This window comes from Gobio gobio (genome assembly GCF_949357685.1).
Source record: "Gobio gobio genome assembly, chromosome: 12".
In the NCBI taxonomy this organism is placed as follows: Eukaryota; Metazoa; Chordata; class Actinopteri; order Cypriniformes; family Gobionidae; genus Gobio; species Gobio gobio.
Window position 1 is genome coordinate 17525284 of NC_137105.1, and position 65546 is coordinate 17590829.

The 65546-nt window shown below is 40.2% G+C and overlaps 1 protein-coding gene across 13 annotated transcripts; it reads left to right on the forward strand.

The window, feature by feature from the left end:
* Window positions 1-51726: 51726 nt before the first annotated feature.
* On the forward strand, window positions 51727-60611 carry pdcb (phosducin b). Of its 13 annotated transcripts, none has more exons than XM_079830832.1 (5): window positions 51746-51869; window positions 52024-52090; window positions 53350-53415; window positions 53877-54004; window positions 57747-58903. In XM_079830832.1, exons 3-5 carry the CDS (start codon window positions 53367-53369, stop codon window positions 58260-58262), a joined length of 693 nt encoding a protein of 230 aa, XP_079686958.1. In that variant the 5' UTR covers window positions 51746-51869; window positions 52024-52090; window positions 53350-53366; the 3' UTR covers window positions 58263-58903. The 13 variants fall into 13 exon arrangements, with proteins under 13 accessions (XP_079686957.1, XP_079686948.1, XP_079686958.1 ...); XM_079830827.1 differs by having other exon boundaries at window positions 51813-51869; window positions 53877-54025; window positions 57747-58897; XM_079830831.1 differs by lacking the exon at window positions 52024-52090 and having other exon boundaries at window positions 51727-51869; window positions 57747-60611.
* Window positions 60612-65546: the final 4935 nt, after the last annotated feature.

The window sequence follows — 65546 nt, forward strand, 5'->3', positions numbered from 1 at the left end:
TTCTCCTCGTAGGTGATTTATTCAATCTCCACCAAACTCGGTCAACGTGAAACGGAAGCTTAACGCATTAAAAATATTTAACGCAAATAACACAGCGTCCGTTTTTATATCCATTTTTGCTTAGCGTTACATGATCACGCTCCTATTCATGTAAATGCTTCCAAGCGCGACAAGACACAAGAGCGCGCGCTGTATGCCAGTGTCCTGTCTGTGTGTGTGTGTGTGTGTGTGTGTCAGTGTCCTGTCTGTGTGTGTGTGTGTGTGTGTGTGTGTGTGTGTGTGTGTGTGTGTGTGTGTGTGTGTGTGTGTCCTGTCTGTGTGTGTGTGTGTGTGTGTGTGTGTGTGTGTCAGTGTCCTGTCTGTGTGGATGCGTCTCATGTCAGCTAATCAAGGGACACTGACACACACACACACACACACACAAACACACACACACTCGACGCATAGATAGACTCGCGTCAGTTTCCTGCTCACATCGAGTTCTCTTTTGCTGTTGAACAAACAATAACACAGAGGATTTTGAGTATTCTCATACTGTCTTAAATTAGTTAAATAACGTCTTAAATGAACTTTAAAGAGTTGTGAGGAAATGAGATGCGCGGGACCGCGCGTGAGATCCGCGGTTGTTCTTAAAGTGACAGGAGCACTGATGATGCCTGTCATTAATGTTCATCAAAGAACAACGGGAACAGAGAAAATTGTAGCTTTAATGATGATTCATCTATATTTCATTTATTATTTATGCAGTTAAGGAAGGTTTGATAACTATTACATTTCTGTATAACAGGGAAGGCCATGGGTAAATATAACATTTATTATTTTGGGTTTATGTAAAGATTTTTTTAAGTTCACTTAAATTAAAAGTTGTTTTTTAAAGACTAATAAATGTTGAAATTGGGAGCTTTCAGTTATACTGTAATGTAACGTCATTAATGTTTCATAGAGAATTTAGTATCAGTGATACTGGTCTTCATTCATAAAAAATGACAATACAACACATATTTACAATATGCTGTCTTTAAATTGTTTCTAAATTAATTTGGAGAGTAACTGAAATTATTACAATATCAAAATATTACAAACTTAAAATATTAAAAACTTGCGATTAATCGTGATTAATTACAGAAAAAAATGTGATTAATTAGTTAATTTTTTACTTTACAGTCATTAGCTCTGACCAACAGGAAGTCAGATATTTTGGTTTGAACGTGAATATTTGAAGAGTTTGGTTGCAAAACGCGATAAACGCCATTTTTTGACATTTGGATTTTATTATTGGAAATCACTGTTTAGATGTACATTAATCTATGTGTGAATTGCTGCCATTAATAAGATTTGAAAATGTACATTTTAAGCCAACTACAAAATGTATTTTTTCACAAAACGCGATATCCGCCAGCCCAGTTTCTTTACAAAGTGCGATATAGAACGTTCAGGATGCTGCGCGAGGAGAGAGTCACCGCCGGTGAAGTGCTCCGAGTTTGCTCAGTGATTTAACGATAATATCAAAACAAAAAACATATTTTTAAAAAGAGGATTCAATAGGCTAACTAAAAAACGTTTACCAGTTTATACTGTAGGCGAACTGTCAGTCACGTAGGCTACGTCACTGATCAACAGCTGTCTGTCAGTCAGAGAATCAAAGCTTCAGAGTCAAGCTAACGTTATGGATTTCGATGACGGATTGGAGCCGGTCATTCCAGCTGCTGTTGGGAGAAAGAGGAAGGCATCTTAAGAAAATCATCAAACGGAGAAGACAAACGGGCAAGGCATTCAGGGGAGGGAAAACATCCAAAGATTAATTGTTGTCATCGTGCGACTGCGAGTAATGTTGGTCTGTCATGCCGACACACACACACACACACACACACACACACACACACACACACACACACACACACACACACACACACACACACACACACACACACACACACACACACACACACACACACACACACACACAAAACATTGATTCACTAGCTTTTCTTAATGGTCTTACAGTAGTAGAATATAGCCTAAGGTGGATATATAGCGTTTTGCAAAAAAAAAAAAAAAAAAAACGTTATGTTGTGTATGTTCTGACCAAAACTAACTCGGAATCTTATTATTATTAATCAATCTTTGTATATACTATTCCATATATTTATGATGTATTGTTTTTTTAATCAATTTAAGATGTTTGACAATGTTAAGATAAATATGTTGCATTTTGGCATGGTTTTTGACTTATTTATGGACATAAAATTAAATAAAAAATATCCTGGATTTGAAGAATATTGTGTCCCGGCCTTCACTGAGCTCAAGTAATAGTTTAATGTACAAAAAATTGTGAATGAACTTGACTGTTGATGTCTTAAATAATAATGTCAAATAACCAACATTTCTCAAAATGGATATATCTCGTTTTGCAACGAAACTCTTCATTTGTATAATTTCTCTTAGCATGCTTGAAATTGCTTGAAACTCAACACACACATCAGAGATGTCAGTCAGTGGAAATGGGCAAAGCCTCAGAAATGCGTGTGTTGGAGGGGTGTTTATTACAACATAATCATGGTTTATGAAGACATTTCATGTGTCCCCGTAAATAAAAATAGCTTTAACAGCATACTAAACAATTTTTTAATAAAAATGTAAAAATGCAGAATGTTTTCTGTGATGGTAGGTTTAGGGGTAGTGTGTGTGTGTGTGTGTGTGTGTGTGTGTGTGTGTGTGTGTGTGTGTGTGTGTGTGTGTGTGTGTGTGTGTGTGTGATATGTAGGCTTAGGGGTAGTGTAGGGGGATAGAATGTACAGTTTTTACAGTATACAAACCATTAAGTCTATGGAATGCCATCTGCCTGTCTTTCCCCTTCCCCCTCTCTATCTGTGTGTGTGTGTGTGGGGGGGGTCTCTCTCTCACCCTGTGAGTTTGTGTGTGTGCCTTTCTCTCAGTCCTTCCCCTCCCCCTCACTCTCACTCTATCATTGTGTGTGTGTGTGTGTGTGTGTGTGCCTTTCTCTTTTGATCATAATTTAACCCTTTCATATAGGCTATCACAAATAACTATCACTTAAAATAAAAACGTCATGTGATGTGTTTGCCAAGATCACGTATGATGCACATGTCTTTAAATTAATTATTTACTGATATAATATAAATGTATTAAAACATAAATTTCACATGATTTTATAAAAGTGGCTATTTATAATAAACTTCCATAAAATGTAGACACGCATCTTACTCTTACCTGACACTGATATTAAAATCATCTTTGCAGTTTCTGTGATTTGGCTCCATTTATACATTTTTTATTAAAAAGAATTTATTGGACCACCCATATTGAAATGAAAGCATGTTTTATGGTGCATAAGATTGGTGCACAAACGGTAGCTAAGGTAGCTCAAAAACACATGAAGAGAAGTGTTAGAATAAAACAACATCAGCATTCGAATGGTATTCTGAACTCATTCCAATTTGACCTTTGACATAATCTGACATGAAATTCATATAAATTTAATTGATCTCATAGATGTGGCTGTTGTGGTCATAGCAGCACCAACTGCTGCAGTTAATGTGGTGAATTCAGATGACTTTGACATAGTCCTTTTATGTTTTCCCATTTTAAATGCCTATTGCCTGCCGTGCACAGTTAAGCTGATGCCACCGGCGTGGCGGTGCCACCGGCTTGGGCCCGTCATCGCTGCTCGCAGCTTTAATTATTATTATTATTTTATCGACTTCTCGGGCACTTTTGGGGCCCTTACCATGCTCAAAAACTCTTGAAACTTTGCACACACATCGGAATGCGCGGCCATCAGAGCCGGGCTGAAGCTGGTACCCGGGCGTGGCAGGGGGGCTCGACAGCGCCCCCTAAAGTGGTGTCTGAAAACTTGGTCTATATATCAAACACACTTGCACGTACATGTATGAAACTCGGTACACATATAGACCTCATCGGGCCAAACAACTTTCGTGCTCTAAGTTACGTGTCAGCCCAACAGGAAGTGAGCTAATATGGGTTGTTCTGAAAACACATGCTCTGGAATTTAATATACTCCTCCGAGGCCATTGTTTCAATCAGTGCCAAACTCGGTCAGCATGAAGTCAAGACACAGAGGATGCTAAATTGCGAACGGATTTTTGATATCTTAAACGGTTTGGCCGTGGCGAAGCAACGAATTTATGGCGAGAAAAGGTAAACAGGAAGTGTGTAATAACTTGTGCAAACATTGACTGATTTGGATGAAACTTCAGCTGTGTGTTCGTTGTAAGAGGCCGATCACATGGATATGACTTTTGTGAGTCAAAGTTATAGCGCCACCAACTGGCAGCAGGAAGTGTGTCACTTTCAAAAATGCTTTGAATCACCATCTTATTTTCACACGATTGACTTCAAACTTCATCAGTATAATGTGAAAACATGACAGATAGAGACATATGAATGAATTCCTGATATTTCAAATAATGCTGCCATGGCAACATGTCAAAGTTTAATAATGTTTTTGACTGTTTGTGTGCCCTCCCCTCTATCACCAAAAGGGGGCAGTGTTGTATTATTTTTGAAACTCCCTTTCTCTCTCTCTCTCTCTCTCTCTCTCTGTGCTTGCTTATGTGATTTATGAGGACACAAATGTGTATGATGACATGGGTATTGTATTACAACGTAGTGGTTAATGTGGACATGAACTATGACACTATATCAGTACAGGACTCATTTTCTAAATGACATTTGAGTTACAATTCTTTTCACCTGACAGCCGTGATTTCATGTACTCATTCAGACAGAACTCTTTTTTTAAAACAGGAGTGTGAGTGTGTTTTCTATACATGTGCTTTACAGAAGGTCATGTGCTGTGTTTGCAAAGATCACTTTTGACACATTTGTCTTTAAATTCATACTGACATAGTTCAAATTTATTTAAAAAAAAAATTCACATTATTTTCTACAAGTGTCTGTTTATAAGTGTCTTTTTTCACAGAAAGTTTTTGTTTAAACGTGAATATTTGTATAATTCAGGGTCTAAGTTTTTACGTTCTCCTCGTAGGTGATTTATTCAATCTCCACCAAACTCGGTCAACGTGAAACGGAAGCTTAACGCATTAAAAATATTTAACGCAAATAACACAGCGTCCGTTTTTATATCCATTTTTGCTTAGCGTTACATGATCACGCTCCTATTCATGTAAATGCTTCCAAGCGCGACAAGACACAAGAGCGCGCGCTGTATGCCAGTGTCCTGTCTGTGTGTGTGTGTGTGTGTGTGTGTGTCAGTGTCCTGTCTGTGTGTGTGTGTGTGTGTGTGTGTGTCCTGTCTGTGTGTGTGTGTGTGTGTGTGTGTGTCAGTGTCCTGTCTGTGTGGATGCGTCTCATGTCAGCTAATCAAGGGACACTGACACACACACACACACACACACACAAACACACACACACTCGACGCATAGATAGACTCGCGTCAGTTTCCTGCTCACATCGAGTTCTCTTTTGCTGTTGAACAAACAATAACACAGAGGATTTTGAGTATTCTCATACTGTCTTAAATTAGTTAAATAACGTCTTAAATGAACTTTAAAGAGTTGTGAGGAAATGAGATGCGCGGGACCGCGCGTGAGATCCGCGGTTGTTCTTAAAGTGACAGGAGCACTGATGATGCCTGTCATTAATGTTCATCAAAGAACAACGGGAACAGAGAAAATTGTAGCTTTAATGATGATTCATCTATATTTCATTTATTATTTATGCAGTTAAGGAAGGTTTGATAACTATTACATTTCTGTATAACAGGGAAGGCCATGGGTAAATATAACATTTATTATTTTGGGTTTATGTAAAGATTTTTTTAAGTTCACTTAAATTAAAAGTTGTTTTTTAAAGACTAATAAATGTTGAAATTGGGAGCTTTCAGTTATACTGTAATGTAACGTCATTAATGTTTCATAGAGAATTTAGTATCAGTGATACTGGTCTTCATTCATAAAAAATGACAATACAACACATATTTACAATATGCTGTCTTTAAATTGTTTCTAAATTAATTTGGAGAGTAACTGAAATTATTACAATATCAAAATATTACAAACTTAAAATATTAAAAACTTGCGATTAATCGTGATTAATTACAGAAAAAAATGTGATTAATTAGTTAATTTTTTACTTTACAGTCATTAGCTCTGACCAACAGGAAGTCAGATATTTTGGTTTGAACGTGAATATTTGTATAATTTCTCTTAGCATGCTTGAAATTGCTTGAAACTCAACACACACATCAGAGATGTCAGTCAGTGGAAATGGGCAAAGCCTCAGAAATGCGTGTGTTGGAGGGGTGTTTATTACAACATAATCATGGTTTATGAAGACATTTCATGTGTCCCCGTAAATAAAAATAGCTTTAACAGCATACTAAACAATTTTTTAATAAAAATGTAAAAATGCAGAATGTTTTCTGTGATGGTAGGTTTAGGGGTAGTGTGTGTGTGTGTGTGTGTGTGTGTGTGTGTGTGATATGTAGGCTTAGGGGTAGTGTAGGGGGATAGAATGTACAGTTTTTACAGTATACAAACCATTAAGTCTATGGAATGCCATCTGCCTGTCTTTCCCCTTCCCCCTCTCTATCTGTGTGTGTGTGTGTGGGGGGGGTCTCTCTCTCACCCTGTGAGTTTGTGTGTGTGCCTTTCTCTCAGTCCTTCCCCTCCCCCTCACTCTCACTCTATCATTGTGTGTGTGTGTGTGTGTGTGCCTTTCTCTTTTGATCATAATTTAACCCTTTCATATAGGCTATCACAAATAACTATCACTTAAAATAAAAACGTCATGTGATGTGTTTGCCAAGATCACGTATGATGCACATGTCTTTAAATTAATTATTTACTGATATAATATAAATGTATTAAAACATAAATTTCACATGATTTTATAAAAGTGGCTATTTATAATAAACTTCCATAAAATGTAGACACGCATCTTACTCTTACCTGACACTGATATTAAAATCATCTTTGCAGTTTCTGTGATTTGGCTCCATTTATACATTTTTTATTAAAAAGAATTTATTGGACCACCCATATTGAAATGAAAGCATGTTTTATGGTGCATAAGATTGGTGCACAAACGGTAGCTAAGGTAGCTCAAAAACACATGAAGAGAAGTGTTAGAATAAAACAACATCAGCATTCGAATGGTATTCTGAACTCATTCCAATTTGACCTTTGACATAATCTGACATGAAATTCATATAAATTTAATTGATCTCATAGATGTGGCTGTTGTGGTCATAGCAGCACCAACTGCTGCAGTTAATGTGGTGAATTCAGATGACTTTGACATAGTCCTTTTATGTTTTCCCATTTTAAATGCCTATTGCCTGCCGTGCACAGTTAAGCTGATGCCACCGGCGTGGCGGTGCCACCGGCTTGGGCCCGTCATCGCTGCTCGCAGCTTTAATTATTTTTAAAATGTTATAATTTTTAGATACTTTTTTTATTTTGAATTATTATTTATATAAATCCTTTTTACAGTGTATGAGCTCTCAGGGTAAATTTTTTTTAAATCAACAACTGCCATGAGCATTACATGTTACAGGTTTAGTTAACCAAAAATGAAAATTATGTCATCATTTACTGTGTAGAACACAAACGAAGATATTTCGAATTGTTTAAAAAAATTGTTATCTAAAAATAACACTGACGTTCATTGCATGGACCAAAAAAACAAACAAACAGACAACATGAAACCATTTCATTAACTATCCCTTAATATTAAAATATCAACACTGTAGCACACGCACACACTGTACAAAAGGAATTTGAATATAGGCTAGATGAACATATTTGGAGAAAACTATAAACCTGTCACCACTTGTCATGCATCTGACACATATGAGGTAATGCTTATAAAAATGCTTTAAGTTGGGTCCTCGAGCAAGATCGAGTGTCAACTCATCAATACTGAAACTACACTGTGACACTGTCTGCGGCCTTCCATTTAATTTTGTAAACATTCTCACATCATAAAAGGAGAGACAAATGTAGAACATCTTCAGTATGTGCCACTCGCCTCATGTAAACTCATTGGGTCAGATGACATTGAACGTCTTTGGTTGTTTTGAATTTGTAATATCTTTGTTTAAAAATAAAGAGGACAACGAAGAAGGACCCAGGGTAGAAACCTTTCCGTATGCCTGTGTCTGCACATGCATATCTCATTCAAAATGATTTCACTTTCCTTCAAGGAAGAAGGAAAAATTGCCAGTTATTCAGGCAACCTGAGCCACACAAAGCCTATGTGCCTTACAGATGACTTCTCTCTCTCATCTGAAAGATGAATAATCTATTAATTACAAAATGTTAGTTTATTTTGCGCTAGTGCAATCTTCATACTTTGTAAATGCTGCTCACACCGGAATCCAAAAGTTTCCGGTTTCCTTTAAACTTCCCAGCACAGCTAAAAAAAGAATTTAAAAAGAAACGAAAGTTTAAGAACAACAGGAAGCTGGCATTCAATAAGTAACAGACATCCTTCCATCAATCTTAGAAACATACAGACATGTAATTCTATACTTTTTTTTCCATGAAATTACAAAAAAATAGAACCTTGTTTAAAATGATAAAAAAGTTTCAGCCTCCCCTGAAATGCCTCAGAATTTATTATCTCTAAACAAAATTCCAGACTTCATTCTCTGTGTGGTCCCCTTAACGGAAGATAATAAACATAAAAAACATTAAACCAGGAACTGTGCCAAAAATGCACTTGACCTAATAATAAAAAGTTTAGTTTACTTTGCTTTACTGACATTTCAGTCACACAAGTGTACAGCGGCATGTTCTACAAAAAAACACATCGAAACAATAAATAAATAAAACGTCTCAGGTTACTTGCGTAACCTATGTTCTCTGAGTAGGGAACGAGACGCTGCGTCACTTTAATGACGTAATGGGACGCCCTCTGGGTGTGCCGATTGTCTGAAGCCCTTATAGAATCACGCCAATTGATTGGCTGATGGCGCGCACGTCGCCCCACCTGACGTAGTCACCTATATTAGCGCTCGCGCGCGCCATCTGCTCCTCAGATTTCTCTGCCGAAAAGGAAAGCCTGTCGGCAGTGCGAAGAGCTTGGCAGCGTACGCAGCGTCTCGTTCCCTACTCAGAGAACATAGGTTACGCAAGTAACCTGAGACGTTCTCTTTCATAGGTTCACTCGACGCTGCGTCACTTTAATGACGTAATGGGAACGATATACCAAACACGCCAAGCTAAAGCGCTGCCGTATCTGGCTCAAAGAACACCAGATAACCTACATGACTAGGTTAAGCAGACAGGACATGCGAACCCGGAGCCATGTCGAGATCCAAACTATAGAATCTCACAAAAGTGTGCGGAGAGGACCAACCTGCCGCCACACAAATGTCTTCCAAAAGAGCCCCTCTAAAAAGTGCTTGAGAGGAAGCCACACCTCTGGTAGAATGCGCTCTAATATCAAGAGGTGAAGGTAAACCACGCACCTCATAAGCTAAGGAAATAGCCTCTGTCACCCAATGGGAAACCCTTTGCTTCGAAGCGGCAAGCCCGCGGCGGCCAGCACCGAAGCATACCAACAGCTGGTTAGATTTCCTCCAGCTGTCTGAACGGTCAACATAACACTTCAACGCTCGAACTGGGCAGAGCAAATGAAGTTTCTCGTCTTCCTCCGAGTCAAACGGAGGGGGGTGAAAGGAGTGAAGAGTAATAACCTGAGAGCGAAATGACGTGGACAAAACTTTGGGCACATAACCTGGCCTAGGTCTTAAGGTAACCTTGACTAAGCCAGGGGCAAAATCCATACAGGTCCCACTAACAGAGAGAGCCTGTAGATCGCCTACTCGTTTCAAAGAAGATAGAGCTAACAAAAGAGCAACTTTGAGAGTCAGAATTCGCTCAGGAGCTGACTCCAAAGGCTCAAATGGAGCCAAAGTTAGCCCTTCAAGGACCACGGAGAGGTCCCAAGAGGGAATACCAGGGGAGCGTGCCGGTCTCAGGCGCCTAACCCCTCGCATGAAAGATGAAACCAGTCTATGCTTGCCTAGCGGGATTTCGTCCGACTCCCTACCGGCAGCTATAGCTGCGACATAGACCCGAAGGGTGGTGGCCGCTGCTCCAGCAGCAAATTTCTCCTGCAGGAACTCCAGAACTGAACCAACCGGGCAGTTAACTGGATCCGCTGCATGAGTCGAGCACCACGACTCAAAGACCCTCCACTTGGAGGAATAGAGCTTCCTTGTGGAGGGGGCTCTCGCATTAGCAATGATCTCCTGAACGTCTGCAGAAAGACCAGCGTTTAGTATCGTTGGCCCTTGATGGGCCATACCCACAACTTCCAAATCTCCAGGTGAGGGTGCCAAATCCTGCCCTGAAGTTGTGTCAAAAGGTCCTTCCTGACCGGTATCTCCCATGGGGAGGAGTCCAGGAGGAGAACCATCTCCGAGAACCAAGTCTGGGATGGCCAGTGTGGAGCCACCAGCAGGAGGCTGGCCCCACTCTCCCTTACTCTGTACAGAACCGCCGGAATCAGTTTGATGGGCGGGAACGCATAGAGTTTCAGATTGGGCCATGGATGCGCGAACGCATCTATCCCCAACGGGGCCGGAGAGCTCAGAGAAAACCAGAGCCGACACTGGGACGACTCCTTCGAGGCAAAGAGGTCCACTTCCGCTTTCCCGAACATCTCCCAAATCTGTGACACAGTTTGAGGGTTCAGCATCCATTCCCCTGACCGGAGCTTCTGTCTCGACAGATAATCTGCAGCGAGGTTCAAGACTCCGGGTACATGGACTGCTCTCAGGGACAAAAACTTGTCCTGAGACCACAGGAGGAGTCGGCGCGCATGCCTGTCCAGGGTGCGCGACCGTGATCCTCCCTGGCGATTTACGTGAGACACCACTGCCATATTGTCGGTCCTGACAATGACATGATGCCCCCTGAGTGAGGGGAGAAAATGCTGAAGGGCCAGGGATACCGCTCTCAACTCCAGGCAATTTATGTGCCAGGAGAGAACTTCCCCCTCCCAGATCCCCATAGCTGGTCTGCCCTCGAATACCGCACCCCAGCCGGTAAGAGAGGCGTCCGTCGTAACCATTTGGCGACGGAAAACAGCCCCCATCTTGACCCCTTTCTGAAGAAAAAGAGGGTCCCGCCACATTGATAGGGCACGAAAGCAGCCGCGTGACACCTTCAATAGGCGAAGGGCCGATCCTGTTGACCGAGCCCCTGAGCGTTTCATCCACCAGAGGAAGGGCCTCATATGGAGCAGTCCCAGGGGAAGCACCGGGGAAGCTGCGGCCATGAGACCCAGGAGCCTGCGACACGTACCCACAGAAACATGATGGCCTAGCCTGAAGCGGACCAAGCATGTTGTGATACTGGAAATCCGAGCAGGGGCCAAACGGGCCTGCATCGGAACGGAGTCCAGACGAACACCTAAGAAGGTGGTCTGCTGAGCCGGAGTAAGAACGCTCTTGTCTGTGTTCACTCTCAAGCCAAGAGATTGAACGTGTCGAAGAACGACATCTCTGTGATGACAGGCTAACTCCCTGGAGTGGGCCAAAATGAGCCAGTCGTCCAGGTAATTGAGAATACGGATGCCCTGGAGCCTCAGCGGGGCCAGAGCAGCATCCATACACTTCGTGAACGTCCTTGGTGCCAGGGCAAGGCCGAAGGGAAGGACTTTGTATTGATAAGCCTTCCCTTTGAAGGCGAACCTGAGAAACTTCCTGTGTCGTCTGACAACCTGAATATGGAAGTAAGCATCTCTCAGGTCTATAGTGACAAACCAGTCCTCCGCACGTATCTGAGACAAGATAGTCTTTAGCGTTAGCATCTTGAACTTCCCTTTGTAGAGGGCGAAGTTCAGGCGGTGGAGGTCCAGGATGGGACGCAGACCGCCGTCTTTCTTCGGAACAAGGAAATAACGGCTGAAGAAGCCACATTTCTCCTCTGTTGCCGGAACTTCCTCTATTGCCCCCTTTAGGAGGAGAGAAGAGAGCTCTTGTTGTAGCACAGAAGCCTGAGAGGCGCTGTTTACTACCGTCTGAGCGACCCCGTCGAAGCGAGGAGGGTTGCGACAGAACTGAAGCGTGTAGCCTGACTGAATCGTGCGGAGGACCCAGGATGATATCCCTGGCAAAAGTTTCCACTCGAGGAGGAAATTTGACAAAGTGGGAGGTATGATGAGGTGCGGTGGACATACCTGAGTTGGGGTGTCGAGCTGGACCTCTGAGGGGGGTGTGGCCATCCGCAGAGGAGAGCACGTGGCGTCCTGGCGCGGAGTAGGCAGTGGAAGGCTGGGCCGCTCTGGTTCCCGGAGAAGACCGGATGTGTCTCCGTCTGGACGAGCGGCGGATGGTGAGCCAATCAGACGTGAGGGGAGAAAGCAGAGAGCGTCTCCTTCCTCCAGCGCCGGAAAAGGCGAGGATATATTCGGTTCTGTATTCCGAAGCGCGCTGGGCGGCGGAAATGACAGAGCTGGATAGGGAGAGCTGGTGGGGGGCGGGCAGAAACGCTTGCGCGGTCTGACCCAGCCCCGGTCGTGAACTGCAGCTCCCCTTTTTCTGACCGGAGGGTCAGGAGCGACTCGAAGTGGCCGAAGCAGAAGGTTTGCTGGGCCGCTTTGGGTCGATGCGTTTGTGAGGACGTTGACGGGGAAATGGACGACCGCGAGCTCCCCAGACCGTGGTGGGTGGAGGATAACTCTGGTCGCTCCTCCGGGCGGTAAACTCTCTTTTGAAAGAGGGGCGATCTCTGGACTGAGAGGGGGAGGGGGAAGGAGCGTCCCTCGCTCTCCTCGGCATGAACTGCTTAAGAGCGGCAGACTGGGATTTTGCAGATCTAAACTTCTCAACCACAGTGTTAACCGCCTCCCCAAACAATCCGGACTGGGAAATCGGAGCGTCCATAAGGAAAACTTTCTCCTTATCGCGAATCTCAGTGAGATTAAGCCATAAGTGGCGCTCCGCCGCCACCGCGCCCGCCATAGAGCGCCCTACAGCGCGAGCTGTGTGTTTAGTTGCTCGTAACGCCAAATCCGTGGCTTTACGAAGCTCCTTTACAGCTTCCGGCGTCAAACCGGTGCCCTCGTCCATTTCCTTCAGTACATCCGCCTGATATGCCTGGAGAATGGCCATAGTATGAAGGGCCATGCCAGCCTGACCAGCCGCCATGTAGGATTTTCCAATCAGGGCAGAAGTGGTCCTGCACGGCTTAGTGGGAAGAAGGGGGCGGGACTTCCATGAGGGAGCTGAAGATGGCGCGAGGTGAGTGGCCAGCGTGTCCTCAACCGCGGGAATAGCGGAATAGCCCTGTTCCTCAAAACCCACGAGGTTAGTGAAATCAGCGGCTGCCGCGTTAGTTAGGCGGGCTGAGAACGGCTGCTTCCAGGATCTAGAAATCTCACTGTGTAGATCACTGAAAAATGGTAGCTTCCTCCGCGGAGGCCTAGAATTAGGGCCGCTGAGGAATCTCTCATCCAACCGAGAAGATTGAGCTTCGCGGGGTTCATCCGGCCACTCGATCGCGAGCTTCTGTGTAGCGCGCGCGAGTACATCCACGAGCTCGTCATACGCCGCTGATGGCCGCCCTTCCTGGCCGCTTGGCGGGAGAGCGTCGTCAGTATTTGCAGCACCGAAATCCTCGGAGTCGGATGCTGCAGTGAAAATGACATCCTCCAGTCCGAAGGAAACCGCATCGCGTGCCTCCGGGCTGGGACAGAGATAATCGTGCGAGTATTCCACAGGCGGAGTCCCGCGCACATGCTCGGGGGAGAGAGGGAGAGAAAGGGCGAGGCCCGTCTGCTCGCACTCCACATCCTCGAGCTCTACATCCGAACCCCAGGTCGCGGATCCAAGAGAGGCCTGCGCGGCCTCGGGAGCGCGACGGGGAAAAACGGATGACTCCCTCTCAAAAACCGCGAGCCTCGAGCGGAGGGTTTTGAGAAGGAGGTTATCGCAGTATTTACAGTTAGAGAACCCCTGAACCGCGTCGCGTGCGTGTGGAAATCCCAGACATTTAACACACTTACTGTGGGGATCGTCGATCGCGATGAAGCGAGTGCACGGCGGTGGGCAACGTCGGAATTCCATAGCACTTCACCACAAGGAGAACAAAGTTCCACAATCCGCGGTCGCTGAAGTGCTGAGGTAAATATCGACTGTTTTTGGGCCAGAAAAATCAATAACCGAAGGGCATGAAATGGCCGCTTCGTGAAGGCAGAGAAATCTGAGGAGCAGATGGCGCGCGCGAGCGCTAATATAGGTGACTACGTCAGGTGGGGCGACGTGCGCGCCATCAGCCAATCAATTGGCGTGATTCTATAAGGGCTTCAGACAATCGGCACACCCAGAGGGCGTCCCATTACGTCATTAAAGTGACGCAGCGTCGAGTGAACCTATGAAAGAGAACACATTACACCATGCAGTGGCATATTGCTTGGCCACGTTCATATGCATTTTATCTGCACTTTTTCATCAACAATTTTTATTCTCTCTTGCCCTTGCATGTGTAGGCCTATACATAAACTGCCGCATGAAGAAACCGTTTGACATCATTATTGTAAAACAACATTGATACATGTCTCATAACTTAACATGAAGTGGCAAGTTTGAATGCAAAATCATCTGTGAAAAAGGAATTAAATGTCAGTCCGTTCCTTACTCAAAGCTATATCGTACGACTAGATCTGGCACAATAAATCATACAGTTTACAATTACCGTCTGTGCTATTTGAAGCTTTTTTTCAGATTGATGTTCTAAAAACTACAGGAAGCTACAGGAATGAGGATATTAGAGTCATAGGGAAAACCCAGCCAAAAATACGAATGAGTTAATGGATTCTTTGGTAAAATGTCTAAGATCTTAAAGGAGTAGTTCACTTCACAATTAAAATGTCCTAATAATTTACTCGCCCCCATGTCATTCAAGATGTTCATGTCTATTCACTTACGAATAGCTATTTTAATTCCATTTCTGTGTAAAGCACTTTGAATTGCCACAGTGTATGAAATGTGCTCTAAAAAGAAACTTGCCTTGCCTTGCCTTGCCTTTCTTTCTTCAGTCAAAAAGAAATTAAGGTTTTTGAGGAAAACATTCCAAGATTTTTCATATAGTGGACTTCAATGGGTTACAATGGTTTGAAGGTCCAAATTGAAGTTTAAATGCAGCTTCAAAGGGCTCTAAGTGATCCCAGATGAGGAATAAGGGTCTTATCTAGCTAAATGATCTGTCATTTTCTAAAAAAATGATGCACCACGCATTACATCATCACGTTGGAAAGTTTGCGCGTGACATATAGGCGCAAGTATTGCGGTAGGGTGAAAAAGTCCATCTCATTTTCTCGCATGTTAGCTTTGTAAACACTTGATCGTACTTTCATGTAATGTGTGGCGCATCGCAGATCAGAGCAAGAAGAGCATTTGTTGTAAAAAAAAAAAGTATATAAATTTGTATATTTTTTTGAAAATTACAGATTGTATCTCTAGATAAAACCCTTTTTCCTTGTTTGGGGTCGTGTAGAGCCCTTTGAAGCTGCATTGAAACTGCAATTTGGATCTTCAAACCGTTGTACCTCATTGAAGTCCACTATATGGAGCAAAATCCTGGAATGTTTTCCTCAAAAACCTTAATTTATTTTCGACTGAAGAAAGAAAGACGAACAACTTGAATGACGTGAGGGTGAGTAAATTAACAGGAAATTTTTTTCCTCCATTGGAAATTGGGATTTCATGTAGAGACATCACCCCCCCCCCCACCCCCCAAAGTTCAACACAAAGTTCATCCACAACCATATAAGACTACTCAGACAGGGGCGGGGCCAGAGGGGGGCCTGGGGTGGCATGGGCCACCCCCAAAATGTAATTGGCCACCCCAAGTGCCCCCCCACCCATCAGAATCGGAAGGTAATATGTTGTTGGACTTGTCAGTTTGAATTCTTTACAAGTAGTTCCAGCGGTTTTCTTAACTAAAACTAATATTTTACAGAGCATTGATTTATTTATATTTTATTGTATGCATGCAAGTGGCCACTGCACTCCTCGCCCTGTTGTTGTTGTGGAGCGCCTCCGCACTGGGGAGGAACCACTCTACCATGACGTGCTGTTATCGGAGTAAATAGTGGGCGCAAACGGACGGCGAAGTGCGGTGGTTGGTTTCTCTACTTTAAAGCTTATAAAAAAACATTTGAGCACAAACATAAACTAAAACTAAACCAATTCAGGAGTTAGAAAACGCGAATGAGAAGTTGTGCACGCTGTGAGAAGTGTGTGTGTGTGTGTGTGTGTGTGTGTGTGTGTGTGTGTGTGTGTGTGTGTGTGTGTGTGTGTTTGTGCTCATCCGAAGCGCGCAAACTCGCGTCTCGAGCAAATATTGAGTTCTCTTTAAAGTCTTGCGCTTAAACGGACAAATTCACACAAAAATTGTCAACATGATCGTCTTGAGTATTCTAGCAAACTAATATTCCTGCTGTGTGTGTTTTTAATGTTAATCAAACTACAAAAGACAAGTAAATCACTCACTGCTTTAGCTTTTATAACTTTAATAACAGTCTTTAATTTATACAGTCAAATGTGCAATGTAATTTTACATTTGATTACTGATATTCCATTTCTGAGAACTAATGTTAGACCTACCAGAAAAACCTGAAAAGCACTGTTTATTTTATAAGTACAACCCCTAGCCTAGAGGGACCAATGTCTACCTAGCACAGTCTCACAAAATCCTGTGGGAAACAAAAATAATATATTTATAATGTAATATGAATATGAATAAACACTGCTACAGCTTCTTGTTGAGCTCAAAAGCCTTTCTACTGTTGTCTAATGTTGGTCCATCAAAAATCATGCTTGCATTCCATTTACTACAACCCATGTTCTTCTACTACTGTTGAGTTATTTGTTATTTCATATCACATTTGAAGTTGCTCATTTTTAATTCCTTTTCACTCATTATAATGTGTTTTGATATCAATAATATACAGTATTATTACCTCCAGTGTAGGGCTATTTATACTGGTTCACTGTTTACATGTATTTAAATGTGCCACCCCTCTCTGAGTCTGTGCCCCAGCCTGGCCCCCCCACGAAAAATTGTCTAGACCCGCCCCTGTACTCAGAGTCTAATTGTAGACCAGACAGTCTTTGCACAACATCAGTAGAGGAACCAGCTTGTATCACTATCCGTTTTACGTCACAACACTGCCACATCACACATTGCAACTTTACAACTCTTGTTGCCTAAAGCCTACATCAAACTACATGCCAGTCATATTAGTAAGACCTATAGCATGATTAATGAGTCTATTGAGGCTCTCAAGATTAACTTGAAGATGTGGAGCCAAAGAAAAACTAGCTCACTTTTAGGGTGCGTCTCAATCAGCTCCCTAGTTCAGTAGTCAGGGCACTGATCAGGGAATCAGTCAATGGGCTTTGTCTTTGTTATTTTTGCTTTGTTCTTGATTGACTGAGTTCCTAGTTAGTTTCCACACACCTGTTTCTGTTCTTCTAAATTATGTTCACTGTGGCTGCATCCAGCTGACTTGTTGCCTCGCAGCCTTATCAGGCAATGATTTGTAAGGCAGCATAGGCGCACGAAGGCACCTCATGAAAGTGATTTCGGACAGACTTCTGAGGCAGCATAACAGTTAAATGATCTACAGCAAAATAGAGCGAGCTTTGGTGAGAACTAAACAATTATTTAATTACTACAGTAGTCATTTCTCGACAGAAATTACAACAGAAGTGGAAAACGTTGGTCAAAAACTCTGTTTGAGCTGCCTTCACGTGCTATCGGAAATTACTTCCCACTTCTGAAGTCATGATTACGAGCTCGTCACATTCAAGTGCTTTGTTGTCTGAAAGAACAAGAATTATGGAGAGGCGCACCAGGTTTAATATTCTTGCTTATTTATTGTGAAAATCTTATTAAAGCAAAAAAGATATTAGCATCCCATTCATCGACAATGAACATTCACCACGCTAAGATAGCCATATTGCTGACGATTCTGGAATTATCGTCAAATGCAGGCTATTTTGCTGTTTAAAACATAAAATATGCTTCAAATTTTTTATTCATATTTGTAAATATGCACTACTTTAATGACAAGACGCGATGTAGCTGTTGTTGGAAAACCTAATAAAGAATATCAGTCACGGGTCACGGCAACAATCGTTCTTCCCTCCACCATGTTTAAAGTTTGTGGTAAATATGACAAATACGACTTGAGAGGACATTAACGTCCAATTTGTAACTAGGAAACTCATATTTACAATAATTCCAAATGGCACTGGAAGGCAATCATTGAGTTATTTCTGTTCAGTGTCCGGTATCGTCTTATGTTATCGTGGTTGTGTTTGTTTGATTTCCAACGATCTCCTGAGTATTTTGTGTGGATTTAAATTGTTATAAATCTCATTCATCATGCGCTTCATACAGACACCCGTTGTTAATGTAATGCTTCTCTGGCAGGTGCACTGGAAATTAATGAAAAGTATGACACATCTTGGCTACAACAAGGTATTGTTGTGTAGAATTGCTCTTATTCTTCTGCCTCATGGCATCCAGAAAAACGGCATTTAATTAAAGGTGTAAAAGGAAATTATATCATTTGAAGTTTACTGACACAAGTGTTTGATTAGTCACAAATACCTCTCACCACTGCTATGAACCATTTGAATGGATAAGAAAATTCTTAAATAAACAATAGCCTATGTATGTGTGTGTATACACACACACACAAACATATAAAATATATAAATATAATAATATATACACACATATATTATATAAACAAACTTTTGTGTTGGATGCGTTTAATCGATTTGACAGCACTTATACATACATAAACACATTTCTTGTGTCTGATTTCCAAGAATGAATATTTTTAAATTGTCAATAGGCCCCTTATCCTCTATGCATACCTGTAAAATACCTCTGACATGACTAAGTGTGTAGTATAATGCGTCAGTGAGTTTATAGGTTTTAGAGTATATTTTAGGCAAGTATGAGGCATTGCAACAAAAAGGTACCGCTTGACTTGACTTGATAGTTTCTGTTTAGCTTCTTATGCAATTAGTGAGAACATTAACATGACACACCTTTTCCCGTACTCTTTCTTGTATCTATAGTGACTCAGTCCCCTCTAGCTCCATTATAAAAAAACTATTTGACATATTTGAATATCCTTTCATTTTGAACTTGATATGAATTGGAATGATTCCCCAAAGTGTGCGGTTTGTTGAGAAGTGCTTAGTGATCAGACATACAGTTATCAAATTCATGCGATAAAAAATCCAAAAAATCCAATACATTTACACTGAAATACAGGCCATATACTTAATTACGAGAGAAAATGTATGAATCATAAAAGAAGATTGTTGCATGCTTTTGTGACCTTCTTTATGGTCTTTCACTGTACAGGCAATAATTTGTATTATTCTATAATTTAAAAAAAATCCTGTTACTGGGACCATTTTTTTTTCTAAATAATCGATAATCCAATAAACAACATAGCTTTGTTTCATATTTAATGAAAAGCCTTCTATCTTCACAAAACCATATTCAAATGAGTGCATTTAATAAACAGTTAAAAATAGTGTACTGTTCTCAGTTTTGATTATTGGTGCATTCTGATATTTGCATATTGATGAAAAATGTTTCAATCTAACAATAAACTCATTCATTATCATGATTTCTTATTTTATTTCTGATCAATTTAACCTTCTTTTTTTTACTTTAAACCCAGCAGTAATTTAGCAGTCTGTTCTCACACAGATCTGAATGGCACATCAGGTCAGATTCAGAACATTAGATGACTGTAGAGAAAAACACTGTTAATTAAAGTTTTGAATGTTCACGTAGCTACTGGGTTTTCGTCCAAATAATTGCACACACCCTGACACACACATACTCAGATCTGATTGTGACTGTTTAATTGGTAATATTTGGCTTGCATCTCCAATTTTGTGATCAGTCAACTAAAACAAAGAGAGGGAAATCCCCATTCATACATCAATTTGGAAAATAAGTCACTGGTAGAACAAAAATGTCACATTCATTTTAGGTCAACAAATACACTAGTTCTACATGTTCTATGAAGTACATTTGTCAAGCACAAAGTTATTGTAAAACTATTTCAGAAACTTCCCTGGCTCAAATTTGAGATTTTGTTTAAAAAAAATTCTGAAGAAAGATAAACATAAGTGTGAGAAAAGCCAAAATATTAAATGTCATGGATGAATATTTACTGAGTAATCCTGTTTATAGGGGTTAAAATGACAATTTTCACCTGAGATTTGGAGCCAACTTAAGAACCATCAACAGAGTTTGGAAGGTCTATTAGTAAAATTGGTTGACTTTCACAATCTTTGTTGCATTATACACACCAACAGTGACAGTTCAAAAAGGGAAAAAGCACTTCTTGTGTTTTTTGGCTGAAGTTTATGTCTATAACTCAGTATTGAAGATATCATATGCTTTTATATTTTGGTCTTTAACAAACTTTTCATTTGGTATTTATATTCTTTAAGTCTCGGTTCAATTCCAGAGGTATTGGGAACTATTTTTTTTATTATTTCAAAAAGGAGCAACTGAACAAATAATGTTGAAACTAGAAATGCATATCGTTTTTTTCCATCAAAAAACAAAAAAACATCATACCTGTCTGAGTGCCAAAAGTATTATTTTTGCAGGGTTTGTCTCATCCTCATGTTTTTCTAAACCTGTCTTTTGCTCTTTTTTTATTCAGTGAAAGCAGACAAGTAAAAAAAAAAACATGTCTTCTGAAGCCATATAATAGCTCTGTGTGATGAATAGACTATATGTATTGTGGAAGTGCAATTATGTAGTGATGGGCGCTCTCAAAACAATTCTTCATGAAGCTTTGAAAACAGTATCACAGTATACGGAGCAGAGCACCTATCAAACTGGCCATTATAGGGCTGCCACTAATGACTATTTTTATATTGATTAATCTATCGACTAATTTATCAATTAATCGATTAATCTAGCGACTAATTTATCACAATAATTTTCAACAATTTTACGTAAAAACATTTAATTTAACTTGCAACGTTGGCCTTCAGTAGTGTACTATCAAAAAGTATAAATGTAAACAAGCCCTTGACAAAATGTAAAACTAAAAGAGTAAAAATTAAAAAAGGTACAAATTTGTAAACCAACATAACAAAAAAGAGAATATCAGCAAATACTTTTTGTATAGAATAGTGTTGTCACGATACCAAAATTATGACTTCGATGACGACAAGACGACAAGTCTCTTTTGCGAAGGAGCCCTGGCCAAGAAAGCCGCAATAAAAGTTTCACAAAGAATACAGTACAAAATAAAATAATTACAAGGAACATACAAGACAAAATGTTTTTTTTTTTGGTCCATTTTGAATGGTCGAAAACCAAATGTGAGTCATTTTGTATAGGCCTACAGCTGATACTTACAGCATTTAACAGGGATTGTCAGAGGAATATATAATGTTGAAACTATAAATGTATCTTGTTTCCCTCAATCAAAACAATTGTATAGAACATACCTTGTCCTATTACCCTGTCTTGAGTGGCTAAACTTCTACTGAGGCACATTAACTTGCTCTCAAAAGTGTATTTATAAGAATCTATATTTTAAGAATCAGTAAGAAGTTTGATTATTAAGATTATGTTAGATCTGTTAAGATTTTGTTCATTTTATAAGCTTCTGAAGATGAAGTTCAAATACCCAGTTTTGTAACTACCGCATTTACATCCCAATATCTCTGGGATTGAACCATAGGGCCTTAAAAAGGATTCCACATGGCCCCAGGCTTCCACGAGGCCGCTCCAGCCTTCCATGAGCCCGCTCCACCTCGCAGGATTCCAGCCCACAAGCCAGTCCCATTCCACAAGCCCTCCATTCCACCCCTGAATTTCCCAAATAAATTTTTTTTAGGGGGGGGATATGTACCTGTGGGTGGGAGACATGTGGGTGGCACACATGTGGGTGGGGCTCTGGTTCGGCCCAGGCGCCCAAAGACTCCTGCTCCGCCCAAGGCTCCAGACCCGCCCAGGGCTCCTGCTCCGCCCAAGGCTCCAGACCCGCCCAGGACTCCTGCTCCGCCCAAGGCTCCAGTCCCGCCCAGGTCTCCTGCTCTGCCCATGGCTCCAGACCCGCCCAGGTCTCCTGCTCCGCCCAAGGCTCCAGACCCGCCCAGGTCTCCTGCTCTGCCAAAGGCTCCAGACCCACCCAGGTCTCCTGCTCCGCCCAAGGCTCCAGACCCGCCCAGGTCTCCTGCTCCGCCCAAGGCTCGAGACCCGTCCAGGTCTCCTGCTCCGCCCACGGCTCCAGACCCGCCCAGGTCTCCTGCTCCACCATGGCCGCCCACGGCTCCTGACCCGCCATGGCCGCCCACGGCTCCACCCTGGAGGCCCCCCAGCCAGTCAGACCCCAGTGCTCCCGCCCTCAGGACTCCAGGGTGCCCACCCTCCCTCCCAATATGGACTTCTACGGCGCGAGGACGCGCCTACCGGGAGGGGGGCGTTATGTTACATATCTGTGTTTCTGTCGTGTTGTTTACTCTGGTCACATGTTCCTTTGTCTATGTTTCCCGCCACTTTCTCTGTTTCCTTGGTTACCCTCGTTAGTCTAGTTCTGTTCAGCTGTGTTTAGTTACCCTCATCTGTATCACCTGTGCCCCTCGTTAGTCAGTCATCAGTGTTTGTATTTAGTTCTCTTGTTTCCTTCAGTCTGTGTTCGGTCTCGTTTATGTAAGGTGTATTGCTACATGTCTGTTTCCCGTTCAGTAAACCATCATTTGAGTGTTCTACTTCCTTGTCTTGTCTCCTTGCCTGAGCGATTGTAACATACATATCAGCTTTTGAAAAGTTAAAATTGAACAATTTGGACATGGAGTCGCATTGTGATCCCCATATCTGGGATTGAACCATATAGGGCCTTATAAATGAAGATTATATAAGAAAAGTTTATTAAATAATCAAAATATTTTGAGATATATCAGTGCAAGTTGCTATCAGGTAAAAAAGCTCAATCATGCATTTTAGTCTGGAAGGTTTAAGCCTTATCTGTGAAACCGGGGGTTAGATTTACAGGCACTCAAACATTAGAAAAATAATATTTTTGGCACTCAGAAAGGTATGTTATGCAATTGTGTTGATAGAAAAAAACTAGACATATTTCCAGTTTCAACATTATTTGAAGAGTTCAGATGCAAAAGCCTCTAAAAGCCACATTATCTCAAATGAGATGATACTGAGTGAATGCTCTCCGCATATAGTATATGTTCATAAAATACTTTCACTTCAAACCCACTAAATCCCAGCCTCAGTCCATTCAGAAGTACTGGTACTTGGGTAGAAACTATAGAAGCCTGACAAAAATGCTTATTTTAAAGAAAAACGTCAGACGGACTTAGAGGCTTTTGCATCTGAAGTCTTCATTTGTTCTTCAGATATTCCTCTTTAAAAGAAACAAGTATCAGCTGTGTGAAAAGTGACACAATCTAAACGCATATTAGGATATCTTCAATACTTCTTGAGTTACAGACATGCAAACTTTGGGGAAAAAACACAAGAAGTGCTTTTTCCCATTTTTGAACCGTCACCGTTGGGATATCATGCAACAAAAATTGCTAAAGTCAATATATTTTTATTAATAGACCTAATCTCTGTGTGAAAAATAATTATGATGCTGCCATCTTTAAACATTTTACCCCCCTGTAATCTGACTCCAAATTTCAGGTGAAATTTTTGAAACCCCTCCACAAAATAGTGGATTAATCTGTAAATATTCATCCATGACATTTAATATTTTAGCTTTCGTTTCCATTCATCTATTTCTTTCATCAAAAAGAATGTATCAATATCAAAATTTTTACACGTTTACAAGTTGACACAGAATGACCCAGTCCAATTGCGATACCCATAATTTACATGATTCTTTCAATTAAAAACAGTTTGTGTATTCCTACAGAAAATTACATAAACTGGTAAAAACAACTTATCTATGGTGACGTATCATTTAGATCTGGCTCCATCTAATCAACAACCTATAGAACCAAGTCCCGCCCTGAAGAAAAGATCTGTCACTACTTACATCGTGATTTTAAACTCTATTTAGATGTCCCAAACATTGATAACAGATGGCATTCTAAATTGGATTCTAATGATCTATTATGTGTGCATTCTTCCATGATGAAAAATGATCATTACGTTCACCCTAACCCATAGAGAGAGAGAGAGAGAGAGAGAGAGAGGGGGGAGAGGGAGAGATACCTCTGATACAACTGATATCTTGGATATACTGTAAAAGGAAACCCTGAAACAGAGAGGTTTTGTTTAAGACCCATCGGGACACCACCAGCTTCATTGATACTTCCTGCACTCTGTTTGTATAAGTGGGAATGTTTCCATAACACTGATACACAGGTCAGCATAGCATCTTGACATAGTCATAGCTTGAGCTTCCACATTAAATGCATGTCAACAACAGACATATCCTCTAAATATCAGGTGTTTAAAGGGATAGTTCACCCAGAAATTAAAATTGTCATTACTTACTTAAGTTGTTCCAAACCTGTATGAGTTTCTTTCTTCTGTTGAACATAAAAGAAGATATTTTAAAGAATGTTAGTCACCAAACAGTTGATGGCACCCACTGATTATCATATAGGTAAAAAATTAATATGGAAGTCAATGGGTGCCGTCTAGGGATGTGATGGTGAGGAAATTTTCCCACCTGTTAATCGACGTGCGACAACACCGATAAAACCGGTATCACCGACGGGGGCTTTTCAAATCGTTACTTTTAAACCGAAAGTAAAATGCACACGGCCACTCAGGCATTCATAACAGAGCGGTGCGGAACAAAGCGAGTGTTTTCAATTAATTCCTATGAAAGTTAAGCTTCCATAGGCATGAATTGAAAACGCGAAAGACTGGACACGCACTGTGAACGACAGTGCAGCCGTAAATGTGTGCGCACTGTACGGCCATGAATGAATGACAGTGTTGACGTTCAGTTTTTATCTGTAGTGTCTGTTCAAAAACTGATCTAAATTATTTTATTACTATAAAAATCAAAACGACGGTGGGGGCGGTAGGCAAGTGATGTAAATGATGACATTTAGATTTTTGGGTGAACTATCCCTTTAAGTGCCAATATGTGTAGGAAAATAATAACAATCTGAGGTATCAGAACCAAATTCGTTTAACTAAAAATGTTTTGTTAATTTTTTCCTCTATAACTTTTAACAAATAATATTGTTTGCTATATTACTGCAATTGCAATAATTGCAAATTGCAAATATTGCAATAATATTCAATTACTAACCTAATAGCACACGTAGATGACAGAAATGTATATTTAATGTCTGCATTTACATCTACAAGATGTATTTTTTTTTGTCTGCTCATCTGCAATATGTCTCCAAGACATACAGAAAAATTCATATGAAATGTTGGTCATTTTTGTTTTAGTAGGGCTGTAAAACTGAACTATGATCAGGTGAGCAACTTACACTCACTTGCTCACTTGTTTACAGCATGTAAACAGGGTGACGAAACTGATTTAGACTATATAAACATTTTGAGGAGGCTTTAAGGAGAGAGATCAGTATGTTTAGCAGGTGGCATGAAGACAACATTTTTAGTTGAAGCAAATGGTTGGCCGCTGCTGGCAGGACTGAATTTGATTTATTTTGTTTATTTATCATGGCAAACATGACCAAACATATGCACAAAACTCTAAAACAACCATGACGAGTCATGAAGACTTCTTAAAGGTCAACACACACACGCGTTCATGTAAACACGAGTGCACATAAACAAGAACCTACATCATGCAACTCATATCCAGGCACAAGTCACGACAAACTGTATTTGGTGATAGCTTTTGTAAAGTCAATTCATGGGTGTATTCTTATCATGTTAAAATCATCAGAAATAAATGTAACTAATGAATGTATCTGGGTGCAGCTCAAGATCAATCTTCTCTAAAATACCATATCAATATTGCTTAGTCTTCTTCACAATTATATTATTTAGTCAGTTTTAAAAAATAAAGGCAAAACCTTACCATAATATATTAAAGTCTTCATTAAATTCTGTCATCATTTACTCACCTTCATGTTGTTCCAAACCCGAAAGACTTTCGTTCATCTTTGGAACACAAATTAAGATATTTTAAAGGGTCACTTAATTCAGTGATTTAGCATTAGGCTTTGTATCAGTAGAAATCCGGTAGTATATTCAAATTATGGTACTTTCCCCCCTCATATCCCCCTGAGACGAGAGAATTATGCATTTTATTTCTGGAAAAATTCCTCCGATGATGCAAATATCGTCATTTTGCTTCATCTGAGGATTTTTTGGCCAGAGGCTAAAGACTACAGCCACTAGATGGAGCTGTTCTGCATGTTCTCAAGCCGCCCAAAGGGGAGAGATGTCACCCACAGAATGTAAGACACAGACGGCCGCACGGACAATCATACTAACGGAGCGCGGAGCAGAGTAAAGTGAGTGTTTCAACTTTTCAATGAATTCCTGTGATAGTTTAGCTTCCATATGCAATCTGAAAACGTGCCAGACTGGCGCTTACCTCAGCTCTGCTCAGCTCTTCGTGAGGAATGAAATCTGACACTGCTGCGTCTGTGCCGTGGCTTTCGTTCGGCTCACTCACACATTTAATTGAAAAGACACGTTCAGTTTTTAATTGTAGTGTTTATTCTTTAACTGAACGAAATGATTGTATTACTATGAAGATCAAAACGATGGTGTATGGAGTGGCCTAGTAGGGCAGCGAAGCAAGTGCATTCTGGGAGTTGTTGCCTTTCATCCATATGAGACAAAAATACATTTTCTGTCTTTTCTCAGTCTAGAAGGCACCAAATTCAAAAATAATTTCACAATTCTACTGCATAAATGGCCCAGTTTAAATACAAAGCTTAATGCTAAATCACTGAAGTTACCCATAAGTTACATTCATATTAGTTATGAAATCTGAGCAAGTTCTGTACTCTCCACTGACAAGTACGCAACTACCATTACATAAAGGTTCATAAAGAGATTGTAAAACTAATCCATAAGAATTGAGCTGTTTCGCCCAAATTTTCTGAAGAAACACAATCGCTTTATATGATGAACAAACAGATAGATTTTTTATTCACAAATAAACATTGATCAGCGAACATAAACAAAAGCTCAACCGAACTTGCTTGACACGCAAGAACAAACCTCATTGGTTCTTGCAGAAGTTCAAACGTGCTGCGTAACACATGATAATAAACCTCATCGATTCTTGCAGAAGTTCAAATGTGCTGCGTAACACATGATAATGAACCTCATTGGTTCTTGCTGAAGCTCAAATGTGCTGCGTAACACATGATAATGAACCTCATTGGTTCTTGCTGAAGCTCAAACGTGCTGTGTAACACATGATAATGAACCTCATTGGTTCTTGCTGAAGCTCAAAAGTGCAGTGTAACACACGAGAATTAACCTCATTGGTTATTGCTGAAGCTCAAACGTGCTGCGTAACACATGATAATGAACCTCATTGGTTCTTGCTGAAGCTCAAACGTGCTGTGTAACACATGATAATGAACCTCATTGGTTCTTGCTGAAGCTCAAAAGTGCAGTGTAACACACGAGAATTAACCTCATTGGTTCTTGCTGAAGCTCAAAAGTGCTGTGTAACACATGATAATGAACCTCATTGGTTCTTGCTGAAGCTCAAAAGTGCAGTGTAACACACGAGAATTAACCTCATTGGTTATTGCTGAACAGGGCCGGCCCGTGGCATAGGCGGAATAGGCAAATGCTAGGGGCGCCACTCATCCATAGGGGCGCCAAAATGTATTACTGATACTATTTTATTAATATTAATTCGAAATATTAACTTAACTAAGTGCCCCGCTTCTTCCCGGTCCGCCTCATCAATCTCCCCCCGCCGAGCTACTTGAAGTGCGTCAGAAATATAACGCGCGATCAGTTTAACGTTGGGAATGTGTTGTGTCGCGTCGCCTCTCGCCGCATCTAATGTAGACAGGATTGCTTTCATTTTTTACGGTGCTTGGCCGCTCGCGCCAAGTGTAGACACGGTGAAAGTTGCCTGATATGATGGATGGCCGAATGGTAGTGTCAAAAAAGACAGAAGCCCTCTGATGCAGGGAAGATAAGGGAGACACTGCAAAAATGCTCTTCTTACTTAGTATTTTTGTCTTGTTTCTGGTCTAAATATCTAAAACTTCTTAAATTAAGATGCATTTAGCCTACTAGATAAGTAAAATGACATAAGATCTATTTTCTTGTTTTCTTGAAAATAAAATTAACAAAATTAAGTGAGTTTATGCTTAAAACAAGCTAAATTATCTGGGGTGAGAAAAATTATCTAGTTTCTGATTAAATCTTGTTTCTTGTTTCCGTCCCAAACAGAAATAAGATAATTTTTCTCACCCCATTTGGCAGATAATTTTGCTTGTTTTAAGCAAAAACTCACTTCATTTGAGTGTTTTTTCCCCCCAGAAAACAAGAAAAAATATCTAATGTCATTTTACTAGTAAATACATCTTGATTTAAGATTTTTTAGATATTTGGACTGGAAACAAGAAAAAAATACTAAATAAGAAGAGCATTTTTTGCAGTGTAAAGACAGAGGTAACGTGATGTAGGCTTTTTGATGAATTAATACAGTTTATTTAATTGCATAGTAGTAAAATACTTATGTTCGCTAATTCATTCCAGTTTTACCTTAAACTTTATGCAAACAGCTGTTCTGGGTTCTCCAGAGGCCAGCCAGTGTAATTTTGTAAATAAAAACGCATGCAATATCACTTTTTTAATAGCCTAATATTTTTACTCTACAGTTGTGCAGTTTTAAGGGGACATATGGCCCTTTTAAAATGTATTTGCCAAAATTAGTAATGATATTCATATACAGGTTTATTTAAAATAGCAACATTTTATTTAAAATTCACATTAAATATCTACATTTCTCAGTTTAATTCATGGTGAAAACATGAATGTGCATAGTTTAGTGGAAGATTGCTGCCATCTACTGGAAAACAAACACTTTTGCTAGTTCTCAATGAATAGTTTGTGCATGAATGCTAGATGCTATTACTCTTGCTATTTGTGTTTAAGCTGTAATGTGGCGTAGGTGCTATTTTTGTATAGTTTAACTATCATCAGCCTTTTAAAAAATAAAATAATAATAATAATATCATGAACATAATGACGGGGTAGAATGGACTGGACATCATATAGAACAACAACAATGAAAATAAAAATAAAAACATCAATGCATTACAAAAATAAAACAGTAGTAATTCCACAACTTAGACTGATAACATGTAGTGCTAAACCTTACAAGGGGCACCAAGTAAAATCTTGCCTAGGGCAGCAAATTGGTCAGGGCCGGCCCTGTTGCTGAAGCTCAAACGTGCTGCGTAACACATGATAATGAACCTCATTGGTTCTTGCTGAAGCTCAAACGTGCTGTGTAACACATGATAATGAACCTCATTGGTTCTTGCTGAAGCTCAAACGTGCTGCGTAACACATGATAATGAACCTCATTGGTTCTTGCTGAAGCTCAAAAGTGCAGTTTAACGCACGATAATTAACCTAATTGGTTATTGCTCAAGCTCAAACGTGCTGCGTAACACATGATAATGAACCTCATTGTCACATGTCTGTCTTGTCCTGTGCAGCACATGTGGTGGTTTTGTCATGTTTTGATGTGATGTCATGTCTCTGGTCCCTTGTCACCTCGCCCTTCTTGTTATCTCATTATTGGTTTATTTGCCCCACCTGTTCTCCCTCATTTCCTGCTTGATTTGTCAGCCTTTATGATCTCATTGTGTCTTCAGTCCTGTGCTGGTTCATTGTCGTGGAATGTCTTATGTCGTCTGTTTCCTGCCGTGTTCCTGCTCATGTTCTTACTCCTTGTATTTAGTTTATTTTAAGTTTGATTTCCCCCCTCATGGGTTTTGTTTTGTGATTATTTTTTTTATTTACAATAAATACTCATTACTATCTGCATTTGAGTCCTCGCTCCATTTTTCCCTATCGCTATGTGACACTCAGTGGTTCTTGCTGAAGCTCAAATGTGCTGCATAACACATGATAACTAAACTCATTGGTTCTTGCGAAAGTAAAAAAGTGCAGTGTAACACATGAGAATGAACCTCATTGGTTCTTGCTGAAGCTCAAATGTGCTGTGTAACACTTCTCACTTATTTTCTCTTCATAAAATTTGGACTAAACCACTCAATTCATATGGATTAGTTTTATGAAGTGGTAGTTTTGCGTAGCTGTCAATGGAGGGGCAGAAACCTCTCCGATTTTATTTAAAAATATCTTAATTTGTGTTCTGAAGATGACATAAGGAGTATATGATGACAGAATTTAGATTTTTGGGTGAACTAACCGTTTAAGAGCCGGTGATGACAGGGATGTTTTGACTTTAGCAGAGGTTAAACATCTAAATGTGAAGGTGATTTTTTTCACATCTCCCCTGAGGGTTAGGCGAAGCAGTAAAAGAGTCACCAGTGAAAAACACGTTTTTGAAGTGCATCATTCTGGAAGTGTTGTCATACTTTCATGACAGTGATGCTGGGGCTAATGTGCGGTATTGGTTAATGATCATAGCTCATGCACATAGCAAATTCATACACATTGTTCATGAATAGTTTACCCAACATTAAAAATCCGGTCATTACAGTTTTTTTTTATTGCTTTGGCACAATTTTCACAAGCAGTTGGTAAATTTTCTAAACTCTTTTTCAAACATTTCAGAAAATGTTTAATTGTGTTTCAATACACAAAATCACAAAAAGTATCTTTTTCACAACACAAAATAAGTGTTTCATCTATATAAATGTTTCATTCACAGTAACTGCCTTACAGTAACTCTTACTATCAAACTTCTACTCTGTCAGTTTAATACATTTGTCTTTTTAATCGAACTGAACTTGATAATCAATTAGTAATTTGGTACACCTATAGATTTCTAGAGATATTGATTGTGTAGACAGTTTAGAACTTGTTTGTAATCAGATAACCACCACTATGTTCAAAGTGTGTTCACACACGTGTGTGTGTGTGTGTGTGTGTGTGTGTGTGTGTGTGTGTGTGTGTGTGTGTGTGTGTGTGTGTGTGACTGTGTGTGTGTGTGTGTGTGTGTGTGTGTGTGAGAGAGAGAGAGAGAGATACAGAGAGATTTGTAATTTGTGAACATAGAGAAGTACAAGGAAACAGTCAATGAATATAATATCAGATGGATCAGAGATGCATCAGAAAAAGGGAGACAGATGGCGTCAGATACAGCATTTTGAATTACATGCATTGTATGCCATGTGATACTGTAAACAGATTACCGCCACATTACTGTAACTCACCCTTATAAAGGTCAACTACAGTATAGATTGTCATACCGTGAGAACATTTACTGTATTGGCAGCAAGCTCTGTTCTAGAACAAAACCTCATGGCTATGTCATACTTCACAACTTTTGATAACACAGATAGATACTATTACAAACATGGATTCAGTTACATAATGTAAGTGTATTTTCTAATGTGGCAACTGTAGCCTATATTACTGTAATTAATTCAGCAACAGGGGTGATTTGAAACATCTTGCATTGTTTGCTATTGAATGAACTGATTGTTAAAAGTATTAAATTGAAAGAATATCATACTGCTGTTTTTCGTGATTAAAACAGATGTTCTCATAACATAACACAAGATCATTGTGATAGTAGACTTTTTGCCTACTGTTTTTTGAATACTATTAATTCGAACATACTACTCTGTTGGCGTACTATGTTCGAATTCATAGTATTCGAAAAACAGTAGGCGAAAAGTACCCGGATGATCTACTTCCGGCAAAATTCTGATGTGCGCATGTGATGGACACTTTACTATCCCACAGGAGAGGATTTATGAATGGAGGTGAAGGGACACAACTGACACCGGTAGGTCATGTGATAATGACAACATGGCGGATGTAGTATGTCTGGATTACATTCAGACATTCATACTATGGCTGCGCTGCGTTCCAGATCATTTTTTATTATCCCCTTCACTCGCTAACTTCCCTCTGTCTCGTTCACTCGGATGGGCGTCAATGCTTGCGTTGCATGGGTGCCCACTACTAGCGGAACCTTAGCAATGGGCTGAATTGGAATGTCCTAAGCCCTTGAGCACTTGGAATCCACTATGGAGTTGATTTTTCCCCCCTTACGAAATTGTTAAATGCATCATTCTATATGTATATAGGTGTGTTTGGGTTGTTTTAAATATTTTTAAAAATAATTAATATATCATAGAGTTGTTTGTGGTGGGCTAAATAAAACGTGATATGCTGTGACGTCACAACTGTGTTGCATTGTGTTGTATGGAGCTGCCTGAAGTGTGAAGTAGACTCGAGGGTCTGTCCGAGGGAGCGAGGGTCTGTCAATATAAACTTCCCTCGTCCACTTCACAAAGTGGAACGCACTTCAAATGGCGGCAGGGATGAGTGGAACGCAGCCTATATAGAACATACTTTTTTAACGGTTGCGAAGTAAGTTCAAATCCAAATGTAGTAGGACCTACTCACAGTACGTGATTTCGGACACAGCGAATGACTATGTAAACTGAAAATATGTACAATTAGATTGAACATGGGGTCATGTTTGGCACTTCGGAGTGAGTAGGGAATAGGGATGCTCACTTCCGATTGGAATTTGTGTTTTGAAAGAATGACTAGCTGTGGTACTGTGTGATCAGTTTGGAGTTTTGTACTAAGAGTTTTGAAAATTTACAACTTTACTTGTGAAAATAGTACAAAAGCGAATAAAAAAACTACTAATTTTCTCATCCTCATGTTTTTCTAAACCTGTATTGCTCTTTTTTCTTCAGTGAAAGCAGACAAGCACTTTCATGTTTAAAAAACAAACAAACAAAATCACCATAAAAGTATAGCAAAAGTGGTCCATAAGACTTGGTATGGGTAGAAGGTGTCACCATATTTGAATAAGAAACAATATCGAGTCTATAAAAGACACAAAGCACAACAAGCATATCGGTGAGAACACTCGTTTAAACAACACAGAGATTTGACTGCACATCACATTTTTGACATGATCCTTCTTGCAATCATAATGCTATGGCCTACATTAAACCTTTAAATAAAAGGGTTATTTAGCTGTTTCCACGGTCATATAGCCTACAGTAAAAGAACCTGCACAGGAAATAAAAAAATAAACAATGAACGCAAAAAACCTGCCTACCGAACTAGAACACGTGAGCGAAGCGGAACTCCACTCATGAACCGCTCACCGGTAAAACCACGTGCACTCACATCCTGCTCCGACATTACATTTCTCTGTACTGTAGCCTACTATACTTGTTGTAGCCATTAAAACACGCATTTCATTTCATTTCATTTCATGTTTAAATATTATAATGTAATTTTTTTTATTTCATTTACGTTGATTATGAAACATGAACAGGACAAAGATGCGCAATATGTCAGAAGACACGGGGGTTAGAAATTATTTTGACCACTTCATTAAGTTTTGTTTTGTTGAAAGCCTTTCTTTAAAGTGAATTTCGTTTTGTATAAATTGTATCTTAATTTTAATCAATGTTATCAACCAATTACCTGGATTTAATAAATAATAAGCAAATATAGCAGACAATGACATGGAGGCGCCAGCGCAGGGTGAACAACGGCTAAACTAGAAAAAAACTTTTGCGCAGCGCTCATGAACGGAATCTTCAGAAAGGCGCTGTCCACTCTGGAGGAGTGCCTATTACTGGTCTACTATTCTCTATACGCACACACCGCAACGGTCACAGTATGACCTTGTGTATGTTTTAACAACATAATTCAACATATAAATAATACTTTTTAATGGGCCACTTAAAGATCCCGTTTTTCATGTTTTTTTTTAAGCTTTGATTGTGTTTACAGTGTGCAATATAACATGTGTTCATGTTTCAAGTGTAAAAAAACACAGTATTTTTCACACAATTTACTTATCTGTATACTGCTGTTTTCACTGTCCTCAAAACGGCCTGAGAATTTCCTCGTTCTATGAAGTCCCTCCTTCAGAAATACGTAACGAGTTCTGATTGTGCCAGCGGTTCCCGTGTTGTGATTCGACAGCAGCTTACACACGTTGCCCGGAAAGGTCACGCCTCTTACCATAACGGGGAGATGAACGCACTCAAACTACAGCCCCTGAAGGCCAAACAAAGGTGATTTGACTCCGGGATGAAAATAACAGCGTCTGAACGACATGGCGACAAACGCAACCGAACCGAACCGAACGGAACGCAACACTTCCTCTTCTCCACGAGGGAGCAACAAGACCACGCCCCCTTTTTCACGTAGGCTTTGAAAGGGAACTTCTGTCAAATAAAATATCTCGCTTGGCATTGAACTTTGAGCTTTATAATTTTACAGGTATTATTTATGCTCTAACAGCAACATTACACACTAACTAAAGTTTGAAAAATGGGATCACGAAGAACAGGACCTTTAAAGTGTTTATTACACATAAATTACTAAATGCAAAAAGTAAAAAAATTAAGAAATGTAAATGAACAAAAATTTGCATTGCATTTGCAATCCTGTGAAACCAGAGGGTGCTGCAGCACCCCCACTTCCTGCGCCTATGGTCACGTGACATGTTTTCAGCAAATGATGCTTCATTCATGTAAAAAATAGGTTCATAGCTAAAGGCCGTTAATCTGGTGAACGCAATAACAATTGTAATGTAGATTCAGTTTTAATTAATGTAAATCATTACGTGTAAGCCTATATAAGCCTAATGAAAAGATAATGATAGTTAATTGTCATTTAAGTTCATTTAATTGATAGTTAAAAGGTCCTGCCTAAAACCCAAACAAGCACAAATGAATTAAATTAATAAAATAACACAAATTAACCAGACACCTATATAAAATTTAAAATGTATTTATTGATTTTTCGATTACATTTAGTTGATCACACTTTGATTAAAAAAAAACTGATTTGTAATTGTGGGTAAGTTGCATTTACACCGCTTTGACCAGCGGGTGTCGAAAGAGTGCGGTGATTCGAATCAGCTTTGAAACAGTATTTTGCGAAGCAATTAATTGAGTTTTGAAAAGCTTATCCTATGCTATCACTATAATAAATGTACTTTAAATAGCTAAAAAAATAATATGTATTAAAAAAAGACGGACGAAGTCTGATTAAATGTAATTGTTCAAATTTTCGCTCATGCATTGTCATCGAGTAGTGAAAAAAAAAACGCTCGAATCTTGATCAGAGACCGTAAAAAAATGTTGATCAGTAGGCTACGATTCATTAATGAATCAGAGTGGTTTATGAACTGGATCAAACAATTAATTCATTGTAACCGACTTCACGAACCAGACTTTTCTTGGAGAGCTACAGTTGATGTCAAGTTTTACGATATATAACTACATTTAGTTTCCTCAGAAAAGAATCTGTAGCCTATACATTATATTATAATTATTTTAAATACAATTTTGTGTGTTCGCGTTTGAACAACTTGAGGGTGAGTAAATGGCTATTTTCATTTGGAGAGAAAAATCCCTTTAACCCCAAGCTGCCCTAAGTGTCCTTTTGCGCTACTCTAGTCTGGATACAAACATCTGATAAATTACTACTTACAGTGTCATAAAGTTTGTATCCATGATGTATCTGCCAGGTATCTGCTATTCAGTTTAAGTTAAACAGGAAGTGGTGGCTGTGCGTGTACTGTCACCTGGTGGCTGTAAGAGACCCTACATATTAGTCATTTATTTTTCTTGCAGAGGGAGAAGGGGGGCCCCAGACTATAATAATAATAATAATAATTATAAAAAGCTTATGAATAAGCGTGTGTAATTTTCGAAAGTAAATGACTAAGAACAGGAAAGAGAACCAAGTACACAGGTTTCCTGTTTACAAACATTACAGGGTGCGTGCGCATCCTGGAGGCAGAAAGACAGATCGCTCAGCTGGTCCGCTTCTGCAACAACCTTAAGTATTGAAGCTTTCCTTATTGTTTGTATATAACTGCTGACTCAATAAAACGTGATTTTAGTTGGATCTGTTTGTCTGTCTTTAATTGTGCAGTGTTGCTGTGATACATGTATGAATGATCATGTTAGCCTAGTAATGTACTAGCCGCATACAGCGCGAATTTGTTTTTATTTACGTTAAGCTTGTTTACATTACTTTACGACCTGCCACATTTCATGACTGCACATATATACACAAAATACTAAACTGTAAATAAAATATTTGACAATGGATTACGTGGGAAGCAGTACCTCCGACCGTGCCGATTATATAAAAAAAACTTACTCTCAGCAATGGTGAGATCTTGCCAGATCCTTACGCTATACATGACGATCTGTGGATTGTGGATAACAAAAAATGGCCAGCAATTGAATGACCTGATATATACAATTATCTAATTCAGACACCAAGTGTATACTAGAGAAACAGAGCGTACAAATCCCTCGATGCATACAACTACGTGCGGTCATGTGCAGCTTGTTAAATACTTTGATGCTGCACCGGATTTTTGCGTGTTTAGGTCAGGTGTGCTCCCTAGTCAAAGGCAAGGGATTAAAGCCAAGCCTTATGATGCCTGGGTGTATGTCCACAAGGCCCTTGGGTACATCCTCACAGCTAACTGCAAATGCATGGCAGGGTACGTCTACCTATCAAAATGTACCTGCAATAACAAAAATATTTTTTTGGCAAACGCATGCTTCCCCCTAGGTATGTTAAACATCAGGCACCCAGCACTGGCTCTGTTGGTACAATTAACCACGCAGCAACTCCTTGGCATTTTGACTTAGGGCGTTTTCACAACTGAAAGTCCGCACCAAGGTCCGAACCGAAGTTCATGTTTTAATACTTTTTATATATTCGGTTAGTTTTGGTTTGGTTTCACATTGCAATCATGCGAGCGGACTAAAGAACTTTACATGACGCACTTGCGTCCTCTCGTCATCATCTATGTGGGCGGCATCTGGACATTGATTGGTTTGTAAACGGACGTGCGTCTGACGTCAGCGTCTTTGACAAGTTGAATGAACGGTCGCATATCATCGTTGCCAGTGCGCATTGCTTGACTATTTTTTATTCGTTACGCTTAAAAGTGGACATTTCAAGCTTTATATACACATATTTCTCATGTTTGTGAGGCAAGTTGCCTGCTGAGTTTCGGTTTATTTGAGACGCGCTCCAGTTCATGTGTAAAGCATGTGATCGCTCCCGTGATTATTGTCTGCTATAGACTATTTGCTTCTTATTTATTAAATCCAGGCAATTATCTGATTAAACGTTGATTAAAATTAAGATACAATTTATACAAAACGAAATTCCCATTAAAGAAATGCTTTCTAAGCAAAATCATACAAAATTTCGTTCAAAATTATTTCTGACTTTCTGTCTACTGACATATTGCGCATATTTTCACTTTTCATAATCAATGTAGCCTAGATTGAATTTAAAAATAACGTTATAATATTTAAACATAAACAGGAACTTCCTGTAAATGGTCTGAAAGTACGAACCATACAGAAAATGCTTTCACACTAGAAACGAACCGAACCTTTGTTCAGTTTGATCCGGACCGAGACTACCTCTTTTCGTCGGACCAAATTTCGTCTGTTTGGTCCGGACCGTGGTACGGGGGAGGTTTCACATCTGTAATTTTGATTCGGACCAAACAAGGTAGGTGTGAAAACGCCCTTATAGACACGCCGCTACTAACCTACAACACGAGAGGTTTCTTCTTTCTGCCTCTCGGGTGCGTGCGCAAGCGGTGATGACGTCGCCGAGAAATCCATGGCTGCGTTCGAAACCGCATACTTCCCTACTATATAGTATGTAAAAAGCAGTAGGCGAGCGAAGAGTATGCTCGAATCCTTTGTATTCATAAAAGAGTAGGCGAGAACTACCAGGGTTTTGGAGTATTTCTCGCGAGATTCGGACGTGCGTATACTGATTGTAAAAGAGGTAATCTAGTAGGGCTAGTTCATCTAGGGTTTCAGGCAATAAACAGGATGGTGTATCGGTCAGAATACAGGAATAAAGACGAGGAGATATTCTTTCTTCTTTAGATTGTATTGGACTTCAGCAGTGCTCATCAGAACATTCCAATATCCAGTATTGTCATTATAGTTTTCCGTCATTAACTCAACGCATGAACATTGGAAGCTGGATTGTTCAGTAGGGACTAAGGAAGCTGCACAGCACAGATACGTAGGCTAAATGATGTCGTTAAACTTGAACTCGTTTCCATACCCGCTATATCTGACGCTAACCACACATTTCTCTTCCGTCACCACAGAATAAGAGTCTTAAAGGGGAAGGCACCCTGAAATGTCAGAGCCTTTTATACAGCCGCCCCCAAATGTGCAAGCACATTTGCTCCCTTTAAAAGGCTTATCAGTCAGGCTGTGAGGGGCTCACAGAGGCATCGTCCATCCCCGACGGGAGAGCTGGCAACATCACCAACCGAGCTACCGGTCGGGTGTACACATGTCCTTTGATGTCCACATCGGCAGATCTAATGCGTCCATCGTCGCTGCGGTGACTCTTGATTACATGCCCAATGGGCCACAAGGCTCGAGGTAGCTGCGGGTCCACCAGCATGACAACAGCCTTTTCCAGTAGTTCAGGGGAAGAGGAGTGCCATTTCTGTCTAGTTTGCAGCCCAGGGAGATATTCCCTGATGAATCTGGACCAGAACTGATCAGCGAGAACCTGTGAATGCCTCCAGCGTCTACGGCTCAGGAGCTCCGTCTCAGGATAAACCACTTGGGGAAGAGATCCATCAGGCCGCCCCATAAGCAGACTATTGGGTGTCACGGGGTCGATATCCGCGATGTCGGCAGATACGTAACCCAATGGTTTGGAATTGAGAATTGCCTCAACTTCCAGGAGAACGGTGAGCAGGACGTCCTCATGAACAGGTTGGGCCCCCACACAGGTGTAAAGTGCAGACTTGACAGAGCGGACCTCTCTTTCCCACACTCCACCGAAGTGTGGAGCTGCGGGAGGGTTGAACTGGAACTTAATCCTCTGTCGCGCGAGTTGTTTCTGCAAGGTTGGCTCCATACTGGCAAAAGCCTCTCTTATTTCCCGTTCTCCTCCTTTAAAATTGGTTCCCTGATCTGACAACAACTCTGCAGGTGTCCCCCTTCTGGCGATGAACCGTCTCAGGGCCATCAAATAAGCATCCGCATCCATATTTCTGAGGAGATCCAAGTGTACCGCCCTGGTTGTTAAACACTTAAATATTATCCCCCAGCGTTTCTCCTGACGTCTGCCTATCTTCACTAACATGGGCCCAAAACAATCCACGCCAGTGGAGTGGAAGGCTGGTTTGTGTAATCGGAGACGAGCAACGGGAAGGTCCGCCATTCGGGGAATGGAGGGTTGAGCTCTCCAACGCTGACAATCTGCACAAGAATGCTGGTGTCTGCGAATTGCCTCCCTCCCACGGATTATCCAGAATGACCGCCGCATCTCCGCAAAGACTCGCTCTGGACCAGGATGATGCAGGTCGCTATCATACTTTTGGATAAGCAAGCGTGTAAAGGGGTGTGAGGCATCCAAAACCACAGGGTGCAATGTCAAGTCGTCTTGACCTTCCAAACGTCGCAGCCGACCTCCTACTCTTATAAGGTCCGTGGATTTGTCCAACTCTGGAGCCAAGGTGAGTAACCGACTCCCATGTGCGACAGGCTTCCCTACTACAAGGAGTTTGTAGTCCTCTGGGAAAGACTGTTGTTGGGCTCGCTGGAGAACTATCATCTCCGCTTTTTGGTACTCTTCAGCACTCGGTGGGAAACTAGAAGGGGTTTGTCCTAGGATTTCTTGAGCAGTGGCATCTATGAGCTCCTGCCAGTTTCGGTACAGCTTGTCATCCCTGCTGATTGACATTGGTGAGGTAATCGTTACTCCACAGAAGGTGGTCTTCCGGAGTTCCGCTTTATCCTCAAATGGTTCGGTGCTGGGTCTTTCTGGCCAAATAGCTGGGTTCTGGAGAAGGAAGGGAGGTCCTTGAGACCATCGGTTGGGATCTATTAAGGCCTCCAGGGTCTTCCCTCTCGTCAGATCGTCAGCAGGATTATTTGCAGAGTCCACGTAGCGCCAAGTGCACTTCTCCGTTAACTCCTGGATCTCAGCTATTCTGGCGCCCACGAAGACCTTGTATCGACAAGACTGAGAGTGTAGCCAGGTCAGTACAGTAGTGGAGTCGGACCACATCACAGTTCGAGCCACTGTCAAAGTAAGTTCCCTCTCGAGAACGCGAGCCAGCTGTGCTGCAACCAGAGCTCCGCAAAGCTCCAGGCGTGGGATAGAATGCAGACGTCTTGGAGCTACTCGTGAACGAGCAAGGATAAAAGACAGGTGGACCTGTCCTTCCTTGTCTTCGGTTCTCATGTAGGCTACGGCTCCATATGCTTGCTCAGAGGCGTCTGCAAAGATGTGCTCCTCACGTGTGGCACCCGCAAGGTTAACGTCCGCCGGAACATATGCACGTGGGAATGTAAGTAGAGGTAAGGACTCAAGTTCAGCCTCCCAGCTGAACCAGGCCTGCAGGAGGTCGGCGGGTAAGTTTGAGTCATCCCATCCTCGCTTCTTATCCCACAGCTGCCTGATGATGAGCTTTGCTCGGGTGGAGAAAGGTAACATATAACCCAGGGGATCATATTGTGTAGCTAGAACTCTGTAGATGTTCCTCAAGGTTGGTTCCTCGTAGGACACAGGCCTATGTTTGTAGCCCAAGGAGTCGGTTGCCCAATTCCAGCTGAGACCAAGTGTTGACTCGAGAGGGTTGGACTTATCCTGTGCCAGCCACAGGTCCAGGCTTTCCGATCTGGCCTCTTGAGGCAAGTGACGCAGGACGCTTGGATCGTTGCAAGCCCATTGGCGCAACTCAAAACCTGCAGATATCAGAAGATCCCTGAGTCGATCAACAAGTCGTTTGGCCTCACCCGATGTACCCATGCTCTGCAGGCAATTATCCACATAAAAGCAGTTCTCAACCGAGAATTTCAGGTCATCGTCAGGCCCGCAGTGGTCAACAACATGGCGCTGTAAGGCATATGTCGCACAGCACGGGCTACAGGTTGCGCCGAAAGGCAAAACTTGCCACTCAAATGTTCTTGGGGGCTCTTCCACCTTCAGGTCCCGCCACAGGAACCTTAGAAGGCGGCGATCTTCAGGGATGAGGCGGACTTGATGGAACATCCCCTTGATGTCTCCACTAACCGCGATGGGGTGTTCACGAAATCTCAGTAAAACTCCCAGCAAAGGGGCACCAAGAGTAGGGCCCGGTAACAGGTACTGGTTCAGGGTCTGCCCAAGGTACTGGTGAGAGCAGTTAAAGACCAGGCGGGGTTTCCCGTTGTGGCTGACGAGATGATGTGAGATATACCATCCTTCTTTGGTTGAGGTATCCTCAGTGATTTCCCTCACAGCACCTGCTTCAATGAGCTTCTGCATTTCCTTCCTGTATGCATCCGCCAGCCTGGGGTCCTTTAAGAGTCGCTTCTCAGTACTACGTAACATGGGCATAACTGCCTCCTTTGGCGAGTGCAATGGTGGCATGCTTGCCTGTCGCAGCAATGGTGTGGCGTACCTAAGAATTCCATCCACATTAGTACGGACAGTCTTGGATTCAAGCAATGCTACAGCCTGTTGATCCTGCTTTGACCGAGTCACCTCTCTTTCTGGTCGGTAAGGTACAGTGTCTACTTGCCAGAGCCTCTCAACATGCTTGTAAAGCTCATCCATTGATGGCGCATATGAAGTATACAGGCACTGTGCAGGTTGGATAGGCCGCCCCATGAATGGGGTGGGGCCCTGAAGAGTCCACCCAAGCCGGGTGCGGACTGCGGCTGGGCCACCTGATGGACCAAGTCTGACTGGCTCAACAGGTGTTATCAGCTGAGGGTTATCAGATCCTACAAGGAGTGTTGGCTGAGCATCTCTTAAGGCAGGTAGGGGAATACCACTTAGGTATTTGTATTTTCTCTTCAGGCGGTCAATGGGGTAAGTATGCTGTGCTAGGCTGAGGCGGCCAGCTGTGAAGGCCCCCTTGATCTTATAGCTTATGTGAGGGTTCGCCACTGGTGAGACGCTGAAAGACACTGTGTGGCCATGGAGGATCTGGATGTCCTGTCGGACTGTACGCAAAGGAAGCGCTTCGGGTTTGCCCTTTAGGCCAAGAAACTTAGCTGCTGCTGGCAACAACATGGTCCTCTCTGACCCATCATCGAGGATCGCAAAGGTGTCCAGCGTCCGATCTCCATAATGTACAAGCACCGGGACGACCTTCAACATGACTCGATTCCCGGCTCCAGGTCTGTCCAGGTAGAGCGAATCAGCCGCAGAGCTAGTTAAGCAGCTCTCTTCTTTAGCAGCTACATCTTTATTGCCCCTCTCTGCTCTTGTATTTATCTCGTGAAGAGCCAGTAGGTGCTTTCCCTGACAGATGTTGCAAGGTTTCTTCAATGTGCACTGAGCAGCTTGATGAGTTCATGCGCAGCGCCAGCACCGTTTGTTAACCCGGATCCATTCCCTAAGCTGGTCTCTAGAGAGTTTGGTGACAGCACTGCATTGACTAAGATAATGTTCAGTACTCTCACAGTAGGCACAGTAGGCTTTACTCTTGGCTCCTCGGTTAGTTGAACTCTCTTTAAGATACGAAGAAGCTGTCTCTGCCGACTCACCAGCTCCATGAAGGACAGTCACCGTCTGTCTACCAGGACGACCATCAGTCTTCATGTTCTGCCTTTCCTTTATGCTGCGTCCAGTAGCCTGACTGTCGAAGCCCTGACACCATGATTCATAGCGGAGCCATTCTGACAAATCATGTAAAGTGTGGGTCGCCCCTAACTGCTTGAACTGATGTCGACGGAAATCAGCTCGCTGCTCCGGAGGGAGCTTACTCAGCAGACGAGCAACATGTGATCCGCAGTTGAGTTCGATTTCCCCTTCAGGTCCCAGAGTCTGCAATAAACCCACTAAAGATTGTATCTGGAGAGAGAATTTCTGGAATGCCATAGTATCACCTCGCCTCACCTCGGGAGTCTCCAGGACGTTCGCTATCTTCTTTAAGGCAAGTTGATGAGGCTGCCCGAATTTGTCATGGAGGGCTGACATAGTGTCACTATAAGGGGTGGGTGAGTTTAGATAAGCATCAGCTATCAGCTTGGCTTCCTCCAGCTTTAAATGATCTACAAGTATCTGATACTTGAAGAGTTCTGTAGCCGTGGATGGGAGTAGGTTTTCTAAAGCTATGCGAAGCCGTGCGAACTCACTGGGATCCGGGTGAATGAACCTTGGGATTGTGGGTTGAGGCCCTCGATACACTTGTTCATTCCCCAGCGGCTGCATAAACGGGTTAGATGGCGGCATACCATGTACCGCTCCGTATCTGGCCTCTAAGGGATGGTAGGCACGGGCAGGTGCCGATTTCATTACAGGTGCATGAGCTGGGGCAGGGTGTGTGAGCAACTGAGAGGGCCGTTTAGAGTGGTATGATGATATCCCTCTATCAGAAGCAGGAGCGGGGTACTGAGGATGCAGTGGAGGCTTACAAGGCATACATACTCTACCTCCGGGGGAAAGGTCGAGCTGGTTACGGTCTAGCCCTTGTTCTTCGACCCTGAGATTGCACATGCCTCCCGTCAGGTTCTCATCAGGTTCAGGCCAGGGTGGAGGATCAGGCCAGTCCTCATCCTCCATTTCCTTCGAGTGTGCTGCATCAGTGAAACTTCTTGAGGCCACAGCACCGGCCTGTGGAGATGTGGGGTTGCTGTAGTTTGCGGCTGGACTATTAACTTGGGCCAGGTTTTCCCTCAGCGAGCGGGCTACTTCCAACAGCTCTTTCATCTCATGCCGTGCTTCATTGAGTTCCTTTATGCCAGTCTGGAAGGCCTGTTGTGTTTGGAGCAGCTTAATATTCTCCTCCCGAATAGCTCTAATTTCCTCCGAGAAACGAGAATCCAGATATGGGCTCTGATGGAATGAGGGTGTTCGCGCAGGCTGAATAAACCCATCCAAATCTCTCCTCTGGCCGTGGTCTGAGACTAACTGATAAATCTCAGGGTGAGCAGCATTCCCAGGGAAACCCCCAGAGTGAGAGTGGGCTGTCTGGAAAGGGGTCATCTGGTCTGGACCCTCCCGAGTGGGGAACACCCTCCTATCCAATGCAGGGGATGACAGATCCCATTTTAACTGATCTCTTTGACTATATCCCATATAGTCCACTTCGAAGTCCTGAAGTCTGACAGGTCGACGTATTTGACGTTTAGGTCTCACATCAGGATACATCTCTTCATCTGCCTCCATCCTGAATACTGTATCCGGCTCGAAGGACCAATGTAAAAGAGGTAATCTAGTAGGGCTAGTTCATCTAGGGTTTCAGGCAATAAACAGGATGGTGTATCGGTCAGAATACAGGAATAAAGACGAGGAGATATTCTTTCTTCTTTAGATTGTATTGGACTTCAGCAGTGCTCATCAGAACATTCCAATATCCAGTATTGTCATTATAGTTTTCCGTCATTAACTCAACGCATGAACATTGGAAGCTGGATTGTTCAGTAGGGACTAAGGAAGCTGCACAGCACAGATACGTAGGCTAAATGATGTCGTTAAACTTGAACTCGTTTCCATACCCGCTATATCTGACGCTAACCACACATTTCTCTTCCGTCACCACAGAATAAGAGTCTTAAAGGGGAAGGCACCCTGAAATGTCAGAGCCTTTTATACACTGATGTTGCGTTCGAATATGCCTACTTACCTACTATATAGTAGGCGAAAACAGTACGTGAAAGGAGAAGTATGTTCGAAACCTCAGTAATCATAAAACAGTAGGCGAGAAGTTCCCGGATGGCTTGCTGATTCCGCCCAGATTGTGAAGTACCCATCGTCGGATACTTTTCTATCCCTGCCTTCCCATGAGGCCACAGGAAAGGATACGTCAGGCGGAGAAAAGCCAATCAAATGTGAGTATTACAAACCAAAATCACCGTTCCTTGTGTTAAAATCGCATTTGTTGGACTACTGTAGAGTAACGTTATACTGTTGAATTGTTAAAAGTGTAAAGACGACAGACAGTATAGTGTAGTTGTGATTGGGCTGTAAAAACACGTTTTATTATGTATGAGCTCCAGTCACACACACACACACACACACACACACGTCTCCAAAGTGGATTTACATAAACGATATACTTAAAGATAAAGATGCTTACTAAATGTTTATTTAACATCTGACAGGAACATTTTCGATAAGTATTGCAGATGACATCACAGCATGAAATAGACATCTGATCAGAGTGATGTGTGTGTGCTATAATGTAGAGTTCCCTGTTGTCAACACTGCTTACTTTACATGAACGTCAGTAATGTTAATAGATCTACATAAAGTAACTAAACATAAGTTATCTTTTTTTATTTGTCCATTAGTACTGTTGATGAATTGAGGAACATTAACACATCAGCAACTACCTCAACATTTAAGGCTATTGAGCACATAAACTTTTATGCTTTTATCAAGGTGTTGTTTAAGATACAGGTAACATGAAAGTTGTCTGATGTTACAGGGGCAGAAGAGCACGTGTGTGTGTGTGTGTGTGTGTGTGTGTGTGTTTATCTGGTGGAGACTGGAGAGAGGGTGATGAAGGAAGCCTGTCATCAAAGGCTTTGAGTATACTACAGAAATGAATAAAACATACATTTAAATCTTAAGTTGTATTTTATTTTAATTTCAAACAGAGTTATTTCAGCACTTTTCTGATTCTTGATGTCTGTGCATTTGCTGCAGAGCTTCTGTGGTTGAGCCTTGCTCAAGGACACACTGGTGGTGGTGACGGCTGCGGAGATCCAAGCAGAAACCTTCTGCTTATCAGTTCAGTGCTTTAGCCCACTACACCACAAAAGTCATAAAGCTACAATACAAGTAGAATGTAATTGTAAAAAATATTAAATCAAATATGGCAAGAAATGGGATGCTGACAACATGAATTGGAAAACGTTTTAAGTAGTCATGCTGATGGACAGCAGGCACACGGATGTTTGGAGTAGACATCAGCAGTCAGAGATTGTCCCGCACATGTTCTCCACTCTTGCTTCAAGGTTGTGGGGTTCAGAAGGGACATGATGGACATGATGGACATGATGGAGGGACATGATGGACATGATGGAGGGACATGATGGACGGCTGGACAGGCGAAGGTGTTCACGGTGGTCAACTGCTTCATCAAGCTGTGTTGAGATGGCAGCAGATGTGGGGTTCACCGTCTGTAAATGTGTGAAGGTTTGTTAGAACAATACGTTTGAATAAAGCTTTGTTTCATGGTGACTTATTCATTTGTGATGTTTACTTTTATTCATTCTTTTACTCATTAATTCATGTTTCCTATTGTTGTCAGTAAATAAAATATTTTATTAACTCATGCATTTATTCATTGCTTGACTGAAAATTGGTATTCACATCGGCTGCATTTGTTCTAGTGTATTTTCATGCATCGCTATGTCATATGACAACAAGTTGCATTTTGCTTGTTTTACTAAAACAATATAATTTTCAGTAAAAAAAAAAAGTAATATAATTAAGTATTGGTCAGCATTTGTTATTATTATTATTGTAAGTGTTTTAGTGGGCTAGCAATGCAATTCATTCTGGGGTAATCTTAATTTTGAATAGTAATAACTTACATTTTAAGAGTATAAAATCAACAGTGTTCTCCCAAGGTGAGATCTTCGAGCAGCTGAAAGACGTCCTCGTTGCAGACTCTGAGGGAAACCGCACAGGTCGGGTTGTGGAGTTATTGATGCTTTGAGCTGTTACTGCACCTGTCACTCATAGGCCTATCTTTTATTTTATAATTACATGGTTGTATCTTTAACAATCCTAATAATAAAACAAATATCATGGGTTTGCATACATTATATACAAAGAAAAAACAATAACAAGGTTAGATATCTTTGAATAAGGGATTGAGGGATAAAACAGGAGTTAAATTTAAAAAGGAAAATATAAAGGAGATTTAGGCCAATTTTGCTTGTGGATGACATGCTTTGCATATAAAATAAAGAAATTAACATATTTAAGAGATCACGATTGTGGGTTTTGGTAAGGATAAAACTGGGTCAGATTAGTAGGGTTAATATCACAAAATAAATGGGCAGCTGTTTCTTCAACAAGCCCACACAATTAGCAAGTTTAATCAATATTAAGATATTTATAGATCGATGAATTAAACCTGTCACTCGTCTTTCAAGTTGTTGCGCTTGAGATAACGTCGTAGGTCACATGATAACGTCAACATGGCGCATAAAGTGCGGATCGCATTCATACTTAACGAGATCAGGCAATACAGTACCTACTCTTTTAGAGCTCGTTAAGTAAGTACTTATTGAAAATGAGTACCTACTCAATGAGTATGCGGTTTCGAACGCAGCCCATGTGTAAGTTCCCTTGCGTAAGCACAGTGTGCAGAGTCACGTCGCACAACGTGCACACCCGCTCATTGTCTGAATTAGCACAGCACTGTTGAATGGTTGTGATGTGATAGAATATTGCAGTGAATAAAAGAGCTCATTGTTATGACGCAAAATGTAGGTTTGAGTGTGTACGTGAGCATGTATATTCAGCAAAGCAGCCATTCTCTCCTGCTTGGTTATTTTGGTTTAGTAGGCCTAGCCTATTTGGTTGCTCTTTTTAATCAAATGCCTTGGAAACTTAATTTGTTTCCCTGAAGTGTAATTTTATCACATATAATATAAAATACAAGAAAAGAAGATAATATAATCTATTGAAATCTGCATAAATTGTGTTTATGTTGTGTTTAATGTGCAGGTCAATATGTGTGTGGACTGCCTTTATAACAGTATCCAGAATTAAAAAGTAGGCCTAAATGGAATCAAATTCAAAGAAATGCATTTTTACAAATGTAATTTCTACAATGAAAATAAATAAATTAAATTATTATAATTATTTGGCATCTTTACTTCCACAGAAGTAAAGCATCTGCATCAAAGCAGATTTGAGAGGTGTAATGCCATTTGCCCCTTGTTCTAAATCTAACCACCGCAGAGCATCAAAGCAGATGCTTTAAAAGTTGAGAGGTGTAATGCTATTTTGCCCCTTGTTCTAAATCTAACCAAAGCTAATGCATGCAGGAAAGCAAAATTAGTACATGAGCCTCAATAAGCACATATAGCGCATAGCGTGCATAAATGAGTGTTTTCTTTTCTCTGTCTAGTCAGAGGAAATGAATAGCCTTTGAGGAATTCTGAACACTTCACTCTAAAGCAACATCGGACTTTCAGATAATTCTTCCTATCAACCTTAATGTTAAATGGAAACGTGGGCGTATGATGGGACAGAGAGGTGTAACCAATTCCTTTGTGGGTCATTGTGATACAGGCTCATTCATTTGTAAAGTTAAAAAATAGAAACCCCACTGTAGTCTTCAAGCCCCTGAGTCAGTGGTTTTCATAAAGGTTGGGAAACACTAAGACTATGCATTGAAGTGCATACTGGCTTTCGTTTGCATGTAGATGCGTGTAAAAAGGAAATGAGAGTGTTTCCTGTCTGTTGTTTCAAAAGAGGGGACGCCATTTTAAAGGGATAGTTCTCCCAAAACTGAAAAGAAAGTTAACGAGAGCTAAGTAAAATTTTGTGGTCAACATGCTATCAGTTGATCAGTTGGCCAGAAATACCAATAGCTAAAACTATGAAAGTGACTGAAATTAGGAACGTTACCTAGTCTACTTACCTCTCAGAAGTATGCAAACATTCATGCAATGTATAGAATGTGTAGAAAAGACTGTTTTTTGTTTTGTTTAGTTTTTTTACAATAAAAAAAGCCTAGAATAGCTTCTTTAAAAAAAAATTAAAAAGGGTAAGTGGACCTTGCGCTAGTGCAGGACAGACAGTAGAAAAGAAGGAGAAGCCCCTAGCAGGTATTACCTGAAACCTGTGGTCACAACTCCCTGTTGTTATGATGGTGCTATGGCAAGCCCTGATAGGTATCCTAATGGGGTTTACCTATATTTACACCACACCCAGTTACAGTGACAAACCATTTGAACTACTGAAGGGGGTGGTGGTGTGCATACTCACCTACTGGTGATCCCTATATAGGTGTGTCTCCGTGAGCAGAAACTGCTTTTATAACTTACAGTTCACCTCTCACACTTTAGGTTTGTCAAACCACTCTTTGATCAGCAGAAAACATAGATAAATTCCCTTTAGTCATTGACAGAAGACAAATACAGAAAGGCAAATACATAATATCGATTAAAATACTATGCATTTTGAAAATAGACCCCAATTAGATTGTCAATGTATTCATTAAAAAAAGGTTCAGTTGAAATGTGTGTATTTTGTTACATTGTTTATTGTGTCATTATTCAAGATTAGCACATTATGCTTTTCTACGTTTTACTTGAAATTCCTGAAAAAATAACAACATTTGAATATATAATTTTGTTTAAAGACAAAATCAGTTTTTTTTATTATAAACTATAATGCCAAAAGTTTTAGACGTCTGCCTTTACATGCACATCATAAACGTTAATGACATCCCATTCTTAATCCCTAGGGTTTAATATGGAGTTGGCCCACCCTTTGGTTTATGAGTGTGTTTATGGGAATTTTTTACCATTCTTCTAAGCACATTTGTGAGGTCAGGCACTTATGTTAGACGAGAAGGCCATGGCTCGCAGTCTCCGCTCTAATTCATCCCATAGGTGTTCTATCTGGTTGAGGTCAGGACTCTGTGAAGGCCAGTCAAGTTCCTCCACATTCATGTCTTTATGGACCTTGCTTTGTGCACTAGTGCACAGTCATGTAGGAACAGGAAGGGGTCATTCTCAAACTGTTCCCACAAAGTTGGGAGCATGAAATTGTCCAAAATATCTTGGTATGCTGAAGCAGTTCCTTTCACTGGAACTAAGGGTCCAAGCCCAACCCCTGAAAAACAACCCCACACCATAATCCCCCCTCCACCAAACTTTACACTTGGCACAATGCAGTCAGGCAAGTACCCGTTCTCCTGGCAACCGCTAAACCCAGACTCATTTATCCGATTGCCAGACAGAGAAGCGTGATTCGTCACTCAAGAGAACACGTCTCCACTGCTCTTGAGTCCGGTGGCTTTACACCACTGCATCGACACTTTGCATTGCATTTGGTGATGTAAGGCTTGGATGCAGCTGCTCAGCCATGGAAACCTATTCCATGAAGCTCTCTACGCACTATTCTTCAGCTAATCTGAAGGCCACACGAAGTTTGGTCTGTAGCTATTAGCTATTGGTCTGTAGCTATTAACTCTGCAGAAAGCTGGCAACTTCTGCATACTGTGCGCCTCAGCATGCACTGACCCCGCTCTGTGTTTTTACGTGGCCTACCACTTCGTGGCTGAGTTTCTGTTGTTCCCAATTGCTTCCACTTTGTTAATAACACTAACAGTTGGTCGTGGAATATTTAGTAGTGAGGAAATTTCACGAATGGACTTATTGCACAGGTGGCAACCTATAATTCACTGAGTTCATGATAGCGACCCATTCTTTCACAAATGTTTGTAAATGTTTGCATGCCTAGGTGCTTGATTTTATACAACTTTGGCCATGGAAGTGATTGGAACACCTGAGGTCAGTGATTTGGAGGGGTGTCCCAATACTTTTGGCAATATAGTGCATGTGTGTGTTTATGATGTGTCATGTCAGTGAATTAATTTTTTTTTTGTTAGAGTTTGTGATGTCAGTAGGAAGGATGCAACTAGGAATAGTTAGGCTGAAAAGATGAGTGTTTTTTTTTAACACTAATGAGGTCAATCCTATTTATGTACCATCTGTGCTTTTACATTCACTGATCCAGAACGGTCAGTGCTGCTTTATCTCATCCCCATCTTTCTCTGTCTCTCTTTCACTTACCCAGATTCTCTTCATTTATCTATCCACCTATCTGTCCCTCTAATATTTAATAACTACAATGCATATTTAATGCGTATTACTTGTCACATGATCTGTAGAAATAATTGTAATATGCTGATTTGGCGTAAGAAACATTTCTTATTATTATCAATGTAGAAAACATTGTGGAAACCATTTAGTGTTTTTGATTAATAGAATGTTCAAAATAACAGCATTTATTTGAAATAGAAATCTTTTGCAACAAGGTAAAAGTCTTTACTGTAACCTTTGATCAATTGAATATGCCCTTTCTGAATGAAAGTATTAATTTCTTTAATAAAAAATAATATACAGTACATTTCAAAAGTTAAGGGTCAGAAGGATTTTACATTGAATCCTTTCAACCACTACATTAGATGCCAGTGTTCTTCTTTTCACCAACATTGAGTTACATTCTGACTTAACGCCATCAACATTAAAACTATTAAACTTATGCACAGTGTCCAGAACACTTAATATATTAGCTATACTCTCTATAAATTAAGATTCGTTTTAAGATTAGAGGCAAGAAGTAGATCTGATGTACAGTCAGAAACCAAATCCCTTTTCTTCCCTTTTAGCATCAGTTTTTCCCACATTTTATCCTTCATTCTTACTCACATTATTCTCAATATCTTCCTTATCATACCTTTATCATTGGTCTTGTTCTAAACAGTGTCTAATTATTGCACTTAAATCCTCTTAAGTTCCCTGTGCTATTTCTGCATAGGAGCACAGAGTTGTCCAATGTATCTTGACTTAAGAAAGCCTCTTTGTGCCCTCCCCATGCACACTCAAAAAAGCCTATGGTGATAGTGACCACATAACAGCTCACGGAAGGCTAGCTCACTGAAGGGACATACTCGGACGGTACAAAAAGGTGAGCAGGCAAACATTTTGATCTAGCAGGTTATAACTATTGTTACAGAATTTTTAAAGTCTTGTCGGTTTGATGCTTATATGCATCTTATATATTCTTTTTATATATATATATTTAAATATTTATATATTCTCATGTTTGTTTTGTTTTACAGCTTTAAGTCATTCACAGTGTTATTTAACTAAAGCCTATGTAATCATAGGCCTGAACATACTTTTGAGGTAACAGCCAAACAGATCGCATGAAACAAAGTCTTTTTAAAGAACAGCTATTTGTTTGATTTGCATATTAAAAGTTACAGCAGAATTCCTGTTTTTCTATAAATCTAAAGCAAGCCTTGGAGCTGGCTTTTTAAGTGGTTGACTCAGATGCTTTGATGTACTGTAGATAGCGGTAGTGTTGTCTACGGTATATTTATCTTAGAAAAATATGCAAATTTTCATGCCATGTGTATTCTGCATGATTCAACAAGACTTAAAGTTTTAGATCAGACTGAAAGAAAAACATTTAGAATGTCCTGTCCTGAATTAACCCTATTATTTTAATGATAAGAAATTTAAGACACCATTTTTCAAGACACAAACTGCAATGGAAGACTATGATAATATACTATGATATCATGCTTTTCATGAGTATTTTTTAACCCATAAAGAGTAATCAGTGTATGCAAAACAACCTTCAAAGTTTTTAAAAGATATCAAAGAAAGCTGAAGCAACCTAACAGATGCTAACTGTTGCCATCTGAGCCAAGGAATTGCCTCATAGCTGTAATCTCCATTAGTGATCAGTGATGTACTGTAGTGAAAGGTGCTGGAGGGTGAGGTCAGAGGCTAGCGGTGCAAAAAAAGACTGAGCTCTAGTATTAAGCTGCTAATCTGCTGCGGTGAAGGTCCAAGCATTTGAAATGAAAAACAAAAAAAAAACCTGAACACAGACCAAATAGCTACACTGGTATTTTTAATATTGGCATTAAGGTAATAGTTTTATGTAATGCTATTGGTATTGCTTGTAGAATCAAATAGTAAGGTGCATTAAAAAGAATAAAAGTAAACTGCAAACTGACTTAATCCAATTTGTCAGGGTCGAAATGGGAGTTGATGCATGTTCTGAATCAGTCGAGGACAGTTAATTTGTCATTCCATGACATCATATCGCCGACGTCCACGCGTGTAAACAAATTGGATCATGGGGTGATCTAATCTTCTTACTCCTGATAAACCTAATATCTTCCAAGAAAGAGTGATCAGTTTCGGCGACACAGAGACACTGTCCACGTGCCGACATTTCAATTAAGTTTTGATGCTATACTTTGTTAGAATATCTTGAGTGCCTTAAAATCCTGAAAATGTCTATTGTTTTCTTTGATAGGTAGTAGTTCAGAAACGTATAACTTTTGTTGAAACCATTCAAAGAATTGTATTATTTTTTATAGGCCTATAGATGTGATAGATATAGATGTGATAAAGATCTTTTCCCACAGATATTCAACAGATAAAAATGTCTGACAGAATCGTGGACGAGGAACCAGTGGTGGTAACTCACACAGGTCAGTGTGGCTCTTATTGTTTCTGAGACTGTAAAGTTATTGTGTCATAGGGTAGGGAAAGTGATCTAATGAATCAAAAGGATGCAGAATGAGAATAGAAACACACACACACACACACACACACACACACACACACACACACACACACACACACACTCACACACACACACACACACACACACACACACACACATTCAACCCTGTGAAAAGAGTAGGAAACTTCAAAACCTGATTATAATTTTAATTATTGAAATCACTTCAGTGTGTGGACATTTACTCATTCCCCCACATTCCCATAGAGACAAAATACATTTCAATAAAATATGTCCTGAACTGATATCATCCACCATTGAAACTGAACTGACTATATATGCTATAGCTTGTCTTTATGGTTGGCTAACTACGTATTGATGTAATCCAGTTCATTCATTTATGGCATTTTCTTGTCCACCCATCTCTAGGACCAAAGGGTGTCATCAATGACTGGCGTAAATTTAAATTGGAGAGCATGGACCAGGAGGTTCTGCCTCCCAGCAAGAGAGAGCTGCTAAGACAGATGTCGTCCCCTCAGAAACCCAAAGATGTTTGTGTGGGTGGAGTCATTCGCAAGGTTGCCCTTTTTGACCATGGTTTCAAAAATAAAAAAAATAGCACTTTGGAGAAAAAAACTACCCATTTCTGAATTAGGTTGTAAAAAGTGGGGTCAAAATTATACGTTGGGTCTCCATCCATAATATTAGGTGAATCAAAAATATTGATGAAACAGGGTAAATTGTTGCACTTTTTCACTTTTTAATAGACAAAATGCCAAAACGTTGCTATGGTTATTTTGTCAGTTGTTTCAGTTTTGCTATTGACTCTTTTATTCCATACATAAATGATCGTTTAAGGCAGGGGTTTTCAGATTGGGATCCCGGGGGCCACAACGGGGTGCTAGGGGGGTCTGCGGATAATTTGAGATCACTGCATTTTATACAAATAATTTTCTGTAGTGTGTTAAAAATGTATCAAATATATTTAATATAATATAACTCAATATAACTCATTGCTTTGAAATTATAATTATTGTGAAAAGAGATTTAGAATTAAATCTGAATCAAAGTGTACACATCTACCATTACTATAATCAGTGTTGTGGGTAACGCAAGTAAAAACGAGATACGTAATCAGATTACTTTTTCCAAGTAACTACTAAAGTAAGGCAGTACTTTTACATTTTGGCTACAACAAAATTTCTGAGTTACTTTTCCAAATAAGTAACTCAAGTTACTTTGTTTTCCCATTTATATACTGACATCTCCCTGACCCCATGTTAAAATAAATCGGGAGTAAGTGCAGAGGTGTTGTGTACTCTGTGTAAACATGATGCTTATTGTAGTTCTAGACTAAATGCAAGCATGCATTTACTCATATCACTTGCACAAAAACAGATTCAGTATTCTTCGAAATGAATAAAAACAGGGAAACGCAAACTTGAAATGAATTAAATACACAAATATACTTTATATATTTAATCTCACTTTATTAACCAATGTCTTCGCTGCTGACCTTTGATGATCCAATTAAACTATACTAATAAGCAAAAATGACTTAAGATAAATATCACATTTGTTTCATTTTTTAAAAAAATATTATTGTTCAAGTAAGATTGTTGAACTTTCTTCTCCTGCATCTTATTCTTCTGCAATCCAGAGTAGCAGCACGGCTGAAAGGTTTGTTTGAGCGGCGCCCTCTACTGTACATGCTGATGCTTATTTATTTCACTTTTTATGTGAAAGGGTTGTCTGGCTACCACCAGACAATTGGACATTGGTCTGGGGAGTCTGCCCTGTATTTTCTACTGCACAAGAGGCGTGATAAACGAGCATAATTCAAATGACTCTGTACGCAATTGGATAGTCCTTCAACCAATCAGACCACAAGAGGCGTGATCAACGAACATAATTCAAATGACTCTATACGCAATTGGATAGTCCTTCAACCAATCAGACCACAAGAGGTGTGATCAACAAACATAATTCAAATTACTCTGTACGCAATTGGATAGTCCTTCAACCAATCAGACCACAAGAGGCGTGATAAACGAGCATAATTCAAATGACTCTGTATGCAATTGGATAGTCCTTTAACCAATCAGACCACAAGAGGCGTGATCAACGAACATAATTCAAATGACTATGTATGCAATTGGATAGTCCTTCAACCAATCAGACCACAAGAGGCGTGATAAACGAGCATTATTCAAATGACTCTGTACGCAATTGGATAGTCCTTCAATCAATCAGACCACAAGAGGCGTGATCAACAGGCAACGACCCATCGCTTCTCTATCTGTCATCGTGTTAAACCTGCCAATAGTGCGCCAGGTGGATAAACCAATCTGTGATTGGTTCCTGCAAAAGTGTAACGGAAGCAGTAGAAATTAATGTACAGGTTTCCAGACTGAGCTGCAGGCCGAAATCAAATCGCCGGCAGATCAGGCTGGGTTTACCCAGTCTAGTGAAAGGGCATTTACATTGCCAAAAAAAAAAAGTTTTTTGTTATTAAAAAACAAACAAGCAAACCCAGCCCAGGTGAGAAAAAGTAACGCAGAGCAGGGCCGTGCAGAGAGTTCGTCAGGGGCAGGGGCTCAAATGTAAAAAAGGGGCAATATATAAATTATATATATATATATATATATATCCTTATGCTCATCAAGCCTGCATTTATTTAATCAAAAATACAGAAAAAACAGTAGCCTAATATTGTGAAATATTATTATATATACTTTTTAACTTTTTATTAATCAAAGAATCTTGAAAAGAGTATCGCAGTTTCCATCATTGACATTAAATCCTCATATTAGAATGATTTCTGAATGATCATGTGACACTGAAGAGTGGAGTAATGATGCTGAAAATACAGCTGTGATCACAGGAATAAACTATATTTTAAATTATTTTAAAATTGAAAACCATTTTTTTTTAATATTTCGCAATATTGCTGTTTTTTTATCAAATAAATGCAGGCTAGATGAACATAAGAGACTTCTTTCATAATGCTACATAATATTAAAAAATGGTAATAAGTCCTTTCCTTTCACGTAACCATTTCGCCAGCCTACACTTCGCTTAATAGGCCTGTAGGAGCCGGTGGCACTTGGGTTTTGTTAACTTTGATAGTTTCATGAAATAGTAAACGGTGTATCAATATACATAAATACAAGTGAATTCAACACTACTTACCATTAATGCGACGTTTGCTGCTGTGGTTTTGTGCAGGGATTTGTTTGTTGTCTGTTAAAATTCATTTTGTCAGTGATGCAATTTATAAAATTAGACAAACCGCAGGAAATCGTTCCACAAACGTTAGTTCGTCTGTCCATGTATTTTTCAACCGATTTATGAATAAGAATAGAAAATTACCGTTTCACATCGCCCAATGGACTTTGAACTTGCTTTGCCAGATCACGATTGTTTGGTGTATATACATGACAAACGGGCATTGGTGAATTGTGTAATACTTTAAAATATATAGCTAATATATAGATTTGTAATTAAATCAACACATTAGCTCTGATTATGGATGAAAAAAAATATATTGGCTTACTTTTTTCCCGTGAGGCCACACACTCTCTGAAAGGACCATATTTGGCTCGAGAGCCGCTTCCGAACAGAGGAAAATCAGCTGTCAATCAAAACGCACGCGACCCATAGCAACGCGTTACGGCAACGCCTCAACAGAAATTGTCCGACTTTTGAGCCGTTCGTTACTATTGTATACATTGTCATGTTATAATAATTACATTTATTTAGTTTTATTGACCACGATATTATCATTGATATTTGTCTGAGAGGGGCACTTTTGATTCATTTTGAAAAAGGGCAGGGGCTCGAGCACCCAAAGCCCCCCCCCTCTGCACGTGCCTGACGCAGAGTAACATTAAACATTACTTTTCATAAAAAGTAACTAAGTTCCGCAATTTTATGGAGTACCACAATATTGTAACACATTACTTTTAAAAGTATACTATAATAGTGACTATAATAGTGGGTACTTAGTTACTTAATAGAAAAATGAATATTTCAATAATTCACTTTGGATTCAGTACAATGATACTATAAAAGCCAATTTATTAATTTTGGAAAAAAACATATAGTTTTAAAAAAATAATGCATAATATTTTTCTCTCACTGTAAAAATCGGATTCTTTATACATGAAAAAAGATATAGTTTCCTTTTTTTCCACCTGATTTAATGGATTTGCTCCCAGATATAAATGATTTTGTCACTCCCAAAACTGCAATGACTTTATAAGCTTTACATTTCCCTTCTTCTCTTTCCCTTTGCAGATGAGCGCTCAGGAGTATGAGTTGATAAAGGAAGATGATGAGAAAAGTCTGCGTAAGTACCGCAAGCAATGCATGCAGGAGATGCACGAGCGCCTGAGCTTCGGTCCCAAATTCGAGACTGTGCATGACCTTGACAGTGGCGAGGCCTTTCTAGAGGTCATTGAGAAGGAGCACCGGCTCACAGTGGTGGTGGTGCACATCTTCAAAGATGGAGTGAAGGGGTGTGATGCACTTAACAGCTGCATGGGGTGCTTGGCCACCGAATATCCCAGTGTTAAATTCTGCCGCATTAGTGCTGTCGCCACCGGAGCTGGCGAGCGTTTCTCAGATGAATTTCTGCCTGCCTTGTTAGTTTACAAGGCTGGTGAGCTTCTTGGGAACTTCCTAGCCGTTACACAGCATTTCAACGAGGAGTTCTTTGCTACCGATGTAGAGGCCTTCCTCAATGAGTATGGACTGCTGCCAGAGAAGGAGTGTGGCCCTGGAGCTGAGGAGGATGAAGCAGATGTGGAGTGATTAAAGATGGCAGAAAGTAAAAATGTATTAAATGAAAGGGAGGAATGTTTTACTGAATCTGACAAGAATAAGTTTCATTATTCTTAAGTTAACATGATGAGATGCATCCGTTTGCACGCACAGCTCAACGTAAATATCTATTTGAGCATGGTAGAGAAACTACTAAATGTTTTGTACAGTTTTAAAAGCAACATGAATGGAATCAGGTCAAGAAAGATAATGACATTAACTATCATATTTCCTCTTTTAAACAAATAGACAACTGCATAATTGTGAAATAGATAAGAATGAATTAGTGTCATGTGGAATACTTATGTACTGTACATATTTTAGTCTACATGTGATTGCATGTAGCAAAATATTATGCAAATAAGAATGGCCCAGGATCGCGCTCTCTTTAAAAGGAACAAAACTAATGTCTAATATGCATGCCCATTTTTTAGATTTTCTGTGTACAGAAATTTTATGAGGTTCAAGCAGTATCCTGAGTAAAATTTGATTGTTTTACTTTTTGGGTTGCATGCACAAGCTGTCTTACTGTAAATTGGTTTGGTTGGAATTTTGCATAAACCAGGAGATTTTGATGTAAATTGTATTTTTTAGGCATAAGTAAATAAATCCAATTGGAAACATTGAGCATTCCCCGCCTGTACTATAGATTTATATACTGTATATATATATTGCCAAAAGTTTTGGGATGTCTGCCTTTACAATGAACAATGAACATTCTTAATCCGTAGGGTTTAATATGGAGTTAACTGACCCTTTGCAGCAATAACAACTTCAACTTTTCTGGGAAGGCTTTCCACTAGGTTTAGGAGTGTGTTTATGGGAAGCATTTGTGAGGTCAGGCACTGATGTTAGACGAGAAGGCCCGCTGGCTCGAGTCTCTTCTCTAATTCATCCCAAAGGTGTTCTATCGGGTTAAAGTCAGGACTCTGTGCAGGCCAGTCAAGTTCATCTACACCAAACTCGCTCATCCATGTCTTTATGGCCTTTGCGTTGTGCACTGGTGCACAGTCATGTTGGAATAGGGGCCATTCTCAAACTATTCCCACAAAGTTGGGAGCATGAAATTGTCCAAAGTGCCTTGGTATGCTGAAGCATTAAGAGTTCCTTTCACTGGAACTAAGGGGCCAAGCCCAACCCCTGAAAAACAACCCCACACCATAATCCAGCCTCCACCAAACTTTACACTTGGCACAATGCAGTCAGGCAAGTACTGTTGGCAACTGCCAAACTCAGACTCGTTTATCGGATTGCCAGACAGAGAATCGTGATTAATCACTCCAGAAAACACGTCTCCACTGCTCTAGAGTCCAGTGGCGGCATGCTTTAAACCACTGCATCGACTCTTTGCATTGCACTTGGTGATGTAAGGCTTGGATGCAGCTGCTCAGCCATGGAGCCCATTCCATGAAGCTCTCTATGCACTGTTCTTGAGCTAATCTGAAGACCACACGAAGTTTGGAGGTCTCTAGATATTGACTCTGCAGAAAGTTGGCGGCTTCTGCGCACTGTGCGCCTCAGCATGCGTTGACCCTGCTCTGTGATTTTATGTGGCCTACCACTTCGGGGCTGAGTTGCTGTTGTTTCCAATTGCTTCCACATTTGTTATAATACCACTAACAGTTGGCCGTGGAATATTTAGCAGTGAGGAAATATCAAGAATGGACTTATTGCACAGGTGGCAACCTATCACGGCACCACGCTTGAATTCACCACCCACTGAGCTCCTGACAGCGACCCATTCTTTCACAAATGTTTGTAGAAGCTTCTGCATGCCTAGGTGCTTGATTTTATACACCTGTGGCCATGGAAGTGATTGGAACACCTGAATTCAGTGATTTGGAGGGGTGTATTTATATATGTAAATAGAATATAATTAAATTACTTAAACACATGCTCTACTACACACAAATTACATGTCACTCCAAAAAAAATGAAAAGCATTCAAAGTACAGAATCATTCAATAGAGCAATAAAATGAAATTCCAGAGAATTTGCACCTTCCTTTAATGTGGTTAGAGAAGCGAGACTGCACTTGCTGAAACACAATCTCTGGAACTGACTTCATTCTGACCTGCAGGTTCAAAAGTTTCATTATATATTAAAAGAATAGATCCATAATGCACATTTGAACATTTTCCAATAATTGTCCCATAATTTGACATGTTCTAATTATGTTTTTATGGGAATCTTCCTTTGAGTTGAGTTGCACAGTAACGGGCAATGATCTAGTTGAACTCCATATGAACCATAGGTTATGGAGAAGTGAGCCAGCAAAAGACATGGTTGCTACTGTTTTAAAATCCTGTATAATAAAGAAGCCAGGGCTTTTCATAACCTGAGGGTCTGAGAGTCAACAACAATCAATATATGACTATCATAAGCTTATATACCCATATTGTCAAGCTTTTATGACCGGTGTGATAGTAGTGATCTTTTTTGATCAGCTTAGTCAAGTAATCTTATTAATGGATTTAAAGATCTTATTTTGATTAGTGTCAAAATACGGGCTTAGTTTTTAATTTTACCAACAGCAATTGCAACAAAATTGCTTCAGCTTGTGGGGTCTTGAAGCAATTTTTTTTTTTCATCTGTTCCATATTTGAAAAAGACATGCAAACCAATTTAAAACTAACATATTTTCTCTTGAGGGCCATGCCATGCAGACACACCCACAGAGGGCCTGAAGGGTTTGATGATTTTGTGGTAACGTATTGTGTGTCTCACGCCGAGCTCTTGCTATATCGTGCGACGAAGTCGTCTGCGCTTCACAGGAACATGTTCTGACAACATCTGCACCTGACACCATATTTGCTTCCATCCTCTCTGCATGCGTGAAAGAGTAGCCCAACCATCCAAGTCCTCGTCTGGACTTAATTCCTAAGACGTGTTGTCACGGGTTCATGGCTCAGACACTCAAAGCTTGTATAATAAGTTAAGTAGCTTGCATAAAGAGCCAATATGAGCTATAATATAGATACATGTATATATAGTATACAACATCTTAATGAAGGGTGAATTCAGAGTAATTGGGACACTTTTTCCAAGTCATCTCAATGGCAAAAAGTGTCCCAATCACCCTGAATTCACCTTACCTAACATCTCATAGACTATGGTTTGTATAGATTTGATTAATATAATCCACATTCACTTATACAGATCTGAAACACATATTTACTAGTCTCTGCCGTACAGTGATTAAGCCGTTAGTGGATAAGATCACAGTGCTGTGCTGTTTATTTTCTTTGGTTTTATAAGGAACATCATAGATGTTCCCCCCACAAATATCTCCTTCGTGTAGCTGATGTAACAGCCGGATCATAAAGCTTGCAGATAAGATCTTTAGGCCTGGAACTCTAAAAGTATGTCAGTCTTGCTTTATTGTAATATAGGAAGTTTTATTGTGTTTGTTTATTATATTTCAGAAAAAACGCATGATTACAAAATACATGCATAAAATGTTATATGCTTTCCATGGGTATGGAATATAGTAATATTATATGTTATCCAAGACTGAAACTGTTTTGAGAATATAAAAACATCATATTCCTAAATTTTGACCACAGACTTAAATATTAATGGTTAGCCTTTGTTGTTTTTCATCTGTTCCAGAATTATATTTCATAGCATTAATGTTTAAAGAACCAGTTTAGGTATTGACAATCCCTCTGCAAACATTAACATTCAATCAATTTACTAGCTTTTAAATAAATTAAATTTCATTTCATGCAGAAGATCTGTGTAGAGGATATGTAGGCCTAATAGTAAACAATAAGGTATAATCAAATTAAAGATCATACAATAAAATGAAATGAAATATAATAAATAAAACAGATGTATGCAGTTCTCATAATACCATATATGACGAGCAGAAGGCTATTCCTATCATTGTGATCTAATTGAAAATGAAAAACGTAAGCAATAATTTATCATTTATATCCAAGATAAATCCAGAGGAATTTCTGACAGAATGAATCATGCTAGACACGAGAATAAAACAAAAACGACAAATAAAACATTCTACAACCATGCCACGAAGAAAACAAGTGAGTCATGAATTACAGCAGAGATTAAACAAGCCCCCCGAAATAATACATTATTTTGATCATAGACCTTATTCACAGCAGTGCCATATTTGATTTTTTACAGGAATGAAAACGAGGCTGTGACGGACAGACATTCATCTCTTCAGAGGGTTGTGCTGTTATTTAATGTGGTTTTGGATTGTTCTGCTGATGAAACACTGCAAAAAATATAAAATGTATATTTTTACAGCGGATGCCTTTGAAAACACGGTAAGTCTACCCCTCACAGCCTCGCTTTCATACCTGTCATGGTGCTGCTCTGAATAAAGTCTATTGTAGGATTTGCTGAGCTCTGAATATAATGCCTTCTGGGAGCGACGTTGGACACAAAGAGGGATAGTGGGTGGACAGATATGATGGATATTAATGACAGGTGTAAATTGTGCCATAGGTGAAGGGTTGGATGGAGGTGGAGTCGGGGGGATATGAGGTCACAGGCCTTTTTACCACTGCTTTGTGTGAAAATTACAGAAGCATTCACCACCCACACACACACAAACACATACTTGAAAACTTCCTACCCTCTTCTTACTCAACATCTTATGTAGCTTTGTCACGCAAAGGTGAAGTAGTAGTTTATTTTCCCCATATGTCACTATGGAGACCAGGATTTGGGGTTAAAAAAATAAATAAATCACTGAACAAAAATTCTAAACACACAACATTTCCATTAGAAAAGGAAGCACACAATAGCTCTATTGCCTTTTTTGGATATTAAAAAACAGGCAAAGAAATAGGCTCTGTGTTCAACCACCAATGATTTGAATTATAAACAAACAAGACTTTATGTTATTTCTTTTTTTGGTGCAGTGATTGTTAATTGGCCCTAAATGTTTTCAAAACATGAAATGAGGTGAGGTCTTAAGACATTCCATGGGTCTTTGTTTTCCGGAGTGTGTTGCCATTTGGAAGAGGTGAAAGAGAGAGTGTTGCTTGGCTGATTCAAGGTTAAGGCTGCATAGCAAAGAGAGGCGAGGTTACACTATCTCTCCATACAGACAGTCTCACTGTAAATAATATCCAGTGCCTGAGGGGCCACTAAGAGCATTAACGACTATTACATGTTTTCTTTTTTGCTTCCATTTGAAAATTCCATATTGATTAATCATCTGTGGTCACATTGATATGTGTTATGACTGGTCTAAGGAATGGAAAACGGAAAAGAATCGAAAGAGACCGAAAGCAAGAAAGAGAGAACTTTTTTTTTAATCAAGGGATGGGGTAAGATGAGCCAAGTAAAAATTAGACAGAGGTAAACAAACACAGCTATGTTGTAGTTATCTCTTATCAACTAATTTTATTTTTCATTTTAGAGGCCATATGCGTAAATATTATTTATTAAAAGTGATTAATTGTTACGTCAATGGGGTCACTTGAGGAGTGAATTAAACAATTTAACAACATACTTACAAATAAATGATACAAAAATTATAGTTTTAAAACATATAACTGTACACATTATTATTATTGTTTTAAATAAATCCATAAATCAACACTATAAAACATTTTACTTTTGGAATGTTTTTATTATTTTGCACATTTCATAGTAGTGATGTTAGATATTAATCATCGAAACTTATGGACAGTAAGTAGAGTATTAGGGAGACAAAACAGGAACAAAAGTGGATTTCAAACAGAGAGAGAAGTAACAATGCTTATTCAGATTTTACCACATTACAAATGAGAAAACAAAATGAACAAAAATGGGCAAACTAAGGCAAAGGTTGTCCACAATAAACTGTTATCCAACCATCAAGGTTGGCTAAACTTAAACGGGATCATCTTGCTATGTTTTGTTTTGTTATTGACCTTGAACGGCGGTGCATGTCTGAGACTACGTCTCCCTCTTGTGTTCACTTCTTTGTAAATGAGTTGAGTAGTCTAGCTATATTCAGTATAATTGAGTGTGTATGTATGAGTATATTGAGTTATTTCAGAGAATTTTGGAGAGGATTTTGCTTACCTGGACTCACTGTTTATTTTATCATAGACATAATAATTGTACTATTTTAACAATAGAGATTTTAACTCGCTGCTTTTTTTTTATTCAGTGGCTGGACCAATCACAGTCGTTGTGATGACTAGAATGGGCGTTTTTATAGAACCTACAAGCAGGGGCGGGGCCAGAGGGGGGCCTGGGGTGGCACGGGCCACCCCCAAAATGTAATTGGCCACCCCAAGTGCCCCCCCACCCATCAGAGTCGGAAGGTAATATGTTGTTGGACTTGTCAGTATTAATTCTTTACAAGTAGTTCCAGCGGTTTTCTTAACTAAAACTAATATTTTACAGAGCATTGATTTATTTATATTTTATTGTATGCATGCAAGTGGCCACTGCACTCATCCCCCTGTTGTTGTTGTGGTTGTGGAGCGCCTCTGCACTGGAGAGGAACCACTCTACCGTCACGTGTTGTTATCGGAGTAAATAGTGGGCGCAAACGGACGGTGAAGTGCGGTGGTTGGTTTCTCTACTTTAAAGCTTATAAAAAAACATTTGAGCACAAAAATAAACTAAAAATAAGCCAATTCAGGAGCTAGAAGACGCGAATGAGAAGTTGTGCGCTGTGAGAAGAGTGTGTGTGTGTGTGTGTGTGTGTGTGTGTGTGTGTGTGTGTGTGTGTGTGCTCATCCGAAGCACGCAAACCCGCGTCTCAGATAGCGAGCAAATATTGAGTTCTCTTTAAAGTTTTCCGCCTAAACGGACAAATTCACACAAAAATTGTCAACATGATCGTCTTGAGTATTCTGTCTGTGTTTTTAATGTTAATCAAACTACAAAAGACAAGGAAATCACTCACTGCTTTAGCTTTTATACCTTTAATAACAGTCTTTAATTTATACAGTCAAATAGGCTATGCAATGCAATTTTACATTTGATTACTGATATTCCATTTCTGAGAACTAATGTTAGATCTACCAGAAAAACCTGAAAAGCACTGTTTATTTTATAAGTATCTTTGCTCTGATTGTATTTATTTGTGCTTTTGCATAGTTAGATCATTTGTTTTTATCTTCTTTATTTTTATTTGACAGTAGTTATTTTTTCCCTGAATATAGCACATACAGACTGAACCATGAGTAATTTGAACAGTTAGACCCTATAGCCTAAATATTCACATAATAAATATGTATTACAGGCCCCCACTAATTATTCTAGAAATAAGTTAATTCAACGAAGGTAACCTCTTTT

Coding starts and splice junctions, on each gene's coding strand:
- pdcb (XM_079830822.1), top strand. CDS start 53,367: ATGTCTGACAGAATCGTGGACGAGGAACCAGTGGTGGTAACTCACACA. Junction 53,416..53,876: donor AGTGGTGGTAACTCACACAG/GTCAGTGTGGCT, acceptor ACCCATCTCTAG/GACCAAAGGGTGTCATCAAT. Junction 54,026..57,746: donor TGGGTGGAGTCATTCGCAAG/GTTGCCCTTTTT, acceptor TTCCCTTTGCAG/ATGAGCGCTCAGGAGTATGA.